General features: G+C 44.1%; 1 protein-coding gene across 1 annotated transcript; it reads right to left on the bottom strand.

The window, feature by feature from the left end:
- Window positions 1-24515: 24515 nt before the first annotated feature.
- Window positions 24516-57763, bottom strand: PSAT1 (phosphoserine aminotransferase 1). The gene is made up of 9 exons (XM_023213337.2): window positions 57568-57763; window positions 54190-54250; window positions 52503-52572; window positions 49573-49778; window positions 48037-48209; window positions 45928-46097; window positions 37160-37288; window positions 26415-26552; window positions 24516-25632 (listed from the first exon to the last, which is right to left on the bottom strand). The coding sequence occupies exons 1-9, from the start codon at window positions 57760-57762 to the stop codon at window positions 25527-25529; spliced, it is 1248 nt and encodes a 415-aa protein (XP_023069105.1). The 5' UTR covers window position 57763; the 3' UTR covers window positions 24516-25526.
- Between the last annotated feature and the right edge of the window lie 5974 nt (window positions 57764-63737).

Below are 63737 nucleotides of genomic sequence, written 5' to 3'. Positions count from 1 at the left end.
CTAGATACATCACATGTATTAACTCAATCCCCACCAAAACCCAACGACATGGGCACTACTGTCATCAACCCCATTTTACAGATGAGAAAACTGAGGCACAGAGAGGTTCAGTGAACAGACCATGCATCTGGCAAGTGGAAAAGCTGGGATTGAAACCCAGTCACCAGCCAGAGAATTCTCTGTTCTGTCTCAAAATTACTGCCCCTATCCCCCAATTGATCATCCACAAAACCTTCCAAAATGGTGCTTGGGGGCAGCGTGGAAGGCAAATCTGAGAATACTCTGTCCCGCTCTTCAGAGTCAAGGAATCACAAGTTGGGAAGCTTTGGAGAGACAGGGAAAGCTGGTTCATCTCAGAGGCCACAGGATGAAAAAGAAGAGACACCTGAGCCTGATGAACTGAGGTCCCCAGGCCAGGAAGGCTTTTCTCAGGATGGCTGCCACCCTGATCCTCCGCTCTGCCAGGGACATGGGCCTGCTGTCAGGTGGCCTTATGTTCCTCTGAGTGTGTTGGCCCCTGCAGGCACTTAGGGTGCGCCATGGGCTGCTAGGGCATAATGTCAGAAATGGTTCACATCCTCTCCAGCAGTCATTTATCCAGGACGAGCAGAGAAGAGATGTCAGACTGAGACACAGAGAACCTTGCCTTTATCCTCTGGACCAGAGCTTCTCCACCTCAGCACTAGTGTCATTGTGAGCTGGGTAATTCTTTGTCGTGGGAGGTTGCCGTGCACACTGTAGGATGTTTCATAGCATCCCCAGCCTCTACCAACTAGATGCAAGAAGCACATTGCCTACTTGTGACACCAAAAATGTCTCTAGACATGGCCAAATATCCCCTGAGGATAAAATAACTCCTGTTGAGAAACACTCTTCTACATTATAAGAGAAACAGAAGAAAAAATACTACTTTAAGATATTTATTTCCATCTGTCAAAAAGTTATAAGATTTGTAAACATTGCTTGTTGTTTTTTTGAGACAGGGTCTTGTTCTGTCACCCAGGCTGGAGTGCAGTGGCGCGATCTCCACTCATTGCAACCTCTGCATCCCAGGTTCAAGCAATCCTCCCACCTCAGCCTCTAGAGTAGCTGGGACCACAGGCACACACCATCATGCCTGTCCAATTTTGGTATTTTTTGTAGAGACAGGGTTTCTTCATGTTGCCCAGGCTAGTCTCAAACTCCTGAGCTCAAGCAATTCACCTGCCTTGGCCTACCAAAGTGCTGGGATTACAGGCATGAACCACCACTCCTGGCAAGCTATGTAAACATTCTACATCTATGGTATAAACCGGGCTGTCTTAGAGGCACCCCTCACCCCCCAGCCCTTGCACAGTGCACAACCTGCCCAATTGTACGTGGCAGTCCTCCTCCCCTTCTCTCTCTCCTCAAGCCTGAAAGGAGAATGAGGCTAATCTGCCCTGCCTTTGATCATTTCTTTCTACTTCACAAATTTCTAAGATGCTAAAGGAAACCCAAGAGCTCACAATACCATCAAAATTCAAGCCTCCTTGGGGTTTGGTTTGGGATTGACCTTTCTCCACCCTGGAGTGAAGATTCAGAAAATAAATCCCATACTGATCCTTCTGATTTTCTAGTCCAGCCACAAATGTGTGACACGCATGAGATGCTAATAACATTTTTTCTCCCTCATTGCTGAAGCAATAGATAAAATAATTTTATAGCTATGTTCTGCTATCCCTAAAGCAGGCAGTATTAATTAGGAAATAAAGCAGTGACAGGGTGTGTGTTAATGGGCTATTAATGCCTGCCATGGGTGCCCCACACGGCCTGAAGCCAAAGGCCGAGCAATTTCCACCACCCAGTAAGTACTCTAATAGCCAATTAAAGCCTATCCTGAATTGGCTCCTTTCTCTTGGTCAGGAATTTTTTCAATTTAAAAAATCATGAAGTTTCCAAGTAAGCATAGATTTAGTTTTAATGCAAGTTCCTTCTCTCTTCCTGCAATAAAAGGGAAATCCACCCACAGAGGATAAGGGAGAGAAATCAAAGGGAAGGCCTGGGGTGACAGGGACTGACATACCTGCCCTTGTAGCTATTCTTTGTTGGAGGCAAGAGGTCCCCAGTGTGGGGTTATTTACTCCAGCCATTCCCTTCCTGTTTGTGCAAGCTTCCAGAAGAAAGGAGCCTGACATTTCTGTAGGAGCTTTTGTTTTAGAGTGTATTTAGTCCTGTTTACACTGTATCTTCTAACAATACCTGTCTCCTAATAAAAATAAGAGCTGAGATAACATACACTGGATGCTTACTTTGTTCTAGTGCTGCTATGGGCATGCATCTATTATCTCACTTAATTCCAACAACCCAGCCTCCTATGGGAAGGTCTATTATTATGCCCATGCTGCTGATGGAGAGAAAGGCACAGAGAGGTTAAATAACTTACCCATGATCACACAGCTAGCAATTGGGAGAATCAGTTTTTAAACCCAGATCATCTACCTCTAATTCTGGCAGCCTGGAGCTGGAGTCAAGGCCTACATGGCTCTTCTGCTCACTTTGACTTTGTGGTACAGGCCAACACTCATGAAGCAAGTGGATTATAGTATTCACATTGCAGATATTTTCTACTCCTGGGGTCAGAATGCAAAATCAACACATAAAAATCAGTTGCATTTCTATACACTAACAATGAACAATCTGAAACAGGAAATTTAGAAAATAAAGCCATCTATAATTACATCAAAAAGAACAAAATACCTAGGATTAACCAAGGAGACAAAACACTTGTATTCTAAAAACTACAAAACGAAGCTGAAAGAAATTAAAGAAGACACAGATAAGTGGAAAGACATCCCATTTTCATGGATTGAAAGACTTAATATTGTTAAAATATCCATATTACCCAAAGCAATCTATAGATCTAACACAACTCCTATGAAAACCTTAATGGCATTTTTTTTTGGCAGAAATAGGGGGGATATTTTAAAAATTCATATGGAATCCCAAAGAACCCTGAATTACCAAAACAATCTTGAGAAAGAAAAACAACCAAGAGGCCAGACATTTTGTGATTTCAAAACATATTACAAATCTACAGTAATCAAAACAGTATTGTACTGGAATAAGGACAAACACATAGACCAATGGAACAGAATAAAGAATCCAAAAGTAAGCCCTCACATATATGATGGAATGATCTTCCACAATGGTGCCAAATTACATATTGCAGAAAGGATAGTCTCTTTAACAAATGGTGTTGTAAAAATGGAATATTCCCATGCAAAAGAATGAAAGTGGACCCTTATCTTATACCATATGCAAAAATTAACTCAAAATTAAAGTCCTGACCGGGCACAGTGGCTCACGCCTGTAATCCTAGCACTTTGGGATGTCGAAGCAGGCAGATCACAAGGTCAGGAGTTCGAGACCAGCCTGGCCAATACGGTGAAACCCCGTCTCTACTAAAAATATAAAAATTAGCCAGGTGTGGTGGCGGGTGCTTGTAATCCCAGCTACTCAGGAGGATGAGGCAGGAGAATCGCTTGAACCTGGGAGGCAGAAGTTGCAGTGAGCTGAGATCATGCCACCGCACACCAGCCTGGGTGACAAGAATGAAACTCTGTCTCAAAAATAAAAATAAAAATAAACCGATTTAACAACAAACAAACAACTTACATAGATACTTTTCCAAATAAAATATACGAATGAACAGCAAGCATATGAAAAAATGCTAAATATCCCTAACCATTCAGGAAATGCAAATCTAAACCACAATGAGCTATAACTTCACACCAATTAGGAAAACCACTACAAGAAAAAACAAAAAAAAACAAAACAAAAAAGAGAAAATAACAAGTGTTGGAGAGGATGCACAAAAACTGGAACCCTTGTGAACCATTAGTGGGAATGTAAAATGGTGCAGCTGATATAGAAAACAGTATGAACGTTCCTTCAAAAAATTAAAGATAGAATTACTATATGATCCAACAATCCCACTTCTGGAATATATCCAAAAGAGTTAAAAACAGGGTTTCAAAGAGACATTGTACACCCATGTTCACAGCAGCATTATTCATAATAGCCAAGAGGTGGAAGCAACCCAAATGTTATTGATGGATGAGTGGATAAACAAAATGGGGTCTATACATACAATGGAATATTATTTTGCCTTTAAAAGGAAGAAAATTTGGCCGGGCGCGGTGGCTCAAGCCTGTAATCCCAGCACTTTGGGAGGCCGAGATGGGTGGATCATGAGGTCAGGAGATCGAGACCATCCTGGCTAACACTGTGAAACCCCGTCTCTACTAAAAATTACAAAAAACTAGCCGGGGGAGGTGGCGGGCGCCTGTAGTCCCAGCTACTCAGGAGGCTGAGGCAGGAGAATGGCGTGAACCCGGGAGGCGGAACTTGCAGTGAGCTGAGATAAGGCCACTGTACTCCAGCCTGGGCGACAGAGGGAGACTCCGTCTCAAAAAAAAAAAAAAAAAAAAAAGGAAGAAAATTCTATCACATGCAACAACATGGATGAAGCTTGAGGACATTTTGCTAAGTGAAATACGCAGATCATAAAAAAACAAATACCGCATATGAAGTATCTAACACAGTCAAACTCTTAGAAACAGGAAGTAAGGTGGTGGTCACCAGGGTTGGGAGAGAAGGGAAGAAGGATGGTGGTTGTTCAATGGGCGTAGAGTTTCAGTTTAGCAAGATGAAAAAGTTCTAGAGATCTGTAGTACAGCACTGTGTGTATAGTTAACCCTACTATTCTAGACACTTAAAAATAGTTAAGATGGTAAATTTTGTTATGTGTTTTTTAACACAATACAAAAAACTGACATTGAAAAAGAGCACAAGGCAAAGATGAGAATCAAATTCATATTGTGGAGTCTCTGAATTTGGAGACTTAAAGAAAAAGGAATCTGTTTTTCTGGGTTGCTTAAAACACAGTACCACCAGGTGTAGTAGGGAGTGAACAGAGGGCATCTCAAGGTCCCTTCTGGACTTAGGATTTAATGCCCATTTATTGAGAACCTCTTGGTGCATTTGCTCAGTATTATATCAAGATGGAGTTTTTCTATGTGCCCTAAAAGCTTATGATCTAAAAAGGCCAGAGAAACAGGGGAGACATAAAAAATGCCAGAACAATGCAACAACCTTAATCAGACTGTCTTTGCTTTTCTTTGCTTCTAAGTCCCTGGCTTTAAATTTAATATTGTGTCATGTCTTTATTTTTCTTGAGTTTTCTTAAAAGATCATATAAAGATTTTCTTCCATGCTAAGGCTTTTATATTGTATTTTTCTTAAAATGGAGTATGGTACATTTACCCTTCATCCAAGGATTGCTTATAACTCACCTTGCTTTATTAAGAATGCTGCTAGAGGCTTCTATGCCCCTAGTAATAAAAATGTATTTTCAGGCCCATTCAAACCAATGAAACTCTGAGTTTTCAGAGCACAAGATAATGAAAATTCTCTAGATCAGTGTCTTTTAGTACTTTTAATCTGTTAACAGACCCTGAGTGTCTCAGATGAAAGGGACTCTAGCATGAATTGCTATCATTAATAGCATTCCATCCAGGTAACTCTTGATTATTCCAATTTCTCACAAATTTGGACACTTTTACTGCCTCTATAACATCTCTAGGGGGTAAGAAAGAAAAGCAACCTGTGCAATTTATTTCCCAAAATGTACACAGAAATATAATTGCACATACACACAGGAAAGCATTATAAATAATGGATGAGTAGCAAGGGAATGCCAATAATAGAACTACTCATGTAACAAGACAACACTCATCACTAAATGTCCCCTCACCAAAATAGATTGAGAATTCTTAGGGACCACCAAGCCAGAGATGAAGATTTATAGAAATCTGGGATGTTTGAAAAGTGAGAGGTTGTGTGACCTCCTTGAATAAGATAGCAATTATCTTCCAAAATTGCAAAAATGGTTACAACTAGTCTCCTCCTTATATCCTCCCCTTTAGCAATGTGACTTTACAGCTTCTCCCATCAAGAGATGGAGTCTGTTTCCCCATCCTGTGAATCTGGTTTGACTCTGACTTGCTTTGGCCAATATAATGCAGCAGAAATGGCCAGGCGCAGTGGCTTACACCTGTAGTCCCAGCATTTTGGGAGGCTGAGGCGGGCAGCTGGCTTGAGTTCAAGAGTCCAAGACCAGCCTGGGCAACATGACAAAACCCCATATCTAGAAAAAATACAATAAATAAATAAATAAATAACAGGGCATGGTGGCACGCACCTGTAGTCCCAGCTACTTGGGATGCTGAGGTGGAAGGATCACTTGAGCCGGGGAGGTTGAGGCTGCAGTGAGCTGAGATCACACCAGTTCACTCTAACCTGGGTGATAGTGAGATCCTGTCTCAAAAAAAAAAAAAAAAAAAAAGAATGTAGCAGAAATGATGGTGGGCCACTTGGGAGCCCAGGCCTCTGGAAGACTTGCATCTTCTACTCTCCCCGCTGGAGCCCTGCTGCAGCCACAAGCACCAGCCCCTGCGACCTGCTGGATGATGAGAGACCTGGCTCATCAGCCCTATGAGCTGCGCTGACAGCCAACCCCTAGCTGACCCCACAGATGCAGAAGCAATTCCAGCTAGGTTTTGGGAAAGAATTAAGAATTCACTCTTGTATGTGAATATGCTGTATGAGCTCCTCTGCAAAGATATTATTTTTCAAAAGCATTTTTTTATTGTGAATCCCTGTGTGAACATATCGAAATAGCACTTCAATGATTATTAGAGAGTAAATGATGTAAATTGAAATTGAGGGTAAAATATAATCATCTATCCAAACTCACAACATGTTTAATATATATATTTATATAAATATATATAAATTTTCTTCAGGCAATCATCTGAAGAGAAACAGACTTGGATGAAAACACAGTCCAAAGAATAAGAGCAGGGAAGAAAAAGTGAATTTAACACCAACTGTTGCCTCTAGAGTATAATGGGAAGTATATGTTTGGCTCTTTGTATAATTTTGATTACAAATGCATTATATGAGTTGTACATATAGGGAAGAAAACAAAGCATTAAAATAATCAATAAAGAAGGATGCCAGAAAGGTAGCCTAGGGCAGGAAGTCACTCCCCATGTTAAAATGATTGACAGGGCAACCCAAGGAGGTGGATATGAAACTGAATTAGGGCTTGGCAGTAGGAAGAATCAGGGGACTATCCAGGGCTGGTACTCACCTTCCAAAGAAATGAAAAGGACAGAAACCTGACTGGAGTCAAAACAGAACCGCAAAGGGCAAGGCTGGGTGTGTAACATGTGGATCCCAGCATGTGTGTTTCTACACTTCTGAGGCTCTGTGTGGCTGCTATTTCCTCCATCCTCCGTGATGCCCATCACTATAAATAACTCAGGGTTGGCTCACTCAGGTGGCCTCATCACTTCCACCTATCCATGGAGTTGATAGCCACTTGCTCAAAGTAAGTCCATCTCCCTGGGCTTACAGCCACCAGTGAGGGATGAGACCACCACAAGTCGGTGAGAAACACAGGTTGTCACCAACAACCAGCTGAGAAGGAGGAAGACATGCTCAGTGGAGCAGCTGGGTGGACTGATGACATGGGGTTGAGTTCTGAAGGCCCAAAGGAGGCGGATGTAGGAAAAGAACAAGGGAAGGGCGGTCATGAGGATACAGCCAAGCCCCATAATATGGATATTTAATTTATGTATCTTATATATACTCAATTAAATTTGTTCTGAATTAAAAAGAGAAAAAAATGATAATGGAAACCATACCTGTGATGTCACTCACCCATCCGCTCAATGAGCTCAGAGCCTAGAGTCAGAGGGAAATGGGAAGTGTCAATCTGCTGTTCACTCAAGAAGTCCCAGTCCTCAGAAGCCTCTCATTCCAGAAGCATCTTGCTTTTTGCATTTTTCAAGTGAAGGTTGACAGCATATGCATCCCAAAATATGCCACTTTGGTATAAGAATTATTTTGAGCAAAGGGCACTTTAAAAATAGCAGATGCAAGAAGAACATCCTAATCTTCCCGTTTCTTCCTAAAAGCAGAAGATAAAAACTCCCACATGAAAGATGCGCCAGGGGAAAAGAAACATTCTTCAATGGGGAGCCATAGCCAGGAGATTTCTGTACACACAGACCTTGTTCAAATAATTCTTATCTTCTTTAGGCCTCCCCATATAATTTAGTTACTTTTCCACAACTGCCTCTCTTTGTTCAACCTAATATAAAAGCATGTGGGTTTTGCCACTTCTTTGGGGCCTCATTTCTTTGTAAGGGCTCCCATGTCACAAAAAACTGAAATGCTTTTCTCCTGTTCATCTATCTTACATCAATTTAGTTCTCAAGCCCAGCCATGACCCTAAGAGGGTACAGGTAGAGTTTTGCCTGCTCTACACAAACAAAATTATTCCTAAGGGCAAGCAACCCCTTTGTCTAGTTCTCAAAGAAACAGCAATCTCTCCTAATGCTAGGGAAAAAATGGACTTCTTCGGCTCTTTGAGAAACAATCATGTATATCTCCCGAATGGTATAGGCCTAGGGAATCTTTCAAAAATAATTAATCATCATCAATGGAATTTTTTTTGGTCTGATGTACTGATTCAAGAGCCTAACCTTCCCATAGTGGGAAGGGAAGGATAGGGAGAGATTTGTTAAAGGCTACAAAATTACAGCTAGACGGGAAACATAAGTCCTAATGTTCATTACTACTGTAGGATGACTATAGTTAACGATGATATATAGTTTCAAATAGCCAGAAGAATATTGAACCGTCCCAACACAAAGAAATGATAACTGTTTGAGATGATGGATATACTAATTAACCTGATCTGATCACTGCACATTATATGTACCAAAATATCACCATGTACCCCATGAATATGTACAATTATTATTTGTCAATTAGAAAACTAAAATTCATCACTGGGCACTGTGGCATGTGCCTATAGTCCCAGCTACTCTGGAAGCCAAAGCAAGAGGGTCTCTGAGCTCACAAGTTCAAGACCAGCTTGGACAATATAGCAAGACCCCGTTTCTGAAAAAATATAATAATACTAATCAATTTTTTGCAAAAGAATCTAACCTTCCCATAGCATATGACTTAGATGTACTGAAAGAGAAGAGAAAGAAAGGCAAATGAATCAAGGGCTGCCAACCCAAGGAGTCAAGGAGCACCCTCCAGAGAGTCTGTGGAAAACTTCAGAAAGGGACCATCTAGTTAGTGACATCCTAGAGAAGACATGAGCCCAGTGTCCTGTGGGCTCAGCAGGCCATCTTCTCTTCCTACATCCTACAATTTCCTTGTCTGCTGACTCCTTCCCGCCCATGTTGAAATAGCCACAGGCTCTTTCCAGCAGAAAATGCCCTCCCTGTCCTCTGTCTTTGGCGTCCCTCTGTCCAGTCCTCTAGTATTTCCCTCCACCACTGGGTTTCTCTATCTGCCTCCTGTTGCTCCTCTCCCCTCCTCTTCAGTCCACTGTAGTCTGGTTTCTGCTCCAATATTCTACAGGAACTGCTCTCCTTAAAGCCCATGATGATTTACTTGTTGACATATCCAAAACACCATGTCTCAATCCTTATCTTTTGTGACCTCCAAGCAGAGTTGAACCTCTTAAATGATGTCTCTAGCTTGAAAACAGCTCTTTCCTGGGTTTCTGTGCTGCCACCCTCCTGATGGTTTCCTCCCTCGCACCATGCCCTCTCAGTCTTCTTCTGAGCTTCTCTTTCCTGTTGGTGTTTCTCAGGTTCTATGTCAGGTCCTCTGTCTGCTTTCTTCCTCAGCTGTCTCCCTGGAGGATCTCCTCCACTCCCCTGGCTGAAATCTGTCTCGCTCCAAGAACACTCTACACAGCTTTAGACCTCTATATATGATGTCCTGTGAAATATCTCCCTTTGGATGTCTCATACGGACACTTCAAACTCAACTCACCCATATTAGTCGATGTTTGGTCAGAAAAACAGCCCATGAAAGGTCATTCAATGAAGCATATTTCATCTGATGAAGGAAAACTCAAAAGGCCAAACCAGAGGTCAAGACAGCCCAAAGAGTCACAACAGCTGGCAGCCACAGCCATCCCATGGCTCGCGGGGAATGAAAGAAATGGTGTGGCCACAGCCTTAGAACAGAGCTGCCTGGTGAGGGTGGGGACTCCAGAGACAGAGCAGCCAGTAGCCCTGCCACAGCTGCAGCTGCTGGAACAGCCTGAGTAGACAGAGAGGAAGAAACATGCTGACTTCTCTCTTGCTCCCGTTCTCCAGCCTCCTGCCAATGCTTTCCATTGGCTGAACCTACCTGGAAGAGTTGACAAAGAGCTCTGGGAGGTGGCATTTTCAGGGTCAGCACCCTGTGACACTGAGCAGAGCAGTGGAAAGCCAGGGAGTGCACCTGAAACAAACAGGCAAATGATGTACAAGACCCACTTCTTCCTTTGTCCCCTGTCCCAGTGAATGGACCATCTTACAGTTGCATGGTGTTATCTCACTTTGTGAATGTACCATAGTTTGTTGAATCCATTTCCTCTGTTCGAGCATTTTGGGTAGTTTCTAACGTGTGGCAACTGTAAATAATGCTGCAATCAAATAACGTTTTGTGCATATGTATTTTCATATTGTTAGAATTATGTCTTCAGGATAAATTCCTAGACATGGGGTTGCCAGGTCAAATGTTAAATACACATATATTTGTTAATACATTGCCAAATTGCCTTTCATCAGTTATACCTTTTTGTATTCCCATCAACAATATATGAGAGTGCTTCTTCCTGTGGCCACGTGTAAGAACGGCAGCCTCTGGAGGGTACCATATTGCTTGTATATTTTGAGTATCACATACGAACTCTCTTAAGAGAAAGTCAAATGAAAGTCCCTTCAAAGATGCCCAAATTGCTCGTCTCTCCTTAATCATTTTTCAAAAAAATTAACTCCTGCTCTAACGTTCAGATCTTAGCTCAAATGTTACCTCCCACCTCCCAGTTTGGATGGTGCCCCTCTGACATACAGTCTCACAGCTCTGTGTTATCTACTTCATATTTTACATCCAATTGTTTACTTGTTAATGTCTGGCTCCCCAACTAGGCTGTAAGCTCCAAGAGGGTAAAAGAAAGCAGAGATTACTTGGCAAACTACCCAGGCTTCCACATGGCTGAGGTGTGCTTGACTCCACACCCAGCTCCAAGGCGGGCCCTGATTTTTATTCCTGCCAATTAGCATAGACCTTCCTCATTGGTTTAGGAATGAGAACCTGACCTAAGCTGGTCCAGTTGGAACGAGCCTCAACACCATCATTGGGGAGGCTGAGATACCCATTTTTATCACCTGGGCAACCTCATATGAAGAGGCAATGTCAGGAATGTCTGTGCCCTGTGGTTAGAACAAAACAAGACATTAAGAAGGGAAAAGTCAGTGAACCCTAAAAAGATGGGCCCTTTGGAGCGAACCAGACCTGGAGCTGGCCCTGAGTTCTGATTTAGATATGGTGTGTCTTTGCAAAATTCATGTTGAAATTTAATTGCCAATGTAATTGTGTTGAGAGGTGGTGGGATCTTTTTGGTTTGTTTGTTTGTTTGTTTGTTTAGATCCAGGGACAAACTGGAAAAGAGGTGTTTGAGTCTTGAAGGATCCACCCTCATGAGGGATTAATTCAGTCTCACCAGAGAGAGTGCGTTCTTGTTCTTGTGGGACTGGATCGTTGACTGAAAGAGCAGATTATGTCAATCAACAATTTTTCTTCTTTTTTTGGCTTTAGGTAGTTTGGATCAAGTTTTCTATTTATTGTGAGCATCAAATCCTAATTGTTACAAAACCTTCATTGTTTTGCTTGTCCCTGTATCCACAAGAACGCTGCTCATGGAAGATGCTGAGTAACTACTGTAGCTGTTGTATAATGTGCAGCCGGGAGAATTTTGGGTGGCTTAATAGAGGAGGTGACAGCTGAAGCCTTAATTTGAACCTATTTCCTTACAAAATGTGTAACATTGCCCTAGATTTAAATGCATCTGAAATCTAAAGTGTTTCCCTGTGTACTTTATAGCAGAATGTTTGCTACCTGAGATTATTAACCTGCTCACCTGTCATTTCCCAGTAACTCCTGAATATTTCTGTTTCAACCCTGGACTTTCAACCTCAAAAAACCAGGGTTTTAAACTGGAAGAAGGGAGCAGAAAGGAATGATTCAGTTCTAGCTGCCATTCACTCTGCTGGATAAGATAATCTTTTTTTTTCTCCCCCCAAATGACCTGTAATTTCTTAGATTTCAACTTCAAGTCATTTCTCAGGCATTTCAGATGCCTTAGGCTTTCTACCCAGCTAGATGGAAGCCAAGATTTTATTATTCTCTTGGGGACTATTCTGCTGAGCTAGAGCCATCAGAGGCAACTTTAACTTTAAGTTGTTATATGATATCTTTCAAAGTATAATCAGGCTGTGTGGTTCATGATCTGGCTATTCGATTAAAGGTATGTGTTGCCAAAGGGCTGCACTTCTGAAAATACTGAGAGATAAACAAACTTGACCGGACAGGGAATGGAAATTCTACAAGTTGAGTACCTATATTTTGATCAGGAAATTCTTTTCCTCCTTTCCTGGTTCACCAAAAAGCACACTTTCCCAGACTACTTACATTCTCAAAATGCATTTGTTACTCTCAGGGTTGCTGGAATATATATCCTACAACTACTGATTTTTGACTTCCCAAAGTAATTTTTGCACACTTTTGCTTATATTTTAGGGTGGTTGTTTTGGCCGGAGGGGAGAAGGAAGAATAGGTTGCAAAAAATACTGGTAGAAAAGCAGTAATCACTTCACCTTTCCTGTCAAATAATTCCTCTTGTATTATTCTTTTTAGGGAACATTTATACAATTTCTTTGGTGAATATCAGGATATTTAGAGTCTTAAAACATCTCCTTATAGTCATTTATTAATTACAAAGAGACAAGTAATAGCTTGACAGTGGAGAAACCTCATGGACACCACATGAACCAAGATACCAGCAATTATATCACCAATAAGACAAACCAACTTCAGGTGCCTCCTGCCAGGATGCACTGAGGAGGACACAGTATCGATTCCATGGTAACCTTGCCAAAAATGCTTAACCTGAAACAGTCATGAAGAACTAAATTTGAACAAACCCAAACTGAGAGATGCCACAACTTGCCTATACTTCCTTTCCTTTCCTCTCCTCTCCTCACCTCTCCTCTCTTCTCTCCTCTCCTCTCCTCTCCTCTCCTCTCCTCTCCTCTCCTTTCCTTTCCTTTCCTTTCCTTTCCTTTCCTTTCCTTCCCTTTTCTTTCTTTCTTTCTTTCTTTCTTTTTCTTTTATAGAGTCTCACTCTGTCACCCAGGCTGGAGTGCAGCAGACCAATATGCAGCTCCATCCTCCTGGGTTCAAGTGATCCTCCAACCTCAGCTTCCGAAGTAGCTGGGACTACGGGCACATGGCACCCCTAAGCTCAGTTAATTTTTTTTTTTTTTGGAGAGATGGGATCTCATTATGTTGCCCAAGCCAGTCTCAAACTCCTGGGCTCGAGGAATCCTCCCATCTTGGCTCCCAAAGTGCTGAGGCATGAGCCACTGTGTCCAGCCTGGCCTATACTTTTCAAAAATCATCAATTAAATGAAGAGTGAAGAAGCTGATGAACTAATTCATATTTAGACTAAGAGACATGAGAGGTAAGTGCAATGCATGACTGTGAACTGCATACTGAGCTGAAAAAATAGGTACAAAAGATGTTACTGGGATAATTGGCAAATTTTGAATATGGACTATAGATTAGTTAAATGTATCATTGTTAAATTTCTGATTTAGATAATTGTGCTGTAATTATGTAGGAGAATGTCTTTGTTCTTAGGAAATAAACACAATTTACACACAAAAGGGCACAATGTCTTCAATTTATCCTTAAACAGTTCAGGAAAATAATATGTATATACGAAAAGGGTAAACGCCAAAGGCAATGAAGCTAAATGTTAATAATTGGTGAATATGGGTGAAGTAAAGAATAAGAGGTATGTATACTAATCTTGCAAATTTTCTCTAAGTTTGAAATGATATCTATATAATATAGAGATATAGATAGATAGCTGCAAATATATAATATACACACCATTCAAAATATGTTGTTAATCCAGTGCATCAACCTAAAATCCAAACTATTCCTCAGGTTCAGGTATTCTTTTTTTAAAAATTTTTTTAAAAATTATTATACTTTAAGTTCTAGGGTACATGTGCACAACGTGCAGGTTTGATACATAGGTATACATGTGCCATGTTGGTTTGCTGCACCCATCAACTCATCATTTTCATTAGGTATTTCTCCTAATGCTATCCCTCCCCCAGCCCCCCACTCCACCACAGGCCCTGGTGTGTGATGTTCCCTACCCTGTGTCCAAGTGATCTCATTGTTCAATTCCCACCTATAAGTGAGAACATGTGGTGTTTGGTTTTCTGTCCTTGTGATAGTTTGCTGAGAATGATGGTTTCCAGCTTAATCCATGTCCCTGCAAAGGACATGAACTCATCCTTTTTTTATGGCTGCATAGTATTCCATGGTGTATAAGTGTCACATTTTCTTTATCCAGTCTATCATTGATGGACATTTGGGTTGGTTCCAAGTCTTTGCTATTGTGAATAGTGCTGCAATAAAGATACGTGTGCATGTGTCTTTATAGTAGCATGATTTATAATCCTTTGGGTATATACCCAGTAATGGGATGGCTGGGTCAAATGGTAATTCTAGTTCTAGATCCCTGAGGAATTGCCACATTGTCTTCCACAATGGTTGAACTAATTTACACACCCACCAACAGTGTAAAAGCATTCTTATTTCTCCATCCTCTCCATCATCTGTTGTTTCCTAACTTTTTAATGATTGCCATTCTAACTGTTGTGAGATGGTATCTCATTGTGGTTTTAATTTGCATTTCTCTGATGATCAGTGATGATGAGCATTTTTTCATGTGTCTGTTGGCTGCATAGATGTCTTCTTTTGAAAACTGTGTGCTCATATCCTTTGTCTATTTTGGATGGGGTTGTTTCATTTTTTTCTTGTAAATTTGTCTGAGTTCTTTGTAGATTCTGGATATTAGCCTTTTGTCAGATGGGTATATTGCAAAAATGTTCTCCCATTCTGTAGGTTGCCTGTTCACTGTGATGGTAGTTTCTTTTGCTGTGCAGAAGCTCTTTACTTTAATTAGATCACATTTGTCTATTTTGGTTTTCGTTACCATTGCTTTTGGTGTTTTAGTCATGAGGTCCTTGCCCAAGCCTATGTCCTGAATGGTATTGCCTAGGTTTTCTTCTAGGGTTTTTGGTTTTAGATCTAACATTTAAGTCTTGAATCCATCTTGAATTAATTTTTGTATAAGGTATAAGGAAGGGATCCAGTTTCAGCTTTCTACATATGGCTAGCCAGTTTTCCCAGCACCATTTATTAAATAGGGAATCCTTTCCCCATTTCTTGTTTTTGTCAGGTTTGTCAAAGATCAGATGATTGTAGATGTGTGGCATTATTTCTGAGACCTCTGTTCTGTTCCACTGGTCTATATATCTGTTTTGGTACCAGTACCATACTGTTTTGGTTACTTTAGCCTTGTAGTATAGTTTGAAGTCAGGTGGTGTGATGCCTCCAACTAAGGTTCTTTTGGCTTAGGATTGTCTTGGCAATGCGAGCTCTTTTTGCATTCCATATGAACTTTAAAGTAGTTTTCTCCAATTCTGTGAAGAAAGTCATTGCCAGCTTGATGGGGATGGCATTGAATCTATAAATTACTTTGGGCAGTATGACCATTTTCACGATATTGATTCTTCCTATCCATGAGCATGGAATATTCTTCCATATGTTTGTGTCCTCTTTTATTTCACTGAGCAGTGGTTTGTAGTTCTCCTTGAAGAGGTCCTTCACATCCTTTGTAAGTTAGATTCCTAGGTATTTTATTCTCTTTGTAGTAATTGTGAATGGGAGTTCACTCACGATTTGGCTGTCTGTCTGTTATTGGTGTATAGGAATGCTTGTGATTTTTGCACATTGATTTTATATCCTGAGACTGCTGAAGTTGCTTATCAGCTTAAGGAGATTTTGGGTTGAGATGATGAGGTTTTCTAAATATACAATCATGTCATCTGCAAACAGGGACAATTTGACTTCCTCATTTCCTAATTGAATATCCTTTATTTCTTTCTCTTGCCTGATTGCCCTGGCCAGAACTTCCAACACTATATTGAATAGGAGTGGTGAGAGAGGGCATCCTTGTCTTGTGCCAGTTTTCAAAGGGAATGTTTCCAGTTTTTGCCCATTTTTTTTGTGATTTTTTGAAGGGTTTTTTGTGTCTCTATGATATTGGCTGTGGGCTTGTCATAAACAGCTCTTATTATTTTGAGATACGTTCCATCAATACTTAGTTTATTGAGAGTTTTTAGCATGAAAAGCTGTTGAATTTTGGTGAAAGCCTTTTCTGACTCTAGTGAGATAATCATGTGGTTTTTGTTGTTGGTTCTGTTTATGTGATTGATTACAATTATTGATTTGCATATGTTGAACCAACCTTGCATCCCAGGGATGAAGCTGACTTGATCATGGTGGATATTGGTTATGTCTCTAGGTAGGCTTTGGTATCAGGATGATGTTGGCCTCATAAAATTAGTTAGGGAGGATTCCCTCTTTTACTCTTGATTGGAATAGTTTCATAAGGAATGGTTCCAGCTCCTCCTTGTACCTCTGGTAGAATTCGGCTGTGAATCCATCTGGTCCTGGACTTGTTTTGGTTGGTAGGCTATTAATTATTGCCTCCATTTCAGAGCCTGTTATTGGTCTATTCAGAGATCAACTTCTTCCTGGTTTAGTCTTGGGAGAGTATATGTGTCCAGGAATTTATCCATTTCTTCTAGATTTTCTAGTTTATTTGCATAGAGATGTTTATAGTATTCTCTGATGGTGGTTTGTATTTCTGTGGGATCAGTGGTGATATCCCCTTTACCATTTTTTATTGCATCCATTTGATTCTTCTTTCTTTTCTTCTTTATTAGTCTTGCTAGCTGTCTATCAATTTTGTTGATCTTTTCACAAACCCGGCTCCTAGATTCACTGATTTTTTGAAGGGTTTTTTGTGTCTCTATCTCCTTCAGTTCTGCTCTGATCTTAGTTATTTCTTGCCTTCTGCTGGCTTTTGAATTTGTTTGCTGTTGCTTCTCTAGTTCTTTTAATTGTGATGTTAGGGTGTTGATTTTAGATCTTTCCTGCTTTCTCTTGTGGGCATTTAGTGCTATAAATTTCCCTCTGCACATTGCTTTAAATGTGTCCCAGAGATTCTGGTACATTGTGTCTTGGTTCTCACTGGTTTCAAAGGACATCTTTATTTCTGCCTTCATTTCATTATGTACTCATAGTCATTCAGGAGCAAGTTGTTCAGTTTCCATGTAGTTGTGTGGTTTTGAGTGAGTTTCTTAATCCTGAGTTCTAATTTGATTGCACTGTGGTCTGAGAGACAGTTTGTTGTAATTTCTGTTCTTTTACATTTGCTGATGAGTGCTTTACTTACAATTATGTGGTCAATTTTAGAATAAGTGCAATGTGGTGCTGAGAAGAATGTATATTCTATTGATTTGGAGTGGAGAGCTCTGTAGATGTCTATTAGGTCTCCTTGTTGCAGAGCTGAGTTCAGGGCCTGAATATCTTTGTTAACCTTGTGTCTCGTTGATTTGTCTAATATTGACAGTGGGGTGTTAAAGTCTCCCATTATCATTGTGTGGGAGTCTAAGTCTTTGTGTAGTTCTCTAAGGACTTGCTTTGTGAATCTGGGTGCTCTTGTATTGGGTGCATATATACTTAGGATAGTTAGCTCTTCTTGTTTAATTGATCCCTTTACCATTATGTAATGGCCTTCTTTGCCTCATTTGATCTTTGTTGGTTTAAAGCCTGTTTTATCAGAGACTAGGATTACAACCCCTGCTTCTTTTTGCTTTCCATTTGCTTGGTACATCTTCCTCCATCCCTTTATTTGAGCCTATGTGCATCTTTGCACATGAGATGAGTCTCCTGAATACAGCACACTGATGGGTCTTGACTCTTTATCCAATTTGCCAGTCTGTGTCTTTTAATTGGGGCATTTAGCCCATTTACATTTAAAGTTAATATTGTTATTTGTGAATTTGATCCCGTCATTATGATATTCACTGGTTATTTTGCCCATTAATTGATGAGGTTTCTTCATAGCATTGATGGTCTTTAGAATGTGGCACGGTTTTGCAGTGGCTGGTACCAGTTGTTTCTTTCCATGTTTAGTGCTTCCTTCAGGAGCTCTTGTAAGGCAAGCCTAGTGGTGACAGAATCTCTCAACATTTGCTTGTCTATAAAGGGTTTTATTTCTCCTTCACTTATGAAGCTTAGTTTGGCTGGATATGAAATTCTGGGCTGAAAATTATTTTCTTTAAGAATGTTGAGCTGGGCACGGTGGCTCATGCCTGTAGTCCCAGCACTTTGGGAGGCCAAGGCGGGCAGATCACAAGGTCAGGAGATCGAGACCATCCTGGCAAACACAGTGAAACCCCGTCTCTACTAAAAAATACAAAAAAAAAAAAATTAGCTGGGCATGGTGGCGGGTGCCTGTAGTCCCAGCTACTTGGGAGGCTGAGGCAGGAGAATGGCGTGAACCCAGGAGACAGACCTTGCAGTGAGCAGAGATTGTGCCACCACACTCCAGCCTGGGCAACAGAGCGAGACTCCTTCTCAAAAAATAAAAATAAAAATGTTGAATATTGGCACCCACTCTCTTCTGGCTTGTAGGGTTTCTCCTGAGAGATCCACTGTTAGTCTGATGGGCTTCCCTTTGTGGGTAACTCGACTCGACCTTTCTCTCTGGCTGCCCTTAACACTTTTCCTTCATTTCAACCTTGGTGAGTCTGACAATTATGTGTCTTGGGGTTGCTCTTCTTGAGGAGTATCTTTGTGGTGATCTCTGTCTTTCCTGAATTTGAATGTTGGCCTGCCTTGCTAGGTTGGGGAAGTTCTCCTGGATAATATCCTGAAGAGTGTTTTCCAACTTGGTTCCATTCTCCCCATCAATTTCAGGTACACCAATCAAACATAGATTTGGTCTTTTCACATAGTCCCATATTTCTTGGAGGTTTTGTTCATTTCTTTTTACTCTTTTTTTCTCTAACCATGTCTTCTTGCTTTATTTCATTAATTTGATCTTCAATCACTGATATCCTTTCTTCCACCTGATCCAATCAGCTATTGTGCTTGTGTCATGAAGTTCTCGTGCCATGGTTTTCAGCTCCATCAGGTCATTTAAGGTCTTCTCTATACTGTTTATTCTAGTTAGACATTCATCTAATCTTTCTTCAAGGTCTTTAGCTTCCTTGCGATCGGTTCAAACATCCTCCCTTAGCTCAGAGAAGTTTGTAATTACTGACCTTCTGAAGCCTACTTCTGTCAACTTGTCAAAGTCATTCTCCATCCAGTTTTGTTCCATTGCTGGCGAGGAGTTGTAATCCTTTGGAGGAGAAGCGGTGCTCTGATTTTTAGAATTTTCAGCTTTTCTGCTCTATTTCTCCCCATATTTGTGATTTTATCTACCTTTGGTCTTTGATGTTAGTGACCTACAGATGGGTTTTTGGTGTAGATGACCTTTTTGTTGATGTTGATGCCATTCCTTTCTGTTTGTTAGTTTTCCTTCTAACAGGTCCCTCAGCTGCAGGTCTGTTGGAGTTTGCTCGAGTTCCACTCCAGACCCTGTTTGCCTGGACCAGCAGAGGCTACAGAACAGCAAATATTGCAGAACAGCAAATATTGCTGCCTGATCCTTCCTCTGGAAGCTTCGTCCCAGAGGGGCAGCTGCCTATGTGAGGTGTCTATCAGCCCCTACTGGGAGGTGTCTCCCAATTAGGCTACACAGGGGTCAGGGACCCACTTGAGGCAGTCCGTCCATTCTCAGAGCTCAAACACCATGCTGGGAGAACCACTGCTCTCTTCAGAGCTGTCAGACAGGGATGTTTAAGTCTGCAGAAGTTGTCTGCTGCCTTTTGTTCAGCTATACTTTGACCACAGAGGTGGAGTCTAGAAGCAGCAGGCCTTGTTGAGTTGCGGTAGGCTCTGACCAGTTCGAGCTTCCTGGCCACTTTGTTTACCTACTCAAGCCTCAGCAATGGCAGGCGCCCCTCCCCTAACCAGGCTGCTGCCTCGCAGATTGATCTCAGACTGCTGTGCTAGTGGTGAGCAAGGCTCTGTGGGCGTGGGACCCACCGAGCCAGGCATGGGAGACAATCGCCTTGTCTGCTGGTTGCTAAGACCTTGGGAAAAGTGCAGTATTTGGGTGCAGAGTGTCTCGTTTTCCCAGGTAGTCTGTCACGGCTTCCCTTGGCTAAGGAAATGGAAATCCCCCAACCTCTTGCACTTCCCCAGTGAGGCGATGCCCCGCCCTGCTTCAGCTTGCCCTCCATGGGCTGCACCCACTGTCCAACCAGTCCCAATGAGATGAACCAGGTACCTCAGTTGGAAATGCAGAAATCACCTGTTTTCTGCATCAATCACGTGGGAGCTGCAGACCAGAGCTGTTCCTATTAGTCCATCTTGAAACGCCCCCCAGGTTCAGGTATTCTTAGGCAATATATATAGAAAAAAAGGCAGGCTATCCACAGAGACAGGGTCAGTGGATACATTCATCAGGGCCTTGCCTATATTACTATTAATTTATTTTTTCACTAGACTAAAACATTTTACACCTCCTTAAACCTAATGCATATTTCTTATTTGTTTAAACACTCAAAGCACAAATTCCATACTTGTCCCCAAGTGAGGTCTAAGTTTAATATTCTTGTGTGTGCTAACAAATAAGCAGAACTTTCTGCATAACCCAACTTTTGCAAACGTAAACTTCTTCTAATATGACCTATTTCCTATTTTCTTAGAAAATCCAATCAACATCTCTAGGATTTCAGATACTACAAGCTCTTATTTCTGTCACATCAAATGAACAATTTTATTCTTTAGCTTCTTAAAATAAATTCAATAAGCCTTTGCTCATTGCTAGCTTTTCTATCTCTCTTCCAATCTCTTTGATCAGGATCAAGATCAAGATTCTGTCCACTCTGGAATAATAACCCAGGGGTAATTAGAACTTCTTACCTTCTTTAGCCCAAAAGAAACCAATTTATCACAAACTGTCAAGGATTCCATCTTTAAATTACCAAGAGCCCAATTACTGACAGAAACCAGGAATCTTCCTTCCAATTAAAATGATTGATTTCTTTGCAGACTCAGTAGCATTTCACTTTTTAATTATAATCATTCCCCTCAAATGTGAAAAAATTATTCCTCGTGTTATTTTCCTTCCAAAGAACGTGATACAACAAACATTAATCATGGAGGGCAAGGCCAGACCTGGTAATGCCTTTGGCAGAAATGGACAACATCTGATGTTTTATGCGTCTCAGCTTGTAGAGCCCCTTCAGCTCTAAAAGGAAGGAGGAGGGACTACTTCTTTGCTACCTCACATAATTCACTTAAGTGCATGCCAAACCCGCCAGTTTCAGGTCAGTTATGATGAGACAGCATTAGGCATTTCAATCAACGGGCTCTAGCAGGGCATTCAGGCCATAGGGACAGAACACAATTTTGTTTCTGATGCAAAGAACGGAATTGCAGTATTGGATTTTGTTTCTGGTACAAAGAACAGAATTGCAGTACTGGAGACAAAGCAGTGCATAGAAGTAAACACAAGGAACACAAGAAAAAAAATTGTTTTTTCTTGGTTGTATGGCATTAGAATGATTACAAGTTGTAAATCATTTTATTTAATTAATTTATTTTTTGAGACAGAGTTTTGCTCTTGTTGCCCAGGCTAGAGTGCAATGGCACAATCTTGGCTCACTGCAACCTCTGCCTCCCAAGTTCAAGCGATTCTCCTGTCTCAGCCTCCTAACTAGCTGGGATTATAGGCATGTGCCACCACGCCCAGCTAATTTTGTATTTTTAGTAGAGATGGGGTTTCACATGTTGGTGAGGCTGGTGTCGAACTCCCAACCTCAGGTGATCCACCCACCTCAGCCTCCCAAAGTGCTCGGATTACAGGCGTGGGCCACTGCACCCAGCCTTAACTAATTTTAAAAGAAAAAAAAAAGTTCCAAGTTCCATTTGGGGAAGAAGTATACTTTAGAGGCTCCAAAAGAACACAAGGCAGCCCCTCTCCCAGCCTCTGCAAGGCTGCAAAGACACCTGTCAATCTACCTTGCTTTCTGTTTTAATCTTCAAGGAAAGACCAACCAGTTCTGGCTCCTGCAGCTTGCTGACCCAGAAGCTTTACCTTTATCTCCCCTTTTCATCCCTCTCTGCGTGGTCAGCAGGTTGGCATCAGTTCATTCCTTGAGACATACAAAGGTCAAATTTTTTGCTCTGATGAATATTTTCCAGCAATATCTATTCCAGAACCTCCCTGTTTGGCCAGACACCAGAGATTACCCCTTGTCCGTATGTGGTAGTTAACCATTTTCCAAAAGCTTTCAGATTTATAAAGATGGTTCTGGAGGAATTCACAAGATACTAAATTTCCTCATTCAACCACAGAATCATATTTGACCGCTTTAGTAGAAAATGAAATTGGATACTAAGCTCTTGAAAATATATATATTAAAAGTCCATGTACGTGGTGATGGCTCATGCCTGTAATCACAGCACTTTGGGAGGACAAGGCAGGTGGATCACTTGAGGTCAGGAGTTTGACACCAACCTGGCCAACATGGTAAAACCCTGTCTCTACTAGAAATATAAAAGTAGCCAGGCGTGGTGGCAAGTGCCTGTAGTCCTAGCTACTTCGGAGGCTGAGGCAGGAGAATCACTTGAGCCCAGGCAGCAGAAGTTGCAGTGAGCCAAGATCATACCACTATACTCTAGCCTGGGCAACGGAGCCAGACACTATCTTTTAAAAAAAAAAAAAAAATGTCTGTGTTATGTGAAAGATCATACCTCTCTGCCTTTACTCCAAGCTCAGTTTACAATACTCAGGAAGACCAACATGACCTGCATTAAGATTTTTCATTCAGCCAGACGCAGTGGCTCTTGCCTGTAATCCCAGCACTTTGGGAGGCCAAGACTAAAGGATCACTTGCAGCCAGGAATTCAAGACCAGTCTGGGCAACATAGCGAGACCCTGTCCTACAAAAAATTTAAAAAGTTAGCCAGGCATAGTGACATAAACCTGTAGTCGTAGCTACTGGGGAGGCTGAGGCAGGAGGATCACTTGAGCGTAGGAGGTCGAAGCTGCAGTGAGCTAGTATCATGCCACTGCACTCCAGCCTAAGGGACAAAGTGAGACCCTGTCTCAAAAAAAAAAAAAAAACAGACTTCACTGGGTAAATAAGCTTTACTGAGCACCTTGAAGGGCAAGGCAGGACACTAGGTGCCAGAGGTAGAGAACCGTGGTTCTTTCTATGCTGCTCTATGGGGGAAGGCACATATGCAGCCACCTCGGCACAGTAAAGAACAAAACAGAAATGGTATGATGAGAGAAAAGGATCCCCCTGGTGAGAACAAAGGAAAAGAACATAGTCCTAATGGAAAGGACACAGATGAGTTTAGGAAGAGGTTGGCGGTTGTCATCTGGTCTTCCTGAGTGGGCACAGAAACTCCAGGCTTATGTCATAGTGTGGGCAAATGCATGCCACTTTCCAACAATCCCAAACATAGGAAGAGGTGCAAGAGGCCATGTCCTGTGCTACAAAGTCCTGACTGACTGCCAAGCTAGGTGAACTGGACTTTGTATGCATCAACAAGGAGCACAAGGGGAAGTCATAGTCCAACTGGCTTTGGAGGGACGGGAATATGGGGGTGGAAGAGGCTGCTGAATGATCCACTGAGGGCTGACACAGCAGAGCTAACGTGGCAATGGAACGAAAATAAGCAGATATTTAAGAAGCACAGGTCTAGTACAGATGACAGGGATGTGCAACCACATATGAAAGGGTAAGGAAGGAGGGGAGGCTGACTCTGAGCGTGACTTTTATGTGTGAACACTTAGTTGCAATCCATGGACTGCCTGGTTTTTGCTACTTAAGACTTCATTGTGGTTATTACTCACATCTTGCATCGAGGCCTTGTTTTAAACTTTTAAACATCCTTAAGGTAAGTGAGGAGTTATTTCAACCCTCCTTTTACAGATAACAGAACAAAGCCTTGGAGGCTGTGACCTGAACAGGGGAGCCAACAGAGATGGGACAGGACACTGGTGGAGTCCTCATCATACAATCAAATGAAACAGGAAGATAGCTCATAACAGTCCTAGTGGCATATTTCTGGGGCAAATGGGACAGAGCTTACAGAACTCTACACCTTCAACTGCAATGGAAGGTGGTTTGCTGATAATGCCCGTTTCAAAAGCAAATGGAAGGCTCCCACAGTGTGTTGAATGTTTTTAAATGGATGCACAAGAGTTAAATCTTAGATCTTTGGCTGAACTAAATTACCCTTAGCAGGTGCTATTTTCAGACCTCAAGCTTTCCCATCATAAAGTTTAAAAAAGAACGATCTGTCTAAAAAGCAGGTAGAGAAATTCATTGACAAGGGCTTAGATGTTTTAGGACTTTAATGTTCTTTACATATTCAACATAAAATACTGACAATAGATAAACAATAGGGGAAAGACTTTTCCCTACTTCAGCAAAGTATCACTCTCGTCGTCAAACATTATAAAGAAAACAGTCAAGAGAACAAAGGATAGGGTAATTTAACAGAAATGTTTAGTTTAATGGCATAATTGAAAAACAACCAACCAATCAACTTTCTCTTCTACCTCTGGGAAGAACAGTAAAAATGAATCAAGAACTTCTCGATCTTTTTCATAAAACAGCTTAAAAAGAGGAAGGGGAAGGCTGAGGAGGGGGTGCAACTGTTGCTAATGGAATAATGCACAAGGTCAAGGATTTAATAAATTCTAAAAGTGTCTACATGTATCAGTGATAACCGTATTATTAGAAATATAAATGTATAGAGATACAAAGTATATGGTATTAAAAACAGACCTTGCTAATATAAACATATATAAAATATGTCACTTCTCTTGTGATAACAGTATAAAGATCGATCTACAGTTTGCCCTTTGCCTGGTACTCTTAAACCGCTCCTTCAATGATCAGTGTTGACCTTGAATCAACAGCCGCTGAACCCAGGAGACCCCACAGATGTCTAGATTCAGCACTTAGAAGCATCTACCCTCTATGCTGTGTGTTCCCATGACTCCAGAAATAATTAATTGCAACTTGCATTATTAAGTCCACAGGCAAGTTTGAAATCTAACTAGAAAAAGTAGCAGCAAAGGCAAAATAAGCAGGAATTTGTTAGAAAAGCAACAAGGTTTCTTAAAATGCTTCCAGTTCAAGTCAGAATTAAGGTGAACATTAGGTCCCACCAGCTTTACAGAGCCGTAGATGTTTTGCTGTTCTTTCAAAAAAGAAGAATCTACAATAAACATGTTCATCTAAGAAAAATACTGTGTTTGTTAACTTTTTGTAGCCATCCGCAAGTTACTTTAAACTTTGTATGTTGTTCAAGAACAGAGTATATCCTGGTTAGGATGTGTTCATAGCTGATGCATCTCCAAAAAATTTTTCATGAAGGCGGCCAGCTTCTGAACATCTTCAATCGTGACAGCATTATACAGAGAGGCCCGGATGCCTCCCACAGACCTAGAACGACCAAAGATCCAGGCATTGAGAACAAAAACGTCTAATTTAGCACCAAAACGACTTTTTCTAGCCACTGGCTCCTGAGAGTTGCAGCACCTGAGACCATCGTTTCCAGTCTCCGACCTAAAAACTCCCGACACCTGGCACAGAGCTTCATGCATCTCAGTCATCAGAAAATTCTCCCTTAAGCTGTGAAGGTTCACCATGCTCACATTTAACTGAGAGTCATTCGAACTATTCACTCTTAGCAAAGAAAGAAAACAAGATGGGAGGAAGAAAAGATAAGCTGGAAGAAGATAGCGATTCTGTTCACCATTCATGAGCCTGCCGTGACAGTGCCAGCAAGATGGGGGCCAGGCCTCTCCCTGCTGCTATTCTCATGTGAGGACATTTATTTTTCATAGAGCATGCAAGACTAGCTACTAATTTGATGTTCAGTTGGAATAATAATGATGCTCTACCTTCGGAACAGAGTGGTGCTGGCCTCATCAGAGATGGAATGGCAACCTCTGTGCTATACGAGCAGTGTTAGAGATTTTTCAAAGGTAATTTTGCCAAAACCCCCATGGAAGATGCAGCATCATTATACTCTCAGGTGGGGAATTATGCAAAGGGTTCCATAAACAACAGGAAGAAGGTACATCCTTATAACAGCTGGTTTGGCCCAACAAAGTACATAACTGCTACTCCAAGCTAAGCAGGCTCCTATAGATTTGTTTTATTCTGCATTTGAAAAACTAAGATAATTCTTTGCCAAGCTTGTGGATTGCAGATGTACTCACCTATGCCCTTTCAAGGACAACATATTGAGTTCAAGAGCTTTATCAAGAAATCTTTTTTCTAAAGCATCATCTCCTTTGGCATTGCCAATGCGGAATGGAATATTCATCTTGCTTCTATTTGGGGGCTCCACTGGACATCTGAAAAACATGTTCATTATTCCAGCTACTTTTCTGAAATGTATGGGCTGTCATAAACAAATCAGCAGATTTTTTAAAACACTTCCTAGATGCAAGCAGAAGATTTTTTAAAAAACAAAAAACAAAAAATCTGCCCCAGCACATTTATTGTTTACTTAAGGAAACCAAACTCTTGCATATGGAACAGTGGGTTATCATCCCCTTGTATGACTTATACTTAATTTCCATCAGCCTCAGTTTCCTCATCTGAAAACTGGGAATAATAATATCTCCATTTCAGACTAGTTGTGACAGTTTAGTGGCACTACCTATATGAAGCTTCCAACACATGGCAACCGCATGGCAAATGTGACTGACGTCTTTCTCTGCAAGGCTGCAGAGAAATCATAAGTTGGTCCTATAGTGGCTGTAAGGCAAAAAAAATGAGCAGCAACTTTAAAGGACTTACCATGGTATTGCCCCAAGCTGTGTGACCTTGAGCAAGTTATTTAACCTCTCTGCTATGCCTCACTTTCTTCATTTGAACAGTGGGAATAATAGAGGAACCTATCTCAACCACCTCAAGTTGTCGTAAGCATTAAATAAGTCAGTCTTTATAGAGAATTTTTGTGGCCCATTTAAAAATAAGAAGAGGTGGAATCTAATTTTCCATCTTTTGAATCTGAGCTGGCCTTTTGACTGGCTTTGGCCAAGAGATTACAACAGACTCTTTGCAACTTCCAAGCTTAGGCCTCAAGAGACCTTACAGCCTCTCTTCCTGCTCTCTTAAAATATCACTGTCATGGTGGCTCACACCTGTAATCCCAGCACTTTGGGAGGCCGAGGCGGGTGGATCATGAGGTCAGGAGTCTGAGATCAGCCTGACCAACATGGTGAAACCCCTGTCTCTACTAAAAAAAAAAAAAATACAAAAATTAGCTGAGCATGTGGCGCACGCCTGTAATCCCAGCTACTCAGGAGGCTGAGGCAGGAGAATTGCTTGAACTCGGGAGGCAGAGATTGCAGTGAGCCAAGATTGTGCCACAGTACTCCAGCCTGGGTCACAGAGCAAGACTCTGTCTCAAAAAAAAAAATATATATATATATATATATGTGTGTGTGTGTGTGTGTGTGTGTGTGTGTGTGTATTGCTGTCAGTTAAGCATGTCTGAGCTAGTGTGCTGGAGATAAGTGTCCCAGCCAACAGCCAGCACTAACTGCCAGATTATCTGAAACCACTGTAGACCATCTGGCTCCAAACGAATAACTAGATGATGACTTCAGTAGAATGAGACATCCCAAGACCAGCAGAACCCCCTAGCTGAGCTCAGCCCAACCTGCTGATCCAAAAAACTACAAGCAAGAGAATGGTGGTTGTTTTCAGTCACTTAAGTTTTTAAGGTGTTCTGTGATGCAGAAATAAATAACTGACACAATTTAAAACTGTGTCTGCAACACATTAAATGCTATATAAGTACCTGTTAATACATTTATCTTTTTAAAATTTTTTATTTTTAATTTTTCTGGGTACATAGTAGGTGTATGTCTTTATGGGAATAAATTCATCTTTTTATTCCCAGCACCTTGCATAAGGTACATATCGACTCTCAAAAATGATTATGAGTGAATTTTTGTCTAGGAAAGGTTCGTGTTTGACTTCAGTTTCTGCTTTGGAAAATAAGCAGCCAAAATTATTTTTCACTGGCAACCAAAGGAGACAAATGGAAGAATAGCTGACATTACTCTGCAATTAAAAAAAAAAAAAAAAAGTACAACGTGTAATAACCCTCTCTTTCCCTTTGCTCAAGTATATCCTATTTTATTCTTACACTTCTACGGGTAGAATTCATTAAAATTACAGCAAATAAAGGCAGTGTGAGAGGCCCCCTAAGGGCACATCTGTAATTCTTATTAAAGTTAATGAGAGTCTAGAACACACCTTCGAGCAAAAGAGAGGCCAAAGGGGAAACCAAATATGTGGAAAAGACTTTGAGCCTGAATTCCAGGCCCCACTATTCGAAGTGGTAGGTTTCATGGCTGACATTGAAATTAAACATTCAGCGGCTACCCTCTTTTGATATTCCACTGCCTCAGGCTCCCAATGTGAGGCTCCAATCAGAGACGTGGAGCAACAAAAAGCACATTTAACTTAAGAGAAAAAAATTTGAAAGCAGGAAGAATTAAGCATCTGTATTTACAGTTCCTCTCCCTCCAATTTACCCATCCTATCATGAAAGTAGAAGATATTACAAAACAATAATGTCATAAAAGCGAGAAATTAAAGACTAAATTGGTATGCAACAAATATTGATGCACTACCCATGGGAGAATGTCTCTAGTATGGGGCTGGGGGTAGAAAAACAGATGAAAGGAAATTAACTGCTCCCAATCTACAGAGAGATAGCTCCGGAGGGAATCACAATTATACGTAAGAAGTGCTGTGACAGCCAAGGGCTGCAAAGGCAGAGATGCCAGATAAGGAATTATGCAGAGGCAAGGTTGACAGCTTTCAGGGGAGGGGACACAGCGTGGTTACAACAGATGAGAAGGAAGGGCATCTGGCAGACAGCTGCATCTGCAAAGGCACAAAGGCTTCCATTCCAGCAAGTCCGCTGACTTAACTGGAGCACTGGCTTCCTGGCTGGGGTGGCTGGGAAGACCCACAGGGCCGGGGCTGTGGAGTGCCCTGCTGGGAAATGGACTGGATCCTTGAGCAATGAGGAGTAATTCAGTTTGTACAACAAAATGTGGTCTGTGTTTTAGAAAAACAATTATAGCACACAGAGGAGAGACCGGGGGGTGAAGAAACTGGGAACCCACAGACCTGCTGGAAAGCTTTTATGAAGAACTTTCTAGGGCTCCAGTATCTAATATGGCCACAGTAGTCTAAAATGACCAAAGTCATTTTTTTCCACTTTTAGGAAGCTACATGGGAACAACTAGATCACACAGCCCTGATGCTACTGTGCATATGAATGAACCTGTTTTCTGCTTCATTCCTGAAGGTTGCACGTCTATTTTGGATTGTATATTGTGTTTGTGTATTTACGCTTTGATTCATAGTAATGTCTCATGCTATGGGTTTACACTGAATGCAAACTGTAAACTAGAAAAAGGAAATGGCTGAAAAAAAATAAAAAACTTTCTAGGTCAAAAGAGCTAGGGCCTGTACCAAGGTGCCGGCACTGAGGAGCTTCAAGCATGGGCGGCAAACTCAAAGCCAGCAGGTCCCGGCACTACTCACATAAATGAATAGGATGGGCCGGTGTGGACGGTGCAAACGAGCTCTCACATTTTAAATGTGGAGGACTAGTCCGAAAAAGAGGCTCTCCCTTTTTTTTTCCTGAAACATATGGCTGTCTCTGTCAAAGTTTCTTTTTCCCAATTTCAGAGGCACATAGATTATGGAATAAGAAACCAGATCTCTAAGTATCTTCCAAGAGCCCAGTGTTGGTTCCAATTGTGTTTTTAAACACGGGTGACCCCTGTCTAGCACCACTGTGGGCTGGATCTAGCTCCTGCTCCCCAGTGAGCAGTCCCTGGAGTTAACACCGAATTTCAGAGGTGACCAAGTCTGTTGTTTGAATGGGTTGAGGGGTGAGGTAGGAGAAGGGGCCAAGGTAGACTGAGAGGCTGTGTGGGCTATGGATGGGCATGGAACCAGCTGGTAATCCCAGGGCTGCAAAGATTTAAGGAGAAAGTCCAAGTGGGAGCCAGGGAAAGAGCCACGCTTCCCAACATCTAGGTGGTGCACAGAGAAGATGTCAACAGGCGTTCTGGGAAAGCGGTTTCATGGCCAGAGAAACTTAGGAAAGCTGCATTCACAGAGCTAGGCAGGCCTCCTCATTCCTGACTTCCTGAAGCCTCTCAAGGGCTCAGCGACCACATAAATGAGGAACCCCAGGAGGTCAGACAGGAATGCATGATCCCCCATGACTGAAAAACGCTTCCTATTGCGGGGATGAGAGTTCTAGACAGTCCCCAAGGAGACATGCTGCTCAGAGACACACCGAGACTTCCCAAGGTACTGGAGGAGGGGAACATGGCGGAGGTACACCTTCAGTCAGGGACTCCCATCCCACAAAGGTGGTAAGGCTCAGAAGGGAACACAAGAAAGTCACAGGACATGAGAAGGTGATGAAGAAACATCACTCCACCGTCAGGCCCCTCTGAGAGGATGTGTCAGACACACAGGCAATGCGAAAGAAGAGTATGTGAAGAGAAACCCACCAAATGTAACCCTATGTAGGCCTCTCCTTACTGCCTGGTTTTGTCAACAAAAAATTAATTTTAAATTTGTACACGATTATGAAAATTTAGGATAAAAATATGAAGATCTGCCACCCCTCTTCCCACAGAGGTGGCTACCCTAACAGTCTGCTGTGCATTCCTCAGGATTGTTTTAGATATACACATGTACGTCTGTGTGTATATGCGAGTATACATGTATGTGTGTCTATGTGCATATACGTATTTATATGTAACTGTTGTAGGTTTTTTGTTTTTGTTTTTGTTTGAGACAGGGTCTCACTCTGTCACCCAGGTTGGAGTGTGGTGGTCCGATCTCAGCCTCCTGCAGCCTCGACCTCTTGGGATCAACCGATCCTCCCGCCTCAGCTTCCCAAGTAGCTGGGACTATAGGCATGCACCACCACACCCGGCTAATTTTTTTTATTATTATTATTTGTAGAGATGAGATCTCACTATGTTGCCCAGGCTGGTCTCAAACTCCTTGGAGATCAAACAATTTTCCCACCTTGGACTCCCAAAGTGCTAGGATTATAAGCATCAGCCACTGCACTGGGCCTTGTTGTAGTTTTTAAAGACTCATAGATTTGTCTTTTTCTATATTTGCTCTTGCTCCTTTTGGTCTGATGACATAACACAGTCATCTTCCCATGTCTGTTAAGAGACTCACTTCATCCTTCTCAATGCAATTATTCCATATTACCCACAGATCCTAATTGATTTCATCAGACCCCTACTGATGGGCACGTCTCCATATTTTCACCATTACATCCTACATTGGACTTGCTGGTCCCTAATTTTGTGCACACCACTGTACCCAGGCAGAGTGCCTGGGAAAAAAATTAAGGGCATCAGGAACAAAATAAGAAAGCATAGAAGGAATTCTGCCAGAAGGGTAAATGTGTAGACATACAAATCCTTGGTCAAAGCGCATGTAAGTTTTGAATTATAATGAGTGCTGCAATCTCATTATAATTCAAATTTGTCCAGATTTATACTCCAAATTTGTCCAGATTTATATTCTCAGCAAAAGTGCATTCCCTCACTGGCACCAGATGTTATCAATCCTTTTAATGTCTGCAGATCAAAGGCAAAACATATCTCACGGTTTTAATCTGCATGTCCTAAGGAACTAATGAAGGTGGCATCTTTCCATTTGTCTATGAGGCAGCTTGCATTTCTTCTGAGTTGTCTCCTCATATTGTTAGCAACCACCACACCCCCACTTTTATTTCCTTATCCTTTTTCATTCATCTGTGGGTTCTTGCCTATATTAAGGATAGTAACCTTTATGTGTTATATACTACAAAATCTTTCTCATTCTGTCATTTTTAATTCTGTTTATGATGTCTTAAGCCATATAAAATTTTAAAATGTTCATGTACTTAAATATGTCATTCTTTTACTTTATGGCTTAAGTCGTATGGCCTCTTTAAGGCCTCCTGCACTCCTGGACTTAGATAGCAGCAGAGGTTCTGGAACGAGCCTTCCAGCCCCATGTTCATAGCCTGGCTGCTCCCACTTCCCAGCTGCATCCTTGTCCTATTTGTGCTTCTGCTGCATAGGCTCAGCGTCTACTTCACAGGGTTGTGATGACAACAAAAGGCATTCACAAGTGTAAGGTGCCTAGGACTCTGCCTGCTTCATTTTATTTTAGGGTCTTCACTAGACCCATCACGTGCCTCCTTCTCTTTCCTAAGGCCTGGTAGCCACATAAGGTGATAAAGCTGACCTCAGATCCAGACATGGAATCTGTCCCTTGCACATCCTTATATAATAAAATGAATATCTATTATATACTTATATAATTAATTATATTACATAAGCTTATATTATATAAGCACTGTGTGTCAGGAATATCATAATTGCTTTACATAACAATAACCACAAATAATGCTATTAAGAGCTAACATGCAAGGAATGCATCCTATGTGCCAAGCACTGTTTCTAGCACTTTATACAAATTAACCAGCACAAGAGTCCTCAATCCTTAATGGGAACTGAACAATGAGATCACTTGGACTCGGAAAGGGGAACATCACACACCGGGGCCTATCATGGGGAGGGGGGAGGAGGGAGGGATGGCATTGGGAGTTATACCTGATGTAAATGACGAGTTGATGGGTGCTGACAAGTTGATGGGTGCAGCACACCAACATGGCACAAGTATACATATGTAACAAACCTGCACATTATGCACATGTACCCTAGAACTTAAAGTATAATAAAAAAAAAATGCTCTCAATCCTTATATTATATACTCTTGATTCAGAAGCATTTCCTTTTAATTCTCTTGACAATTTTAAGAAGTACATATCATTACCTCCATGGTACAGATGAGAAAACCGTGGCTTAGAGCAATTAGGTTATTTGCACGAGGTCACATGCACCACAGTGGCGAAGTGAGGCTTCTAAGCCCAAGATGCTAAACAGCCCACGTGGGCTCAACATGGGGTCAGTCAGCACAGTACAGTGTGGGTGACTGGGCTATGGAATCAACTCGGAGGCTTCAAAGGTTGTCTTATCTAGTCCCAGAATTCCCTGCCAAGGTCACCGGCAGGGCTGGTGAAACCCCCAGCAAACAACCTGGAACCATGTTAAGTAAAGGAGCTGGCTTATGAGTCAGGGGGCACGGAAGTGGGGAGGGATGCATCTTCTCAGAGACAAAAATGAGGAGCAAAGGTGGTGGTAAATTGCAAATTCTAATTCTAGGTATTCCTCTTTAAAAGTGCACGCCTCCCATGGCGCCATGTTGCTCAACTACTTCCATAGTTCCAAAGAAAAGAAGCCTTTCCTGAAAACCTAAGTGAGTTCAGGCACAGCCTGGGAGTCTCCAGCTGTAAACAGAGGAGAGACAGAGTAGAGCCTCCTCTCTACTCCAGTAACAAGGTTCCACAGGCCACCAAGTGCCTGGAATGACGCTTTCCAGGCAGGCAGCCGAAGGGGTAGTGGGAGTTCCTAGAAAGAGGTTTATTCTGAAAAAGGACCAGAAGTCCTGGGTCAAGGGAGTTCATAAATGAGTGAAGAGCTCTGGGTGTGAAGGGTGACCAGATTCCCCAGGAGATGACCCGCCTGCAACATTAGTTTGGCAGGCTGCCTTCTGGGAGAGGCCCAGGTTGAGTGCTTAGAGTTAAAGGACCTAGGGGCGGCGGGGGGGATTCAGGAGATTCCCAGAACTCCTTCTATGCTTTCTTATTTTGTTCCTGATGCTCTTAGTTTTTTTCCCAGTGGTATCACCGTTCTTTCTGTCCTCTAATATCATGTCTACACATCTCCTGAGAAATATATAGAGCTAAAAGCTAATAGAAAAATTGGTCTCCCATCCACTATAACCACCAAGTGCTTTTACTCACATTCAGGTTCTCAGCACTTTTTAGGGAGCCAGGGAAGATGATTTATTCTTCTTGGTCTTCCAGGAGCCTAGAACAAGGCTAGTCTACAGAGTGGGTGCCCAGGAGTCATTTTATGGATGGATGAATGGATGGATGGATGGATGGATGGATAGATGGATGGGTGGGTAGGCGGGAGAATGGATGAGTGGATGGATGGATGGATGGATGGATGGATGGATGGATGGATGGATGGACAAGTGGGTAGACGGGTGGATAGGTAAAAGAGTGAATGGACAGATGAGTGGGTGGGTAGATGGGTGGATGAATGAGTAGATGGATGGATGGATGGATGGATAGATGGGTAGATAGGTGGAAGGGTGGATGGGTAGGTAGAGGGATGGATAGGTGGGTGGGTGGATGGGTAGCTGAATGGATGGATGGGTGGGCAGATGGAGGGAGGGATGGATGGCTGGCTGGCTGGATGGATGGATGGATGGATGGATGGATGGATGATTGATGGATGAGTGAATGGGTAGATGAGTGGATGGACGACTGAATGGATGGATGAATGGGTGGACAGATGGATGTATGGATGAGTGGATGGGTGAATGAATGGGTGGGTGGATAGATGCGTGGATGGGTGAATGGGTAGATGGGTGAATAGGTGGGTGGAAGGATGGGTGGGTAATGGATGGTAGATGGATGAGTGAGTGGGTGGATGGATGGATAGGTAGGTGGGTGGTGGATGAATAGATGGATAGGTGGGTCAATGGTGGATGGATGAGTGGATGACAGGATGAATGTATAGGTGAATGAGTGGACAGATGGATGAATGAATGAATGAATGGATGGAGAGATGGGTAGGTGGGTGGATGGGTGGGTGAGTAGACGAATGAATGAATAAATAGGTGGACTAAACACATCCTCACACGCTTCCACAGACCTTCCTTCCAATCCCAGCATAAGCCATCCCCTTCAAGCAGCCCATGCTCTGCTCCCCAAACACACTGTACACTCTTCCCTTGGTGCCTTTGCAGGGATGATTCTAACCTTTCTAAAGGTTAGAACTCTAAACCTTTCTGCCCTCTCCTCTGCCTAATTCTACTCATGACCAGGGCTCATAATAAGCTGATGCAAAAGCCCTCTCTTCACCTCCAACCAAACAATATCCCCTTTTCCAGGTTCACGCCACATTCTTTAGCCCTTGGCTATGAAATCCTTGGACACCTACTGCTAATTGTGCATGTTAAATGGCTTCAGTGAGCACAGGCAGGGTATCCTGGCCTCCCGACTCACACATCAAGGTCTAGGGTGGAAGTTTCCCCAGCACCGAGCCCCCAGCCTGCACTTGCTTCTCTGTTGCACAGAACCAGAGAACAGGCAGTAATGCAGAGTGTGTATCCCTTCCCCAAGATGATACCTGGGAGAGGAGCCCAAAGGCCAAGGCATCCTGCCAAGCCTAACTCCCCCTGGGCTTGCAGCTGGAGGAGGACCACTGCATGCCAAGAGCTCACAAAAGCAGGCAACAAGCATTGTAAGAACAAAGGTGGCAGCAGCATGCCATCCAAAAAGTACACCAGCACTGCCCACCCATGGGTGGTTATGGAGATGTGTTAGTTAAATCTTGGCTAAAAAGTACAATTCTAAGTTAGGATTGAGGCAGCATTTTGTCTGTCCCATGTGGCCACTGAATTATCTGACAGAGGACAAATTTCCAACTTACCATCAAGCAGATATTTTTGTTACAATAGACTGAACCCCAAAGAGCAATGACCACTAAGAAGGGGGTTCTCAGTTTGGTGAGTTTAAGCATTTATGTATATGTGTAGGTGCACATACATGCACACAGCAGAAAGTCTGGTCTTTGTATACCTGTACCCACCTTAAGGGAAAGGGAAAAGCAAATGAAGATACCACCTGTTACACTTCTCTGCTTCCAAGACACTGCACCAGGTGCTTCCCATCTGGCATTTTGGTGAAGGGCCTAATGCTGTGGATTGAATGGTGACCCTGAAAAGGTATGCCCATGTCCGAACCCCCAGAATCTATCTGTGAATATGACCTATTTGGAAAAAATGGCCTTTGCAGATGTCATTATGTGAAGGATCTCGCCATGAGATGATCCTGGATTATCTGGATAGGCCCTAAATCCAAAGACCTCTCTTTTTAAGAGACAGAAGGGAAGACACAGCAGAAAGGAGAAGGCCATGTGAAGACATATATGGAGGCTGGAGTGATGCAGCCACAAATCAAGGACCACCTGGAGCCACTAGAAGCTGAAGGAGGCAAGGCATGGCTCTCTGGAGGGAGCAAAACTCTGCTGACACTTTGATTTTGAACTTCTGGCCCCAGAAGGGTGAGAATAAGTCTTCTGATGTTTTGAGCCACTAAGTCTGTAGTACTTTATTACACCAGCCCCGGGACACTAATACAAGACCCACACATTTTCTGTGGAATTCCCAGGTGCAGGACTAGTGGGTAAGACATACTCATTAATCATTTGGTCATGGAAATATTTAAACTGGAGTCAACCCCATGCCAAAGCCAATTCCATACACAGACTCTGGGATAACAGCATCTGTCTTATAATAAGGAAAGGAGTGAACTTTCTTAAAAAGGGAAATAACGCAGAAGAGGAGGCCAGGAGTGAGTATTTATCCCAAAGATCTCTTAACGGGAGTCCTTAAATTGACACATTCCAGAAAGTACATGTGTTTTTTCCCAGAAAATGTACAAAGCAAGCAGGGAGTAGACAGGACCTACCCCAGGGGGTGGACTGAGATTCTTCCCCAGGGTGATGTCTTTGGTGTGAGAAACATCACTACCCACTGGAACACAGGTCCCAAAGCCCGAGAGCCCCGGGATGGGGTACAGGAGGGGCGAACTCACCACCCATTCCCTGGCTCATGGAGCCCAGGACCACCCACACTCCCCAGCAATTTAATGTCTCAGAGAAAGGTGAATATGTCCACTTTTCAAACACACACAGTATATACATGGTTTTAAATTCACAAGAGGTAAAATAGTAGATAAAATCCATTGACTTACACGTAGAATCCTTGAGAATTATCAATAATCTCATAAATCATTTGAGATTTGATGGAGCTAAGCTTCTCCATGGCCGCAGCACCTCCATTGTTTTTAATCCACTCCAGGACCAAGCCCATGACGTAGATGCTAAAATGAAGATTTTTAAAAAATCTGTTTAGCTCATCTTTGCAAAAGTAGAACTATATTCAAGCAAACTGCTGTTTAAGTTCCATTAAAACAGACTTAAAGGCATTATTTGAAACAGACAAGACAGTCAGGTGCAGTGGCTCACGCCCATAATCCCAGCACTTTGGAAGACTGAGGCGGAAGGATCGCTGGAAGCCAGGAGTTGGAAACCAGCCTAGGCAACATAGCAAGACCCATCTCCGTAAAAAATGAAAAATTATTTGGGCGTGATAGCATGTGCCTATAGTCCCAGCTACTTGGGAGGCAGAGCAGAGAGGAATGCTTGAGCCCAGGGGTTCGAGGTTGCAGTGAGCTATGATCACACCAGTGCACTCTAGCCTGGGTGACAGAGTGAGACCCTGTCTCCAAAAAAAGATAAAGAAAATACACAAGACAAAAGCAGGGCTAGTGTGAACAAGAGCATGTCATCAAGCAAGGACTAGGGTCAATCCAATTCTAGACCCCTGAGGGCCATTCAGAAAAAGGTTTAATGAGATTTTTCACTAAACGTCATATCAGTCCCTCCTTGTCCAGCTCAAGCCCTAATGTAAACTCTTCTTGACAGCCAGAACACACTTCCTTATCTCCACCAGAAGGCATCAGCAGACCCCAATCCTGCCCCTACCCAGAGCAAGCTCTTCACTTCCTGAACTCCCAGAGCACCCTGCCCATATTTCCTGCGTCGTTTTTTTCCACTTGCTCCTTTATTTTAAGTTTCTGTGTGCCTGCGGTTTGGCCTCTGTGGTCTTGGAAGGCTAGAAGCCCACACTGTTCATCTTTTCTACCCACAGTCTTAGCTGTGGCACTCAGCACTGTGGCAGAGTGGTTAAAAGGATGGGTTCCCCGTCCCAGTCCTGACTCCCGTCACAGGGCAGCCACTCACTAACAGACTACCCAGGATTAGTCACCTCAGCTTTCCCATCTGGAACCAGGAGATTCACCTACCTGTGGTAGACACGTGGCATTTTATCCACCCTGCTCTTTCCAACTCCACCCTCCAGCCAGTATGCAGGTCCAGCAAGGCCCCTGACTCCCTGGTCTCAGAGCTGGGCATGGGACCTAACTGGGCCAATCAGGGCCTTCCCTGAGATTTTCTCAGTTGGGAGTGGGGAGAGCAGAGAAAGAAGCAGAATATTAGTGCAACTGCGAGACAGGATATGAGAGCCCTAGGGAATCATGTTTCTAGGAAACATCTGAAGAAGACCCATCTGAAAAAGAAGCCAACATTCCTGCTGAAAGAAACCAGGATCAGAAGTGGAGAGCAGATGGAGGAGGATTCGTGTCCCTGGTTCCAGGAAGTCCAGCTGCACCTCAGCCCTTCCCGCAGCTCAGGACCGTCCCTTTCTGAACCAAGTGTTTCAAATTTTTCCTGCCAGACCAGCGCTTAGCACAGGGCCTGGCACGTGGCAGGTGGGCCACACAAATGGTAGTCAGTAGTCCCTTCAAACTTAAGCTGAAAATATGAAACACTGAGGAGCGGCGCATGGTCTTCCCCAGTCTGAAAGCCCCTCTCCTTGAGAGCGCCACGTATACTCAGTAAAAGCCGAGGGCACAGGAGCAGAGGTTGCCCGGGGAAGACACCATCTCCCTTGAGCAGGGAGTCTGGAGGTCAGCGGCCAACTACGCCCTCTCCAGAGGTGTGCATCAAAGGTCCTCTATGGGAATTGTGCAAAAATGTATTGGGAGTCGATGCTCAGCTAAGATCTGGGGTGGGGATACCCAGCTGCTTCCTCCTTTATTAACAGGAGGGGAGATGACGGGGTCTGGAAAATGCTCTAACAGCCAGCAGCTTGTCACAGGGAAGCCCCTATACCAACTGGCTCATTCACTGTCTCAAGTGGGACCCAAGGCCTGGGGGCGGTGGCTCATGCCAGCTCATGTTGGCAAAAGCCAACACCGGGCTGCCCAGAGGGGCCTTGGGCAGGGAGCAGACAGCATCCACAAACATCCAACAACCTCTCCTGAAGCTTCCCCAGCCTACCTCCCCACAGCCCTGGGAAGAAAGAGCAAGAGTGGCTGCTGGCAGAAAGGGAAGGCAGAGAGGAAGAGAAAACAGCCCCTGAGAAATCCACAGCCTCAGCGCTAGCTCTCTGGCTAACATCCAAGAAGTCAGAGGGACCAAAGAGAAAGGAGAGAGAAAATAAGAGAAGGGAATGAGTACTTCCTGAAGTCTACTGTGGCCTCAGCCTATTTTCATTGATCACAATAATCCTCAGGTTAGAGACACCATCATCCCATTTTCCAGATGAGGAAACTGAGGCTCAGAGAGCTTCACTTGGCCTCAAGTCATCTGGCAAGCAGCTTAAAGCCAGGACTCCAACTCCAGCCTGTCTGACTCCAAGAGTGCAAGCTCTTCCCACAAGTATCCAGGCCCTCTGCTTTGCCAGGGGCTGCAGGGCCCCAGTCACTAGCTCCCCTGCAAGTGGGACTGCAGGGCTATCACCACACAACAGTCACAGTGGCCAAGTCCAGCACACAGCACACATGCATGTGGGTGTGCATTCCAGACACGAGGCTGCCCAGCCCTCTGTTCAGCAGATGCTCTACAATCCCCACTTCACTTCCAACTGCTCCTCTCCCACACCTGCAGCCTGCTCACCCCCTACCTCCACACAGAACCACAGAAACACACCCTGCCATGTGACTGAATCCAAGCAGCGTCACCCTGTGCCAGGTCACCAACAATACTTCCAGGTGACCAAGCTTCGCTTTTGCCTGCAGCTCTGCGTTATCCCAGGGTTTCAGAGCTGACCTGGGCCCTTGCTGCACTGTGGATTTGGTTTCTCTAAATCCAAAGTGCAGCAAGGGCCCATGTCAGGTTCACCGTCCTAGCCAGACCTCAGCACCGACGCCTGAACCCCTAGCTGGCTGCTGCCCTCACACTCGCCGCCCATGCTCTCTGGCTTTCTGAATGAATCTGAGCAGGCAAGTCTAGCAGAAAGCTCACTCACTTTTAGGGGCTGCCTGGAGCCAGCACCCGTAACCTGGCTCTATGAAGCCTCGACAAGAGGCAGACAAATGAGAAGCAAGCAGGCTGTCCTGAAGACTGAAGACATCCCTGGGGTAGGAGGTCCTGCCCTCCTCTCCCACCCAGTCCTCTGCATAGCACTGATGTCTAGCCCCTGTGACTCTACTTAACACAAGACCCTCGTGGCTTCCAGTTCTTTATTAACCCCTGTTTCAACTCCCATACAATCTAAAATTTTGAAAACACTAGGGCTCTAAAATGCTTATGCAGCTTACAGCGTGGTCTCAATTCTTCTCACTACCAGTGTGACATTTTTAACAGATTTATGCCTTCATTTCTAAAATGCCACCTGCAAACACATAGGATAGGGTTCCTAACTCTCCCTATTAAATGATTAAATGAACCGAGGTATGTCCATTCTACAGGACACCATATATATTTTAAAACAAAAAAGGGCCAAGTGTGGTGGCTCATGCCTGTAATCCCAGCACTTTGGGAGGTCAGTGTGGGAGAATAGCTTGAGGCCAGGAGTTTGAGACCAGCCTGGACAACATATTGAGACCCCGTCACCGTAAGTTTTTTTTTAATGTAGCCAGGCATGGTGGCACTTGCCTGTAGTCCTAGCTACTCAGGAGGCTGAGGTGGGAGGATCACTTGAGCCCAGGAGTTTACGGTTACTGAGAGCTAAACTCAGTAACTTTTGGTAGAGACGGGGTTTCACCATGTTGGTCCAGCTGGTCTTGAACTCCTGACCTCATGATCCACCCACCTCGGTGGATCACACTGCTGCACTCCAGCCTGAGTACCAGAGCAAGGCCCTGTCTCTAACAAAAATAACATTTAAAAGTAAAAAATAAAAATAGGCATTTGAGCTGACATAGCAGAATGCCCGTGGCATATTGTGGAGTGGAAAAATAGAATTCACAGAACAATTTGTATAGTAAAGTTCAAGTTCCATTTGCATGATTAAATATATGACTGTATATTTGCATATGCCCAGTTAAGGGTCTGTTAGGATGCAAAGCAAGCAGTGAATAGTGGCTACCCTGGTGACTCTGCCCACTTGCAATTCTTTGCTGAGAGTGTGTTACTGTTTGTTTGTTTGTTTTTTGAGGCGGAGTTTTGCTGTCACCCAGGCTGGAGTGCAGTGGCACGATCTCGGCTCACGCAACTTCCACCTCCCAGGTTCAGGCGATTCTCCTGCCTCAGCCTCCAGAGTAGCTGGGACTACAGGTGCACACCACTATCCCTGGTTAATTTTTGTATTTTTAGTAGAGACAGGGTTTCACCACGTTGGCCAGGCTGGTCTCAAACTCCTGACCTCAGGTGATCTGCCCACCTCAGCCTCCTAAAGTGCTGGGATTACAGGCATGAGCCACCGCACCCAGCCTAAGAGTATGTTACTGTTATAAATTTTTTAAAGCAATACGAAATAGTCCCTGTGCGCCAGGGCTTAGAAAAGGACACCAGAAAGGCTCCCCGAAAACTCTCCCTGGCTGTTCTAAGACTCCAGCTCTGCAGATGAGCTTCTGAAGTTGATGTTATGGCACAGTCTTCTCAGGAATCGGTGAATGTAACCACTGAGTTGAGCACTTTTCCCAGAGGAAAGTTCCCAAAACTGGCTCCACTACACGCCCTACTGTGGATTCCAGGATTCCAGGCATCTCCATCCCACTGAGAGAAGGTAGTCTGGGACCAGTGAAGTCCTCCAAACAGGCTCACAGACTTAATTTGCATGCTCACATTCTTTTATTTATTTATTATTATTATTTTTGAGATGGAGTTTTGCTCTTGTTGCCCAGGCTGGAGTGCGATGGCACAATCTCAGCTCACCGCGACTTCTGCCTCCTGGATTCAAGCGATTCTCCTGCCTCGGCCTCCTGAGTAGCTTGGATTACAGGCATGTGCCACCACACCTGGCTAATTTTTGTATTTTTAGTAGAGACGGGGTTTGTCCATGTTGGTCAGGCTGGTCTTGAACTCCCGATCTCAGGTGATCCACCTGCCTCGGCTTCCCAAAGTGCTGGGATTACAGATGTGAGCCACCGCGCCCGGCCTGTTCCCATTCTTTTAAGAGGTGGCCTAAAATTAATGGTCTATTTGTTTTGTATTTTTATTAGTTACTTCACCTCATATTGCAGCTAAAACAAATGTACGCTTGTGTATTCAGTTAGTCATGGTAAGTAAAAAAGATTTTGTGTGGTCAGAAGGGAAGTTTAGGGATCTTTTCTTCTATCCACTAATTGCGGTCAGTGTGTTCCACTGAAGGGTTAAAGAGAACAGCAGCGTGTTCTTTATTCCACTCCAGTTCATCACTCAGGGCTACAGAGCAACGATTTGAAGGCAGTTTTATCCAGCACAATTAAATCAAAGTTCCCAGGGCCTATGGTCATTAGACTCAAGGGGGAAAAAAAAACATGGCTTCTTTTCAAAAGTAAGGCCGTTTCAAGAACTCTACTATGTGATACAAAGTTCTGAAGGGTTCCAGGTACCCCATCAGCCTCACATCACGGACTGAAGAGGGCATTTTGCACGTATCTTGATGTCTCCATTTGTAGCTTGTTCTCATTGGGTGAGCTAGGATTTTCTAACTTGCATGTTTTTTTTGTTTTTTCTTTTGTTGTTGTTGTTTTGAGACGGAGTCTCGCTCTGTCACCCAGGCTGGAGGGCAGTGGCATGATCTCGGCTCACTGCAACCTCTGCCTCCCGGGTTCAAGGGATTCTCCTGCCTCAGTCTCCTGAGTAGCTGGGACTACAGGTGCCTGTCACCATGCCCAGCTAATTTTTGTATTTTTGGTAGAGATGGGGTTTCACCATGTTGGTCCAGCTGGTCTCGAACTCCTGACCTCATGATCCACCCACCTCGGCCTCCCAAAGTGCTGGGATTACAGGCATGAGCCACCGTGCCCGGCCTAACCTTGCATTTTTAAGTACTGTAAATGAACTCCATTTAAAGTCATGGATTTATGGTTAATCTTCAAACATACAGAATTAGACAGAACATTTTTTTTTTTCTTATGGGGTAAAAAAAAAAGCAAAGCAACTTCCAGGGAGTACCTTGGAGTCAGAATCCATTACTTAGGTATCTTTTATCTTCTCTATTTACAAATTCTCGTCATATTATTAACAATCCTGACTGGCCCTGAGATGGTCTCAATGATCACTGTTCTGATCTGTCTAGGGGAGAAACTTGGCCTCTTTTCTGCCCTTGTTTCTGCCTCTGTCCTTCCTCGGCAGGAAAGCTCTGGAAGGGGAGCTCCTGCCCTCCCCCTACCCCACATCCCCACCCACAATGGGCCAGAGGAGCCCAACCACTGGTCAAGCACAGGGGGCGGTAGGGGAGTCACCATATGAGAAACTCTCTTCCAGGACAACTTTCTGTGTCTCCAGGTCTGACTCCAGCCATCTTCATCTCCCATTAGAAAGAGTGGCCTGCTTTCCCACTGTTCCCACTAATGGTTTCTCCCCCTAATATTAACAAACAGCATGTGTGAATGTGTTCATTCCTTTTTTTTTTTTTTTGAGACGGAATCTCGCTCTGTCGCACAGGCTGGAGTGCAGTGGCGCGATCTCGGCTCACTGCAAGCTCCACCTCCCAGGTTCACGCCATTCTCCTGCCTCAGCCTCTTCCGAGTAGCTGGGACTACAGGCGCCCGCCACCACAGCTGGCTAACTTTTTGTATCTTTTAGTAGAGATGGGGTTTCACCGCGTTAGCCAGAATGGTCTGGATCTCCTGACCTCGTGATCCATCTGCCTCGGCCTCCCAAAGTGCTGGGATTACAGGCATGAGCCACCGTGCCCAGCCGTGTTCATTCCTTTTTTAAAAAATGCTCTTCAAGGTAACCCTTGGAGAAGGTACCACGGGGCGACTGTCTGCCCTGCCCCAAGCTGTACCCTGATCACAACTTGCTGGCCTACAGGCTGTGGGACAGTTCAGGGACAGCACTCTTTCCCTGCCCCCTCCCACCTTCTCACTTCTGAAATGGGTGATGGTCTTGGGCTCCTCTGAAAGCCTCCTCTAGCTGCAAGGCAGGCCCTGGCCCCATCTCCAAACAAGTAAGGATGGCCTCCTCTCCCTCCACCTGCCATGTGCAGCCTGGCACCTTGGCCCCTTCTCCAGGAGGCCAGCACTTGAGGTTCCCAACTGCACCCTCACCACTCAGCCCGCCCAGTTCTTGTGTCCCAGTTGGCCATATATATATATGTATATATACACACACACATGCATATAAATAAATGTGTGTATATATATAAATAAAATATATGTATATCCCAACTCATTTAATCTTCACAGCAACCCAATGAAAGGGGTACTATTATTACTTCTAGAACCTACTACACAGACATGTTAAGTGACTTGCCTAAGGTCACACAGCTAGTAAATACTAGACTCTTAGGCAATTGTAAATCTTGAGAGTCATGAAGATTTTCTCAAAATATCCAAGTTTGGGAGTTACAGGATCCTGAGGCAGGGCAACCTTGCTCTCCCTGAAGTGCCGCAACGCAGCCCCCACTCTGCGAATGAGAGCCAGCCTAAGAGGACCCCTCCAGATTAGGCTGAAAAACAGAAAGATGTTGGGCGGGCGTGGTGGCGCATGCCCGTAATCCCAACGGTTTAGGAGGTCAAAGCCAGTGGATCACCTGAGGTCAGGAGTTCAAGAGCAGCCTGGCCAACATGGTGAAACCCCGTCTCTACTAAAAGTACAAAAATGAGCTGGGAGCAGTGGCACGCACCTGTAATCCCAGCTACTCGGGAGGCTGAGGCAGGAGAATCGCTTGAACCTGGGAGGCAGAGATTGCAGTGAGCCAAGATCGTGCCACTGCACTCCAGCCTGGCGACAGAGCGAGACTCCGCCTGAAAAAAAAAAAAAAAAAAAAAAAATCCCTGAAAGGTATTTAAGCCAGTATGTTCTCTGTCAGGCAGCCAGCTTCCCGCGGCCCAGCAGAGAAATAAATGAAAGCAGGGGAGGCACAGCCTTTGAAAGTTCTTCTCCAAAGCTGCACTGGCTGTTTGAGATGCAGACCACAGCACCTCATGTATAGACAGCTTTTGGGTTAATGGTGAACCACCAGGTCCTGGATTACCAAGACCAAACAAAAACCAACATCCCCAAAAAAGAGCAAGAGGAAAAGCTGATCAAATAGTAAAGAGAGGGTACAGAGGGAGAGGTGAGCTGGGCAGAGAATCTGATAAGATATCTGGGGCATTTGGTCACCGGCTCCCGGAAACACGCTTTACTTTATTTTACTTATTTATTTAGAGATGGAGTCTCCCTCTGTCGCCAGGCTGGAGTGCAATGGTGCCATGTCGGCTCACTGCAACCTCTGCCTCCCCAGCTCAAGCGATTCTCCTGCCTCAGCCTCCTGAGTAGCTGGGATTATAGGTATGTGTGCTACCACGCCTGGATAATTTTGTATTTTTGGTAGAAACAGGGTTTCACCATGTTGGTCAGGCTGGTCTCTAGCTCCTGATCTCAAGTGGTCCACCCGCCTCGGCCTCCCAAATGGCTAGGATTACAGGCGTGAGCCACCCTGCCCACCTTACATGCTTTACTTTAAAATACAACCTCTGCTTTGATGAAAAAGAGTGAGACCCCTCCCTGGGTCCACAAGACTGACTCCCAGAGTTACCTGAAACATGGAGGCGTGTTGTACAAGGAGCTGTTTCCAGCCTGCACCTTGTATTCCAGGACCGAAGGGCACTCTCGGAGGGCAAAGCCCAGCAGGTCATCACGGACAATCACCACGGTGACCCCAGCAGAGCCAACATTCTTCTGGGCACCAGCAAAAATCACACCAAACTTAAAAAGAGAAAGACATGCTGTTTAAGAAGGATTTGGCCATTTTTCATACATGTATGCAAACTTCCCAACTCTTCCCAAAGCACAATTTCTTTAAGGAAATGACTGTATTCTGTGTAGGGAGGAGTTGATGCTCTAAAGCAATCTCCATCTGGATGGCAAACCCATACTGAGAGTTCCAAAGCCTGAGGATGATCCGTCGGTCTGGTCCTCCCCTGGGTGGGGCTAACCCAAGCCCACCACTGCAAGGTCCTGGCACATACTCACATTTGCTCTGCATACCTCCTTTCTACCCCCAAATCAATCTTTAAAGTGGGGCCTCTAACTCTCCCTGATAAGAAGAGAAGAAACAGATTTTTTTTTTAACTCTCCCTGATAAGAAGAGAAGAAACAGATTTTTTTTTTTGAGACAGAGTCTTGCTCTGGCACCCAGGCTGGAGTGCAGTGGCACGGTCTTGGCTCACTGCAACCTCCACCTCCCGGGTTCAAGTGATTTTCCTGCCTCAGCCTGCCAAGTAGCTGGGATTACAGCATGTGCCACCATGCCCAGCGAATTTTTGTATTTTTAGTAGAGACGGGGTTTCACCATGTTGGCCAGGCTGGTCTTGAACTCCTGATCTCGTGCTGCCCTCCTTGGTCTCCCAAAGTGCTGGGATTACAGGCGTGAGCCACCACGCCTGGTTGAAACAGATTTTTTAATCTATTTACATCTGTATAAAAGGACAGTCAGAAGGTGCTGAGAAAGGAACAAGGGACTGCTATGACAAAGAGAAGGGATGGGACAAGCTGCCTGAGGGAGAAGAAATTATAGAAAACAGATGTTTAAAGGTACTTTAGGTAATTCTGTTGTGCAAGATACAAAACCCACTCCCATGACTCTCTCCATGAAACCCTTAGGAAAACCGAGCGTCGGCAGGAAGTTGGGGGTGGGGGAAGGTAATTTATAGTTATTTAAAATTGCCAGTGCCTGGCGATAATGAAAAGCAGACCACAAACCAAATACAGTACATCTAAACAATTATTATTCAGCCTTAAAAAAGAAAGGAAGTTCTGACACACGCTACAACATGGACAAACCTTGAAGACATTCTGCTAAGTGCAATAAGCCAGACACAAAAGGACAAGTAGTACATGATTCACTTCTAGGAGGTACCTAGAGTAGTCAAATTCACAGAGACAGAAACTAGAATGGAGGCTGCCAGGGGCTGGAGGGCAGGGAGAGAGGGAGTTACTGTTTAACGTACAGGCTTTCATTTGGTAAGATGTGAAAGTTCTGGAGATGGATGGTGGTGATGTCTGCACAACAGTGTGAATGCTCTTACTGCCACTGAACAGTACACTTCAAAATGGTTAAGATGGTACATTTTATATTAAATGGTAAAATTTATTATAAGTATATATTTTCCCAAGTAAAAAGGCAGAATACCACTCAGTCAGTTCAACTGTTATTCTTAGATTCTTTACCCGCATCGCCCCCTGGGGCATATATCTAGAGCATGGGTCCCACTGCTCTGCCTTGGCGAGCCACTCATAAAACGGTATCCTGTTGACGCTTCTGGAGGTGGGTACCAGGCAAGGGGAAGCTCTCTCACACAGGGCCCCTGGGCTCGGGATAATCGGCATCTGCTCTTGAAGACAAGTCACTCCCCGTCTGTTGACCAAACCAGTTTCTAGGAACCACTCTCAAAAGCAGGTAGTTCCCCAAGGACTCGAGTGGGATCCTGCGAGGCAGTCATCATCGCGACGCTGGGAACGGCAGGACTCAGGCACTGCAACAGCTGGGGATTCACACCTGGCAGCCTGCTCACTGGCAGCTGCCCTGGCTCAGGGGTTCTGCAGGCACCAAACACCCACGGTTCTTCCCGCTCTTGTATATATTAAAATGTCCCTGCAGAAACCGAGTCAGTGGGTTCCCCCGACCCTGCCTTTTATACTCTACCTTGGAAACATCCACTGGCTTGGACAGGAAGTTTGAGGACATGTCACAAACCAGTACTGCTCCCTTGACATCGGGTATAAAGTCAAACTCCACACCATGCACTGTCTCATTTGCGCAATAATACACATAGGAGGCATCCGGGTTGAGGTTCCAGGTGCTTGGATCTGGAATTTCTATCATAGAAGACAAGTTTGAGACTTTGCACTTTTCACTCTCCTCTTTTCTCACACAGATGGGAGTCAACCCGGAGACTGACAGGCCTCCCCTAGCAGGGAAAGACCAACTGACTTCAAAGCATTGCACAAGTGAAAGCACCCTCCCAGCCTCATCTTTTGTTACCATCGTTACCAACATCCTGAGAGGACGAGTGATCCAACATTTTGACTTTTACTGGGAACAAATCATCTTCAAAAATGGCATGGGAGGGTGAGCATGGTAGTATGTGCCTATAGTCCCGGCTACTTAGGAGGCTAAGGCAGGAGGATCACTTGAGCCCAGGAGCTGCAGGCTACAGTGTGCTATGACCATGCTTGTGAAGAGCCACTATACTCCAACCTGGGCAACATACAAAGACTGTGTCTCAGCAAAATAAAATAAAGTAAATTTTTCCAAAGGCATGGGAGATATCTGAGTTTTTACTTGTCACCCAGTATCCATCTACCCTACATCCACTGATGGACTAGTAGCTTCTTATTGGGACCCCCCTAGCCCTCACCCACTATCAGCCCATGTAGTTCCAGGGAGCCAGTGAAACCCACAGCCCAGAGGTAGAATGCAACTCAGGCACGGCCACAGGGACTGACTCAGAATGGGGCACAGGAGACATGAGACTGTTACTGGCAATGCTCCGTAAAGGCATTCAAACTTGGGAGAATATAAGGTCAGGAGCTGCTGCAGCCATCTTTCAAGAAAGGGACAGCTTTTTCTGCCTGTGGAGCCACCAGGTCCTGGAGACATTGTTGGGGCCCCTGATCAGGCCACATCTAAAGCCAAACCAGCCCCTGGACTTTTTCAGCTAATTAGCTACTACTAACTACTCACTAGTTTCTGCAGTAAGAGTATGCATAGGCCAGGCACAGTGGCTCACGCCTGTAATCCCAGCACTTTGGGAGGCTGAGGCAGACAGATCACCTGAGGTCAGGAGTTCAAGAGCAGCCTGGCCAACATGGTTAAACTCTACCTATACTAAAAATACAAAAATTAGCCAGGCATGGTGGCGGGCACCTGTGGTACTCGGGAGGCTGATGCAGGAGAATTGCGTGAACCTGGGAGGCGGAGGTTGCAGTGAGCTAAGATTATGCCACTGCACTCTAGCCTGGGTGGCAGAGCAAAACTCTGTCTAGAAAAAAAAATAGAAAATAAAATAAAATAAGAGTATGCATAGGCTCTAGTTTTAGCTAGTACAGCCACCCAATCTAAATGGTAATGAAATAACAACTGACAAGGGCAGAAAAGAACTGAAAACCACAGATTGCCCTGGGTTGGGGTAACCCACCAGTCAGCATTTCACCACCCAGCTCAGCTCCCAGAACTTACTTGTATAACTCCCAAGTTTAGGGTGAACGATATTTACAGTCCCAAACTTCTTGGCTTCTTCTGCGGCCTTAGCTGACCAAGCTCCTGTCACCACATAGTCCGCACATCTTCCTGCTTTCAAGCCAATCAGGTTTAATGGGACAGCACCAAACTGGCCAGACCCACCTCCTTGCAAAAAAATCACCTTATAGTTGTCTGGAACGGCTCTGGGCAGAAGCACAGGTAACAGTAAATACATAAACTCATGTGGTCAAAGATTAAGAACAAGTGATGCTCTACCAAGTGCTTTACCTTGGGTGGATTTACTACAAGAAATATGGTAATGTTCTAATACTACTTTGTCTTCCCTAATTCACTCATTTATTTATGCAATCCTTGAACAACTATTTACTGGAGACTGTGTTGAAAGCCTAGGGTGACTGTTGGACCTACAGGTCTTCCTCCTCTTCCTAGCGACAATGGCCTGATGTTCCTTTAGGAAATTACCCCTCTGCCACTCTCAGTCCACATGGTTCAACTGTGGTCAACCCCGGCTCAAGGGGATGAGCACCTGCCCCAGGCTAGCCAATGGAATTTGGTACTGAGACCTTTACTCGAACTTCTTGGTAAGGAAAGCTGTTTCTATTGAGGGAAAGAAGAAACTTGTAGGAGCTGATCCTGCAACCAGTGGTGGCCACATAGTAAAGAGAACACATAAGAAAGCAGAGCCAGAAGATGCGGGAAAATCACTTTCCTGCAATCATTTAGAAGCACCTAAATCCTCCTGCATTTATCTGTTAGGTGAGATAATACATTTCTTTTTTACTTAAGCCAGTGAGTTGGGGGTCCTATAACTTACAACCAATAATCCTGTGCTATACACCGTGCTATGAACCAAGTGGATGTTGGGCAGGAGGTTTTGATAATGTTTTAGGCCTGGCCATGAAACTATATATCTATTATACATCAAAATAAAAAGCAAAATTCTTTGACTCCAGGATGAAAAATTAAGATAACGATGCGAATGGCTACAGGCAGTAGAAATAAGCCCAGCTCCAAAAGGACAAGGCTATGGAAACTGGACCCAAGCCTTTAAGTAAGGTCAGAGCCTGGGAATAGGTGTACAGAAGCCAGATGACCAGGGAACAGAGCTCCAGCAAAGATATAGAAGTAAATTAATAAAGGGCAAGGCAACGTGGCAGGGTCTTGGGGAATGGGGTGGTAGGTGCATAAATATCTTGTCCTGAAAGATGCATGACCTACATTCAGTGCTTAGTAGGACAGCAAGCAACCAGCAGGTCTTAGGAGAGTCTAGCCATGAGGTTCTCAGCAGCTGGGAAGACTGATAACCCAAGACAGAGATCCAGGTTCACATTATTCAGATGCAGGGCGGTTAACAAGGCCAATAATTAGAGGGAAGGAGACCAGGCCAAGATCTAGGTACAGGTATACAAGGTAGGAACCAGGTTAGGAGAAGAAAAGATAGGCCCTTAAATTGAACTGGGACCCCGGTCAGAGGAAGTTCATAGCCATGTGGTCAAATGCCATCTTTCTTCAGCCTAATGTTCCAAATACCCACTCCATGAAGGACAGGATTGTCCTATGAATGTGACATGATACTCAGCAGGCCAACGGATGGGAGAGGCCAAGCAGATGGCTACCAGCTCTGAACATTCACACTGCAATCAGCGTCTGCTGCTCCTCACAGAAATCCCACCCAGCCCTCCCCATCAGAATCACTTTATCAAGCAATTTGAAAAACTTGAGATAATCAGTATAATTCAAATTTTGTTAATGTAATAACGCAAGAATGGGTCCTAACATATTAGTGATTATCCCTGATTAGTGGGATTCAGGGATACAGTTAATTCCAGTTGAGTTGTGAGCTACAATGTTTTCCCTAAACTTTCTACCAGAAATGTGCATTATTTTTGTGAAGAGGAAAAAAAAAATGGTATGCTTTCAAATGTGCTATATTTATAGGTTTATGTGAACATAAACATGTTATGTGAACATGTTTATATAATATATAAAAATCTCTCCTTTAAATAGCAATCTATTTAAGAATAAGGTGTCCTCTGGATAGGAAAGGCAGTGTAGATAACCCAGGAGATTTCGTCTAGGCAGCAGTTCCTAGAGTTCAGAACTCTTACAATTACCCAAAGAGCCTGTTAAAAACAAAGTCTCTCTGGAGATTCTGATGCGGCAGGACTAAGTGGTGCCCGCCACTTCATTTTCTTTTTCTTTTTTTGAGATGGAGTCTCGCTTTGTCACCCAAGCTGGAGGGCAGTGACGTGGTCTCAGCTCACTGCAACCTCCGCCTCCCTGGTTCAAGTGATTCTCCTGCCTCAGCCTCCTGAATAGCTGGGATTACACGTGGGTGCTACCATGCCCAGCTAATTTTTTTTTTTTTTTTAGTAGATGGGGTTTCACCGTGGTAGCCAGGATGGTCTTGATCGCCTGGCCTCGTGATCCACCTGCCTCAGCCTCCCAAAGTGCTGGGATTACAGGCTTGAGCCACTGTGCCCAGCCCCACTTGAATTTTTTATACTCCCCACTAACCAGGTGACTCTGATGGTATGAAACTCAAACTTTGAGAACAACTGAACTAGTTTATAGTCAATTATGCTGACAAAGATGACCATTTCTTTGTCATTTTTATCTCTTTCATGCCAGTTTAACTGCCACAGTGCTGAAAAATCTTTCCTAGATACAGTGACTTCAAATCTTTGGAAATATCACATAAAATAAAAACAAAAACATACAAACACAGAATGGGGAACAAGCAAAAAGCATTATGTACTAATAGTGAGTTGGAGAGAATCTTAAAAGGATTCTTTTAAATTACGAAATATTCTGAACAAACAATAGAGTGTAGAAGATAATGGAAGACATCCGGGTTTAGGAAGTATCTATCAAAAGTAACAGAATTTGGTCTTTTTTAAACTTACAGCAATTCCCGCACAAGAGTCTCTGTATTGTTAATAATCTTGGCAAAATCTGATGACCTGTGACTCATTTCTGTGAAAGGAAAGATAAACAACAACAACAACAACAACAACAAAAATGCCAGTTCAAAACCAAGTGAACAGAAATACCTATGATATTTGCAAGGAAACAACAATACAGGGAAATTTCAGTTATTCTGCATTCTTTTTTTTTTTTTTTTTTTTTTTTTTTTGAGACGGTGTCTTGCTCTGTCGCCCAGGCTGGAGTGCAGTGGCCGAATCTCAGCTCACTGCAAGCTCCGCCTCCCGGGTTCACGCCATTCTCCTGCCTCAGCCTCCCGAGTAGCTGGGACTACAGGCGCCCGCCTCGTCGCCCGGCTAGTTTTTTGTATTTTTTAGTAGAGACGGGGTTTCACCGTATTAGCCAGGATGGTCTCGATCTCCTGACCTCGTGATCCACCCGTCTCGGCCTCCCAAAGTGCTGGGATTACAGGCTTGAGCCACCGCGCCCGGCCTATTCTGCATTCAAACTGTGGGCCGAGGCTCACGCAGTTTAGGGGATCATCCACACTGATTTTCAAATTGCAAACATTTAGCTTTATCGTCATGACAGACGCATTTTTCAAATGGTCCATTCATTGAGCAAGCTACTTGTTAATTCATCACTCCATGATGCTCTCTGTGATTCTTCTTACAATCTCTTTCTCACAAACAGGAATCCATGTCCAACAGTTGCCCTTTAGGTCTAGAGCACAAAATTCCACGCTGTGATCTCACTTCACAGAAATCTAAGTATATGTCCCAAACCAACAGGAACAAAATTTAACAGAAATAAGCAATACAGTTAACCCTATGGTCTCTTAATACCATGCAGTCTTCAGAACTACCAAAAATAAAAGAAAATAAGTTTTAGAATGCAGAGGTCCTCTTCCCCAAAAACATAGGGGAAACTTCGTAAGATTATCAATGTTTGAGGTCCTCATAAAAGGCTTGTGTACTTTTAAACTTTAATGAGGTTGTATTTAAGTACAATAAAAACTGTAAATTAAATGCAAAGCAATATTATAAATGTTTGGAGGCAATATTATGCAAATATACGTATCTTCTGATCCTAGATCCTATGATTAGCAAAAACCAATTATGACAGGGTAAACTGAGATGTCAGAGCCTCTCACCAGCATTTATGCTATTTTCAAAATGGTTTCTATCAAACATGCAACCCAAGCTATTAAAGTTTAAAAATGTATCTATAAAGGCCTATAGGAAGACCCTGTAGGCCCTGTAATTTTATATTTGATGCATTTAAATTAGTTCCCTTTGGGCCAGGGCTCAGTGGCTCAAGCCTGTAATTTCAAAACTTTGGGAGGCCAATGTGGGAGAATTGCTTGAGGCCATGAGTTTGAGATCACAAAGTGATCACAAAGTGAGATCCCATCTCATGGGATCTTTAAAAAATATTTTAAACATTTTTTAAAAATTAGCCCGGTATGGTGACATGTACCTATAGTCCTAGCTACTCAGGAGGCTGAGGCAGGAGGGTCACTTGAGCCCAGGAGTTGAAGGCTGCAGTGAACTATGATCACGCCATTGTACTCCAGCCTGGGTGACAGAGGAGGACCATGCCTCTTAAAAAAAAAAAAAAGTTTCCTTTGAAACCTGGACATTCACATAATTCAAAAGTAAATCTTACCAAGAACACTAATGCCAACTCCTTTGTAGTCTAATAACTCCTTTTGCATCTCTAACAATACCTAGAAAAAAATAAAGGAAAATAAGATTATTTCAATATGCTCTACACGGCTTTCCCTCCGCACATACAAACCTGAGGAGGGGACGAGGAAGGGTCTACAGGGAGGTTCCCAGGCGTCCGTCCCCACCCACAGCCAGTCCCCTTCCTCCCCATGTCCACAAAGCCAGCGATGATGCAACTTACACACAAGGTAAGCATGAAATTAGGCAATGTGACTGATGTTGATACACTTTTTCCAAAGTCCTGAATTTACCAATCCCCTAGAAAATGTCCCCTTCACAAATCTCATTCACCACTCCCCTAAAGCTAAAGTACAGAATGCATCAAGTTCTGGGTTAAAGGGACAACCATAAAAACAATTGTGTCCAGATGACACAGGGAACTCCATTTTCCGATGTCTTTTGGTCTAAGGTGCTAGACTGGGAAGCGTGGGGTGGCCAGGAAGAAGGAAGAGCCTGCTGTGAATAAGATTTGCCCCAGGGTGCTGCCACAAGACTGGCACAATGTTGATAGTCATTGAGTCTCAGAGATGGGTCCTTGGAGGTTCCTTACACTACTTTTACCTTTGTGTATGTGAGGAATCCCATAATAAAAAACAAAGAGAAAAAGCAAAGCTTTAAAAATGAACATAAAATAAGTGCAAAAGCAACCAGAGAAGGTCTACAAATAGGAGGCACTTTTTTTTAAGATGCTTGCTAAGGATGGCATCATTAAAACACAGCTATCACTTAAACTGGATTGCAACTTGACTCAAAAAACAGTATTTTAACAATAAAGAATTAGACAAGGCCGGGCGCGGTGGCTCACACCTGTAATCCCAGCACTTTGGGAGGGCAGATCACGAGGTCAAGAGATTGAGACCATCCTGGCCAACATGGTGAAACCCCGTCTCTACTAAAAATACAAAAATTAGCTGGGCGTGGTGGCGGGTGCCTGTAATCCCAGCTACTCGGGCTGAGGCAGAAGAATCGCTGGAACCTGGGAGATGGAGGTTTCAGTGAGCCGAGATCACACCACTGCGTTCCAGCCTCGTGACACAGCGAGACTCCGTCTCAAAAAAAAAAAAAAAAAAAGAGTTAGATTTAAAAAAAGACTGCCTTGACGACTGGGTCTAAGAATGTGTTATTGTTTTCTGAAATGCCGGATGCTTGTTAACACTAGCTGATCAAATAAACTAGAGTGAATCTTTCCTTTAAGTAAAGAGAAGCATTCACCTGTGAATAATCTTTGAACTTGCTCTGAGGCTGTATCTTTCTTATAGACAGCATTCATTGAAAACAGTTCTATAAAAGTTTATAACCAAAATAATTACAAAGAGTTTTAAAGACTGCTACACAAAAATTACACCTTCCTAATCCAATCGGTCTTTTTTTTTTTCCCAGTTGAAGAATCCATTGCTCTTGTGGATCACAACCAATTTTTCTTTTGCTGTTGTTAAGAGACAGGGTTTTGCTCTGTCACCCAGCCTGGAATGAAGTGGGACAATCACAGCTCACTACAGCCTCAAACTCCTGGGCTCAAGAGATCCTCCCACCTTAGCCTCCTGAGTTGCTTAGATTACAGGCGTGCGCCACCACACCCAGCTCACAACTAACTTTTTAAATGAAACAGAACAGACTAGAGCAGGATAGAATACAAAATAGTGTATGTCACAGGTAATTAGGCTACTCATCATTTCATAAGGCATTTATTTTTGTTACAATTCAATGTGTATACTTTGTCATTTTGTAAACACGTTTTTCATTGTAGTTTACAGTCAAAAAAAGTTTGAAAGCTGCTCTAATCTTTACAATTCAACTAAATCAAGGAAACACATAAAAAGCAACATCTGCCCGCCCTTCGCCCTCCTACCTCCCAGGTTACATGCAATCCAAGGACAAAAATCCTCCCAGAAAAATTAATAATAAATAATTGTATTACTGATGACAATTGCCATTACAATTATAGCAATAAATTAATAACGAACTACCTACTGAACAAATATTGGGAACCCTCCAAAGCATGGGGGGGAGGGTTGAAGGAGGAGGCTACAGGAAACATTTCTACAGCTGCAGCAGGGAATCTCGCCTAAAATGAACTGTAATCACTGAGAAAAAATAAGCCCTGTCCTCTCAGCTACTGTGAGCGCTGCCCCTAGAAAAGCAAGACGTCCTTTCCCCTTTAAATTGGATTCTCTGTTCTTACCACAACACAGAGGAGGCTCTGTCCCGGGGAGATTTCTACTCTGCTCAACAATTGATAATTGTAAAATACTTGGCTATGCCCCATGCTGCTCTAACATATTATCAGCTCTATCCTGGTTAGAAAAATAAAAATCTAACAGCAGTGGCAGCCGCCTGACAATGAACTCAAGGCACATCAGAGACTTTGCCTTCTTCACTGCGGGTGGGGCTGGGGACGGTGGGTTCGGCGGGGTAGGGGAGGAGCCAGGCTGGGGCCTGGGAAGGCAGAGAGTGAGTTCCCCTAGCAAGATCTGATTGTGGCCCGGGGGAGAATTCAATCATTCGGTTTACTCCAGAACCAAATGAACAGATAATTGGGTTAAGCAGCCCAAAGCCCACCAGAGTTCGAATACTCGAACGCCTTTAGGGGACAAGCAGGTTAAAAAAAGCAGAGGGGTGGGGATAAAGGCTTTAGGAAAGGGTAGGTTCTATGGGGGACAAGGAGGGGAAAGTTGGACTGAAGGTTTTCAAATTTACATTTCTGAAAAGCAGTGTTCCTAAGTGCTCGCTAAAGCAAACACTGGTGTAGGGGGTAGGGGGGCACCCACACGCGGACCTTTAAGTTTGCAATCCCTTTCAGCTAACGTGATCCACTGCCATATGCAAAACCTGTCATCGGTTCATTTCCATTCATCACTCATTCACACTATGTCCATTCATGCATCCGCTCGGGCATCACAGTGCCCGGGCTCGCCGCACAGGTGCGCGAGGCGAACGAAGAGATCAGAGTTTTTTCTTTTCCGCCCCGCCCCAGCCCCCGGCCCGGCCCAGGAGATGGCACAGCCCGGGAGTCTGCAGGTGCGCGGCACCGGCGGGGCAGCAGGCCCCGGCCAGCTGAGTAGTGCACTGCCTCGCATCAGCAGTCAGGGCCAGGGGCAGCTGCACCGGCACGCCTCGCTGAGCTTCCTCACCAACTGCATTCTTGCCGAAGCCCGCTTGCCAGAGCTGCTGATCCCGCTGTGCATGCTGATGCAAAGCGCCTAGGGGACTCAAGGCGGGGAGCGAGAATCCGACTGCCACACGCAGGGATGCAAACCCACCCGCGCGCGTGCTCCCGCCTGAACCTCACTCCCGGCGCCCACTCGCGGGGACTTACTGAGCGCGGCAGCTTGGCGGGACCAGGCCCAAAGTTGACCACCTGCCTCGGGGCGTCCATGGTGCGGCGGCTAGAGCGGCGAGTCAGCCAAGGAGGACCGAACGCGTGAACTGCTAGCGTTCCCGACCGCCGCGGTGAGAGTCTGCTGCCGGCTCCGCACCCCTGCCCTGTTCCAGGGCCGAGTCGGCGCCCCATTGGCCCGCGCTGTCGCAGGCCCTGCGCTGATTGGTTCGCGCGAAGGAGCTCGCATCCCCATTGGTCGCGCTTCTGAACCGAGTCCGAGTAGTTGCTCCTCCTCGCGTTTACTGTTTCAACCCCCATTTTTGATTAATGCAAGGAGCGCACGAGATTGCGCCAGCCAGCAGAGCCGGCTCGGCTGCGCGCCCGCCCGAGGGTTGTAGGCGGCGGGAAGAGGCTGCCCCTGCCAACCTGCCTTCGCCCCTTGAGCCCTCAATCAGGCCGGTTCCAGTCCTCCAACCCCAGAGGACCCCAGCTCCTCTCTCTTGGCCGAAAGGGCAGTTGCCGAGCAGATTTGTCGCCCGCATCCACCCACCTCTCCACCACCAGCCCCCAGTTTGGGCTGTGATGTATTTGTTCCAGAACCAGAAGTCACTAACCTACCGAACTTTTCTAAGCACCCCCACGGGCGTCAGATACCCCAGTGGAGAGAGAGGACCCCCCCCAAGGTTGGAAGCGCAGGATGAAGAAGGGCCGGGGGTGGGTGGATAAGGTTCTTTGTATTTGCACGTGGGTCCCGAGTTCCTGCACGATTAAAGAACGGAGGTGGCCAAGGACGCAAGGAGGAGCGATAGCCTGGGAGCGTGGATGTCCGCCAGGCAAGCCCTTTAAAGTCGCTGATTCTCCATTTCCTCCTTTGTGAAACGAGTGAGCTGGAACCCTGCGACGGCTCTCAGGTTGCCCCCGCGCTGACAAGCTGTGAGTTTAGAAACGTGAGGAGATAACAACAAGAACGCGATACCCCTAGGGCGCTGCAGCCCAAACCAGAGGAAGGTGGCCCCTAGCCAGGCCAGGCGCACGGCCAGAGCTGCTCAAACTTTTCCACAGAAGTGTCCTTCTCAAAAGAACTCCAGTGGAGACCCGCATGGGGTTCTGAAACAGAAAACCCTCCCCCTACCCTGCAAGAAAGAAGTTCCTTTGAAGTCTGGAATTTCATCATTTTTAAACTATGAATTTTGCATTCTGTGCCATAATTTAACCTAGTTTCTTTTCATGTAAAAATATTTTCCCAGTCTGAGTAAAATTGATGCGCCAGGAATATACACAGTGCAGTGCAACTGCCCCGTTTAGAGAAGGCTTGTAATTGGTCAGGGCTTTGGCTTTTGTTTGCTTTTCCTGATGAGAATGTGGGCAGTATGGGGCTGACAGCAGAGGTACTGCTCTGGATCTGGGAATTGGAAGACAACGTTTCCAGAAAAAGGCAAGATGAACAAAGCCCCTGCGTTCCTCAGCAACTTCATTAAGAAAACTGCAACATTGAAGAGAGAATAATCTCAGCCCAGAAACTCAGGCATGCAAGAAGCGTCACATATCCATTGTTTTATGTAAATAACTCAGTTATTTTTACATTATATATTAGAACATATTTTTACATTATATATTAGTAGCCGCCCCTAGCAGCTAATCTACTGGGGAGTAAGGGAGTCAGCCTTCATCCTTCCTGGAGTTAGTTCCTAACACCAGGGATTTACACAGTCCCATGTAGTGGGTTGGGAGAAGGGACGGCACATCCATTTGGTCCTCTGTTCCCCAAAAATACGGCTGAGTTGTTTCCACTGCCCAGGCTCATGTGGCTGCTTGGGCTGATGATATATCTGATATATCCCTGCTACTTCTGTATCCCACTAGGGGCACAGGAATTTGGGGTGGGGCTATTGCCTCATCTGCTAAGACATTCCCTGCAGCTGGTCCTCCCTGGGGTCCTGCAGTTTCCAAGGCGGTATTTCAGGGACACAAGTCACACATACCCTGAGCCTCAGGACCCACTGATCTCTGTTTGTCTTCCTCCCGCCCCGGGGCAATCTCCTCTTCGGTCTAGGGAAAATCTGTCTTTTCCATGTTTCTTCCTCACACTGTGCCCCCAAACACAAATTAAACCAGAGCCACAAACTCAAATGCCTTCAGGGACCACTCAGGGATATGAAACAAGTAGTGGGAACTGTGGCAAATTGAGTTCATTTGTCCATTTGCGGCACAGGTGCACGCGGCCACTGCACATTTGTGATTCCCCCATCCATGGGATAGGGTTGGTGGCAGGAAGTGGCTGCCCAGACCGGCTTCATGTTTCCCAGCTCCCCTTGCACCTAGGTGAGCCACATGACTGGGTCCCCCCCGTGGAATGTGGGCCAAGTGGATGTGTGTCACTTTCAGGCCAGGGCGGTTAAGAAATGGGTGTGCTTCTCCACTTCCTTTTTCCCATTCCACAGGCTGAAAACAAAAAACTCCCTGGCCCCTAAGGACAGTGGAGACACAGCAAAGAGGGAGCCCCAGGTCCCTGAATCACCTGCACCAGACTTGTCATATGTAAGTGAGAAATCAACTTCTTTTGTGCTATGTCACTGAAATATGAGAGGCGATTTGTTATGGCAGCTCACGTTATCCTAATTAACACGCCATCCTAAATGCAACAGCTGAAGTTCAGATCCAGCTGGTTGTTGCCAAGTAGGCAAATGAAGTTGCTTGAGCTATCTTCACATTTTGAAAGAAAACCCAGGAACCCAGATTTTTATGTGACATCTCCTCATTTTTAAACATCTACAAATGTAGATTTCAGCAAGACACTGTACAAATCAATATTTTGAGGGGCAAACTCCAGCTTATCTAAGGCCTTATTGAGCCTATAGGTAACAAGCTCTCCGAAGGACTGTTTATAGTGTTCTGCTCCCAAATTTCCTCCGGTTCAAAAAGGAACACTCTCAGCTAAGTGCTTGAATAAAGCAGCAGCAAAGGAGGAAACATACTTTAATCTCAAAATATTATTTTGTCCTTCTTGCCTATTTTGCACTGATCTGTAAAGACAGTCCAGAGGAACGCCTGCATTGCGGGAGGGATCCTCCCCTCTTAGAAGATTCTCATTTAGCAGTACAAAGAAGCTTCTCTATGAAATACATATTTTGTAAAAAGGCAGAAATTCAATTTTCACAAGTATTATTCATTGAGTACTTCTATATGTGAAAGATGCTGGGCTCTGCTGTGACTCCCAGTCGGATCCAGCCATCCTGTTTAGCCGGGAGTGAGAAGAGAAGCAGGCAACATTGTTGCGCAGGGGAGAAAATCTATTTGGAATGAGACAAGATTATTTCTGCCGCCCTTTTTGTAGTTGGAGCTAAAGATCCTTTTCCCTTATCATTATTTCCAGAAAACATGAGGAAGGAAAGCTGGGCACGGTGGCTGACGCCTATCATCCCAGCACTTTGGGAAGCCTAGGCAGGCGGGTCACTTGAGGTCTGGAGTTTGAGACCAGCCTGGCCAACATGGTGAAACCACGTGTCTACTAAAAAAAAAAAATTAAAAATTAGCCGTGCATGGCGTCTCGCACCGGTAGTCCCAGCACTCAAGAGACTAAGGGAGGAGAATCGCTGCCCCCAGCTCCAGCAACCACCATTCTACTTCCTGTCTCTATGAATCTGACCACTCTAAGTACCTCTTGTATGCAGAATCATACAGAATGATTGATCCTGGGAGGCGGAGGTTGCAATGAGCCGAGATTGCACCACTGTACTCCAGCCTGGGTGACAGAGTGAGACCCTGTCTCAAAAACAAACAACAATTTTAAAAAGTGGGAGAGAGGCAGTAATCATAGGTTATGTAGCAAAAAGAAACCAAAAGCCAAAATCCTATTACTTTCTTTATTCTGACCCCAACAGATAGGAGAAGATATCCATCCTGTCTTTACCTCAGTTTATTTCCTTACCTACTTTGCTTCATTTTTTTATTGTGATAAAACATGTATAACATAAAATTTGCCATTTTCAAGTCTACAGTTAAGGGGCAGTAAGTACAGTCACATTTTTGTGCAATCGTCACCACCATCCACCACCAGAACCTTTTCATCTTCCCACACTGAAACTCTGTACACATTAAGCTATAACTCCCTCCACTCCCCAGCTCCAGCAACTACCCTTCTACTTCCTGTCTCTATGAAACTGACCACTCTAAGTACCGCCTGTAAGCGGAATCATAAATAATTTGCCCTTTTGTGTGACTGGTTTATTGCACTTAGCATAATGTCTTCAGGGTTTATCCATTGTGCTTCATATTTTTTTTTTTTTAGAGATAGGGGTCTCACTATGTTGCCCACTATGGTCTCGGATTCCTGCCCTCAAGTGATCCTCCCATCTCAGTCCAACAAAATCCTGGGATTACAGGCATGAGCCATCGCCCCTCGCCTCGTTTTACTTTATTTTTAAAGATTATTATAGATCTTTAAAAGATCTGCAAGCTTTGCACAAGTGAAATCCCTAAAGAGGTTATTTAAGAGGCATGCTGTCTGTGGATGAATTATACAGAATTATACAGGGGATGCACACTGCTTCTACTTCTTACATCCTAAAAAGATTCCAAAGAGGAAAAAGCATCATAATTTATTTTACTTTTTTTTTTTTTTTTTTTAAGAGAAAGGAGCATAACTCCTGACACCATCTCTGTAACGTGTTCACACACTGGTATTCTCCACTCTTAGCCCCGCTGGCTCTGCTCATACGCGAGTGCATTTTTGGGATCAGCACTCTTCATGAGGGCTGCCTCACAGAACGGTTCCACGTGGAAGCCTGAAAACCAGCCACAGACCACTCGTTTCACCACCTGTGCAAAGTCAACACGTGCCTATTTCAGACAACCATCCAGTCTGTTTGAGAACGACTTTTGTAGAGTTGATAATGTGTGGGTTGTTTTGTTCTTTCCTTTTCTTTATGAGGCCAGAGGAAATACTAAGGCAAAACAGAGAGAGAAAGAAAATCCAGGGATGATGGGAGCGGAAGCCAGTTCAGGATGTGAAGTCTTGCTTCTTCCTCTTGTTTTTCTCATGCTTCAAACTGAGTGCCAACTCCAAAGAACCACACACACTCCCTCTGAGATAAGCAGGGACTGTCATTTAATTGTATTGTTTGGCTTATGTTTTGTACAGAAAGGCAGCAAAGATTAATTTAAAATAACAAGAATTTAAAACTGCTAGGGGTGAAAGGCATCTCTGTAACCATCAAAATGAACTGGGCGGGGCAAGGGGAGCAGCTGGCCGGAGTGGAGGGAGCTGGAGGGGAGGGAAGACGGGCTCAGCATGTTGTGGTGTGTGCATCTGAGGCACATCCAAGCAGGTGTGTGTGAAGACTTTTTAATGATGTAGGAATACACCTCGTATGAAATATCGAAATGAAAGAAAAAGCTGCTTCTCATCAGCACAACAATTAACTATCTCCAAAAACAATTTTTTTAAGTCCACGTCCTTGGAGTCACAAATTCTACTCAAACTTAGACAACAAATTATGGTCCCAAGTGAGAACATCAACAAATGCATTCAGATTCATTCATTCAACAAATACTGTCACGTGTCGCTTAACAACAGGGATATGTTTTGAGAAATGCATCCTTGGGCGATTTCATCATTGTGTGAACATCATAGAGTGCACTTACACAAACCTAGATGGCACAGCCTGCACACACCTAGGCTGTATGATACAGCCTATTGCTCCTAGACCACAAGCCTATACAGCGTGTTACTGTACTGAATACAGTGAAGATTTATTGAATGAAAGAATGAGGTTACATATACTATACCTGTTGTGATCATTCTGCTAAAACAAAGAGAGGTCTGTTCCAAAGTTGATGTCTTCACCCCTACAGACAGAAGACTGCTTACTGTTATTAATTATCCTGCACCCCTTTCAGCAAGGTTTCAAAGCAATTTCATCCTTCCTCATCCTCAAATTCAATCTGTTCTGCTTCACCACTTTTCTCTGCTCCATCAACTTCTATGTCCATGCTGCCTGCCTCGTCCAAGCTCCCGTGATCTCTTCCAGACTCTTGGGCCTGGACTCCTTGCACTGACATCACCACCTTAGAATCCATTCTCCAAACTGCAACCACAGTCAACTTTTGAAAACATACATAAGCTTTAATAAGTCTACCTGTTAATCTAAGTCCTCCATTTAAATGGA

Source organism: Piliocolobus tephrosceles, chromosome 14 (genome assembly GCF_002776525.5).
Source record: "Piliocolobus tephrosceles isolate RC106 chromosome 14, ASM277652v3, whole genome shotgun sequence".
NCBI lineage: Eukaryota > Metazoa > Chordata > Mammalia > Primates > Cercopithecidae > Piliocolobus > Piliocolobus tephrosceles.
This window is presented reverse-complemented; position numbering and strand designations above follow the sequence as displayed.

Bases quoted from the DNA above. Each gene is read 5' to 3' on its own strand.
- PSAT1 (XM_023213337.2), bottom strand. From the start codon at position 57,762: ATGGGGCGCCGACTCGGCCCTGGAACAGGGCAGGGGTGCGGAGCCGGC. The intron at 54,251-57,567 runs GTAAGTCCCCGC...ATTTTTTTCTAG, and splicing joins CCGCCAAGCTGCCGCGCTCA to GTATTGTTAGAGATGCAAAA. The intron at 49,779-52,502 runs GTAAGTTTAAAA...GCTTCTGCCCAG, and splicing joins ACTCTTGTGCGGGAATTGCT to AGCCGTTCCAGACAACTATA.